Consider the following 72,089-nt stretch of genomic DNA (forward strand, 5'->3'; position numbering starts at 1 on the left):
TCTAGAACAACATATGCTCCCATCCAGACGTCATCTCTTTCAGGGAAGACCCTGCATTTTTCAACAAGATAATGCCAGACCACATTCTGCATCAATCACAACATCATGGCTGCGTAGGAGAAGGATCCGGGTACTGAAATGGCCAGTCTGCAGTCCAGATCTTTCACCTATAGAGAACATTTGGCGCATCATAAAGAGGAAGGTGCAACAAAGAAGGCCCAAGACGATTGAACAGTTAGAGGCCTGTATTAGACAAGAATGGGAGAGCATTCCTATTTCTAAACTTGAGAAACTGGTCTACTCGGTTCCCAGACGTCTGTTGAGTGTTGTAAGAAGAAGGGGAGAGGCCACACAGTGGTGAAAATGGCCTTGTCCCAACTTTTTGGGGATTTGTTGACACCATGAAATTCTGATTCAACCTATTTTTCCCTTAAAATGGTACATTTTCTCAGTTTAAACTTTTGTTCCGTGATTTATGTTCTATTCTGAATAAAATATTAGAAGTTGGCACCTCCACATCATTGCATTCAGTTTTTATTCGCGATTTGTATAGTGTCCCAACTTTTTTGGAATCCGGTTTGTAGAAGGGCTTTCAGAGTCAGTCTACCAAGAGAGCCTACTCTCGTATTATGAGGATATTTTCATCCTGGTGTACGTCTGCGGATCCACCCCTCTCTGCTATCCTTCAGTTCCTGCAAGACAGCCTTGATAGGGGCCTTGCCCCTTCTACTCTGAGGGTTCAAGTTTCAGCAATCTCAGCTTGCCTCAACAGGCCTTTTTCTCAGGACCCGCTCATCAAACAGTTCCTTAAAGGAGCTGAAAGATTAAAGCCTACAGTACTGAGACCCATTCCTCAATGGGATTTATCAGTAGTTTTCAGGGGTTTAGCATCTCCCCCCATTGAACCGTTAAAGGAGGTGGATTTCAAGTCACTTGGAAGCTTGTGTTTCTCCTTGCAGTGACTTCGGCCAAGAGGCTCTCTGAGATTCAAGCTCTCTCAGCACATGAGCCCTATATGATCTTTTTACATGACCGGGTCCTTCTTAGATTCCTCCCGTATTTTAGGCCTAAAGTTCCTTCCTTCCAGAACACCAACCAGGTGATATCCCTCCCAGTTCTGTCAACATCTTCCACCTCCTCCGAGGAACCTATTAGACATCCGCTGGACGTCTCGAGATGTCTCCGGATCTATATGGATAGATCAAAGGAGTTCAGGAAAGATGAAAATCTTCTAATCCTGTTTGCCGGTAAGTTTAAAGGCTGTAAGGCATCCAAACCTTCCATCAGTCGGTGGATTAAGGAGGCTATTAGGGAAGCCTTTGTTTCCCAATCTCTGTATCCTCCGGAGTTTGTAAAGGCCCACTCTACTAGAGCTGTGGCTACTTCTTTTGCTGAGAGGAGTCTTCTGCCTCTCGACATGATTTGTAAAACTGCCTCCTGGAGCTCTGAATCGACATTTATCTCCCATTATAGACTAGATGCCAGACTAGCTGAGTTTTCGGCCTTTGAGCAGACTATTCTTAGTTCTGCCAGGCAGGAAGGCCCTCCCTAGGGGTTTCTTCTTGCTATCTCCCCGTCTGTGCTGCTGGTAGGACGTAAGGGAATCATTAATTTCTAACGATAATTTGTTTTCCCTTAGTCCTAACAGCAGCACACAAATATCCCATCCTAGTAAGTCTAGTTTTTTTCTTGCTATAAACACAGTGGGCTGGGGGTTGACTCCCTTTTTTTAAGGGGATACTTAATTGCTTAATTTGAGTTATTATGCTTGGGCTCATTAAACATTCCGCCGTTCCTACCAGTCCACGGGGGGTGGTTAACCCCATCTGTGCTGCTGTTAGGACTAAGGGAAAGAAAACAAATTATCGTTAGAAATTAACGATTCAATCGGCCCACTACAGCTTGATTGTTTTTCGGCAGCACGTCCCTGTTTACACAGACAGGGCAATGAGCTGCCTACCAACAAGGATTTTTGGTGATGCATGAATTATATAATCACCTGACAAACAAGCGTTTGTACAAATGTTTGTTCCCGATAATTGGCCTGATCCCCAGCCAAAATCAAAGGTGTATCGGACTCACAGACATTACAAAGAATAATCGATATCTCACATGAGCTAATTTCATTCTTAATTTTAAACTCCATTTTTCAGTAGTTGGAATCATTGGAAATGCTTCAGAATCTGAGTGATTACCTAGATGTCCTCACTCTTCAGTGTCCAAACCACAAAGCGTTATGGAGCCTGGACAAAAAAAATATAGATACATTGCATAAGGATTCCAGTAAATTATGCTTGTATGATCGTTTTGCTAAAAATAATTACCCCAAACCTTTAGTTGAAGCCACCTATCTGAAAGTTAATATACAGTATGTAGCCAGGAAACCTTGTAATAATTCCAAAAAAAATGCTATGGATTTTAAATTCAATTCTATTACTTCCTTTACTAGTGTACCAATTCAAATCAGAAATCTCCTCAATAAACTTTGGTATCTACTTCGTTTTGACCCCATTCTCAAAAATGTTGTTCCATCTAGACCTGCCATTATATTTAGAACAGGTCAATCTTTAAAAAATATTCTGGCCCCTAGCTGTCTTAAACCTATGCTGTCAGTCATTCTTGAACAGATACGTATGCATGCAAAAAAATCGTCTTTCCGGTCTTCTAAACAGGGAGGCATACTGGATCTTCAGTATGCATACCCTGGTGCCTGATGGGTTAGGGTACTTTCACACTAGCATTGCTTGATTCCGGATCCGGCAATCTGTATGCAAACGGAAACCATTTGTAGACGGATCCGGATCACAAATGCATTGCAATACCGGATCCGTCTCTCCGGTGTCATCCTGAAAAACGGATCCGGTATTTTATTTTTTTCATTTTTAAAGGTTTGCGCATGCGCAGACTGGAAGACTGGATCCATCAATGCGGCAATTTTAATGCCCGATCCGGCACTAATTCCTTCCAATGGCATCCCGGCAAGTGTTCAGGATTTTTGTCCAGAAAGAAAAATGTAGCATGCTACGTTTTTTTCTCTGTCCAAATACCGTAAAAGAACTGAACTGAAGACATCATGATGCATCCTGAACGGATTTCTTTCCATTCAGAATGCATTAGGATAAAACTGATCAATTTTTGTTCCGGTATTGAGCCCCTAGGACGGAACTCAATACCAGAAAACTTTGACGCAAGTGTGAAAGTACCCTAAAACAAAGCTTTTGAATGAGTGCAACATTGATTTGTTTCTAGTTTTAGCACTCACGCTTTGGAATTGTGTATAAATTGCCTCCATGCTGTCTTGCCTGTATCTGAAGAACGATGTGGCCTACCGTCAAAACGCGTTATATGTCCACCTTTTTGTAAACCTTTTAACTGGTTTCCTGGGCTCCAAAGCCTATTTTTTTATTTTTTTTTACCCACATTATTCCTGCTGCCGAGGGACCCTCGCTGGACCATCATCAGATGGTGATGTGAACTTCCAGAGTTACCTGCTATGCTTTTTCCCAGTGCTGTGCCTGTCCTTGCACAACCCTCTCTGGTAAGAGCCTATCAACTCTGTGTTCTGTTCACTTTGCCCTGCAGTACCTAATGTGTTTCTTCACCCCTTATTAGTTTTATGAGGAGGTGCAAACTTTTTCATATAATAGGCGCATCGGCCAGCAGTCTGTGCACCTAATCTGAACTCCATGGCAGCTCTGAGCTGCTATAGATTTCAGATTTCTTTTACACCTGAAAATTGGCGTATAAAATGATAAGTGTGATGATTACGCCACCTTTTCAGGAAAGTGGCGAGGTTGGCTCAGAAACGCCACTTGCAACAACATTTCGCAATGGCGCCGCAAACACAGTGTATCTAACTTTTTTCACACAAAAACAAAAAAAAATAATAGTAAATCTCCCCAAATGTCTTTAAATTGATTTCACAATGAAACAAATTCTGAACCAAAGTACATTGTACTGTAGATTATGCAGACACTTTATGACCCGAATACTGGAGCAGAGCAGAACTATCACCTGCTGATTATTTCTTCATTTTTGTTTTATTTCCTCTTTTATATATGGGGGAAGGAGACAGAATCAGCATTTTACAAACTGTTTCAAACATCCTTTTTTCTTTTTTAGCTGTAGGGCTGGAGTAGCCAATGTGCCTAGACATTTGCTGCTGGTTCCTACAGTTGAAGCCATACGTTTTTTATATACACCTTAGCCACATTAACCTGACTACTTCAAGAATAAGAAATGTCAGAATAATACTACAAAATGAGACAATGTCACCGGGATTTTGTGTATAGAGCTGAGGACATGGGTTGCTAGATGGCCGCTAGCACATCCGCAATATCCAGTCCCTATAGCTCTGTGTGCTTTTATTGTGTAAAAAAAAACGATTTGATACATATGCAAATTAACCTGAGATGAGTCCTATCCCTGAGAGTCAGGGACAGGACGCATCTCAGGTAATTTGCATATGTATCAAATCTGTTTTTTTTTACACAATAAAAGCACAAAGAGCTATGGGGACTGGGTATTGCGGATGTGCTAGTGGCCATCTAGCAACCCATGTCCTCAGCTCTATACACAAAATCGCAGTGACAGGTTCCCTTTAAATTGCTTGGAAATTTCCAGAAATGATGTCATGGGTTTAGAAGCTTTTGAAAGGCTCATTGGAGGTGGAGGTGTACCTGTAGCCTACTTGCCTCTTTGCTTGACATCATGGGAAAATCAAAAGAAATCGGAAAATGAATTGTGGGTCTCCAAAAGTATGGTACATCCTTCGGAGCAATCTCCAAACGCCTGAAAGTACCACATTCATCTGTTCAAATGATAATATATCAGTTTAAACACAATAGACACATGCAGCCATCATACCATTCAAGAAGGAGACACTTTCTGTCTCTTAGGCCTCTTTCACACGGGCGTTGCAGGAAAATGTGCAGCATTCATTACAGTGGTGAGCATTCATTACAGGTAAATGACCTGTGGTGACGTCACTCCGGTCATCACATGATCCATCACCATGGTAAAAGATCATGTGATGGATCATGTGATGACCGGAGTGACGTCACCACAGGTCCTTTACCTGTAATGAATGCTCACCACAGGTCCTGTTCAGCAAAGGAGACAGAAGGAGATGCCGGCATCACGATCAAGTGGACTAAGGTGAGTTAAATTATTTTTATTATTTTTTTAACCCCTCCAGCGCTATTTTACTATGCATTCTGTATTCAGAATGCTATTATTTTCCCTTATAACCATGTTATAAGGGAAAATAATAATGATCGGGTCTCCATCCCGATCGTCTCCTAGCAACCGAGCGTGAAAATCGTACCGAATCCGCACTTGCTTGCGGATGCTTGCGATTTTCACGCAACCCTATTCACTTCTATGGGGCCTGCGTTGCGTGAAAAACGCAGAATACAGAGCATGCTGCGATTTTCACGCAATGCACAAGTGATGCGTGAAAATCACCGCTCATGTGAACAGCCCCATAGAAATGAATGGGTCGGTATTCAGTGCGGGTGCAATGCGTTCAACTCACGCATCGCATCCGCGCGGAATACTCGCCCGTGCGAAAGGGGCCTTAGAGATGATCTTACTTTGGTGCAAAAAGTACAAGTTAAAGGGGTTGTGTCATCTCAGACAATGTGGGCATATTGCTAGGATCGCGTTGCACTCCCATTCACTTCTATGAGGATTCTGATGCAGAGGATTTGAAAATCTGTTTTATGCCTTGAATCCGCAGTGGATTTTTTTATGCTGTGAGTGGTGGTTGTAAAACTCTATGTACTAACACTGTACTGTACTTTGGTGCAGAATTTCAGTGCATATTCCAAAAACTGAAATTTTGGAACAAATACACAATGTATGAACTCCCTCCGTTGTCACACGAACGTATTTATGGGTCAACATCAGCTCCGCAATTTTGCGTAATAGACGCAGACCCATTCATTTCAATAGGGCCGCAAAAGATGCGGACAGCACACCGTGTGCTGTCCGCACCCGTACTTCCGTTCCGTGGCACTGCAAAAAAGATAGAACATATCCTATTCTAGGCATTTCTATCATAGGGCTGGCCGTTCTGTTCCTCAATATGCGTAACGCACGTAGCTGGTATCTGTATTTTGCAGACCATTTGAATGAGCCCTTAAAAGGTTGCACAGCATGAGAAGAATATGGCTAGTTTATTCCAAAATCAGTGCCACACATGTTCACAGGTAGAGTCTGGAATTAGAGCTTAGCAGGGCCGGCCTTAGGTGTTCAGGCGCCCTGTGCGAGCTAACCTTGTGGCGCCCCCCGCACCCAAAAAAAAAAAAAAACACTGCTTGTTGCTGGCATCATGGCATAGGCTGGCTGACTATCCAACCAAGTAGTTACCAGCCCGCACACCCCAAAGGCCGGTGTAATGTTATACTTCCCTACTTCGTGAGATTTCCCTACCCTCGTCACTTCCGGTCGCACAGCAGAGTGCGCATGCGCCAGGAGCCTCGCCGGCGGTTAGGGTAGGGAAAAACTATGGGCCAGTGCGCAGGCGCAGTGATCGGATGGATGTTCTCAGCTGGACACCGGCCGACACTGCGCATGCACTGGGAGCCTCACCAGCGGTTAGGGAAGGGAAAAATTACGTACGGGCCAGTGCTTTTTCCCTACCCTAACCGCTGGTGAGGCTCCCAACGCATGCGCAGTGTCGGCCGGTGTCCAGCTGAGAACATCCATCCGATCACCGCACCTGTGCACTGGCCCATAATTTTTCCCTACCCTAACCGCCGGCGAGGCTCCCAGCGCATGCGCACTCTACTGTGAAATTTCCCTAACCCGTCGTTGTGCGCCTGCGTGGTGCTGAACACCTCCTCACGTCATGTCTGGTGCGACCGGAAGTGACGAGAGTAGGGAAATCTCACGAGGTAGGGAAGTATAACGTTACACCGGCCCTGGTGTGCCATCATTAATTTACCCTACTTTTCCCTCCATGGGCACAACAATGTTAGCACCTGTGCCTATAACATAGTTCAGAAGGTGCTAGAAAACACAATGGGAAGATTTATCATTCCCCCTGCACCAGAATTGTGGCACTAAGAAGCCACACATTTTTGCACAAACTTTGTTTTGCTCAAACAATTGTGACTTTTTGCTCAATCTTGCCACTTTGCTAAATTGGGCAGGGTATGGATCAGTTTTCTAGTGCATGTAAATTACTATAAGGTAACTTACCTTATAGTCCGGTTCGACAGTCTCCGGAGCAGTCCTCCAGTCTGTCTGGGCTGGGGCAGGCTGTAGTCGGCAGACCTTGACGCGGTAAGTGACACAGGAACAAGCGGGATGCGAGCGGAGCACCTGCTGCTCCAGTCCTACACACTGGCCAATCAGCAGCAGGATCTTTGCGCTGCGAAAAGCTGATTGGCCAGTGTGAACTGTGAAATGGTGCAGACGTGTGGATGACACACTGTTGTGGGGGGAACTCTGTGGATGACACACTGTTGTGGGGGGGGCTCTGTGGATGACACATATATAGCAGCATATACAGTGTCATCCACAGATCCCCCATAACAGTGTCCCTGTGAGTGAATGGTCCCCAATACACTGCGCATGCGCGAAAAAGACGACTTGGCGCAGGCGCAGTAGAGGTTAACAAAATGCAAACAAAAATAAAGGTTAACAAAATGCAAATATCTAGACCTCTTCAGCACCTCTGTGACATTTAATTGACAGTATTATGTCTATATCGTGGAAAATAGTTTTAAGGAAATTAAATAAAGATTTAAAATTTTATTTTAGCAGTTCAAGCTAGACGTAATGCAAAACTATCTCCCACGATAGACATAATACTGTCAAGTAAACGGAACACCGGCATCTGGTGTTGTAATGGCAGCGGGGCCCGGTGCAGTCACTGTATTCTATTACACCGGGCCCCGCTCACTGTAATACTAATATTACGATGTGAACAACTTGAAATAGCAGGCCGGGCGGCAGCGCAACTCACTGACGTCACGCGCCTGCTCCTCCTACTTTATGAATGAAGCAGGCAGGGCAGGCGTGTGACGTCAGTGAGTTGCGCTGCCGCCCGGCCTGCTACTGAGTTTTAAAGATGGGAAGTTCGGATCTTTTTCATGAATCGGATCTTCGGTTCACTTCCTGAGCCGGCAGAAGCAAGTGAACTGAAGATCAATGCGCATGCTCAGCTCATCGAATCTCCGGTTCACTTGCTGAGTCGGCTCTCAAGTGAACCGAAGGTCAGGAGGGACTCGCTCCTGGCAAACAAAGCTCTGCTGCAGTGGAGCAGACTGATGTAATTACACTGTATAGTTATTGCAGGGATTTAGATAATGGTCTAAGAGTTTATTAGTTAAAAGAATCAAATGAGTCAGAGACTGTGTCACCGAGTCCCTGCCAGGCTTCTTGCTCTGCTACATTGCTGCAAGCACCCTGTACACACACAGCTCTACTACATTGCTGCAAGAACCCTGTACACACACAGCTTTGCTACATTGCTGCAAGCACCCTGTACACACACAGCTCTGCTACATTGCTGCAAGCACCCTGTACACACACAGCTCTGCTACATTGCTGCAAGCACCCTGTACACACACAGCTCTGCTACATTGCTGCAAGCACCCTGTACACACACAGCTCTGCTACATTGCTGCAAGCACCCTGTACACACACAGCTCTGCTACATTGGGCAGACTAGATGGGCCAAATGGTTCTTATCTGCCGACACATTCTATGTTTCTATGTTTCTATATTGCTGCAAGCACCCTAATACACACACAGCTCTGCTACATTGCCACCCCCCCCCCGGACGGACTTGTCAGGAGACAGGGAGCCGCAGAGCAGGAAGCCTGGCGGGACTCGGTGACACGGTCTGTGACTCATTCGATTCTTTTAACTAATAAACTCAGACGATTCTCTTAGTCCCTGCGACTCCTCCCCCTGTGCTGTGAGTCAGTGCTGGACTGCTGGCTGCCTCTGATTGGTTGGAGGGCGGGGAGGGGCGGGGCTAGCTTCTACTGTCGGCTCCTATTACACTGCCTGCTGCTGCCTCTATGCTACTGAGGTTGTGAGTACAGAGAGGGAGAGGATCGCAGGGGATTTCAAGTTGTTCACATAGGAATATTACTATTACAGTGAGCGGGGCCCGGTCGGTGTTATGTTATTCTGGGGCAGGCCCCCATCCCGACCGGTCAGTCCGCCCATGGACATGCCAGACGCACGGCACGGAGGATCATCAGGTGACAGGTCAGACACAGGGAGGAGGAATCAGGTCAGACAGGGAAGGGGGAGATGGAGGGGGGCGGGGCCCCGCCCCGAGGGAGAACACAAGTGCCGCCTCGTCTGCCGCATATTACATTGCGAGCTGTCGGCCGCCCGGCGCCCCTGTTGCTATGGCGCCCTGTGCGGCCGCACATCCCGCACACCCCAAAGGCCGGCCCTGGAGCTTAGCTTCATTCACCTAAACGGAGCTTATCTGCAACCCTCAGACAAATGATAATCCAGATGAATGCCAGGACCCAAGATTTTCAGGCAGAACATTTCCTAGAATATCACATTATTTCCATCGACTTCTCTTCTTGCTTGTTTGCAGTTCAGTGGTTGGCCTTCACTGGACCACCTTTGGTAGGTACTAACCACTGCATTACATCCTACAAGACCCACCGTTTAGGAGAGGGGCAGTCTAACCATCACAATTGTTGAAACCACGGAGATCCTTCAAGATCCTCGGACCCCCATCAATCTGATACTGATGATCTATTCTGAGGATAGGTCATCAATATTACCGTAATTTCCGGATAACCCCTTTAAATTTTTCACGCTTCCAAAATAGCTTCAAGATCTGTTCACTTGCTGCCTTTTGACAGGTGCCATTGTCACAAGATAGTAACCAACATGTTACAATGTTGCTTGACAGGGGTTTGAGGGTATGGCAATATCTGTCCTTTATACTTTTTCTTCTTTTATGATCCACTCCTGATTTTGGCTTTGAAAACTGCATCAGGAAACTTGACCATGTGCTCATATCCTAAAGGTCTGTGCAGCCATGTTAATAATTTTTTTTTTTTTTTTACAAACAGCCTGCAATGCTTACTTTGTCAGTTCCCTGCAGCTCAGGTGCCAACACTTTCTGGCTCCAGCAATGATATGTTGACACCGCTGTGGCTAATCCCTGTCTGCCATGGTGACATGTTGACACAACTGAGGCGGTCATTTCAAGTCAACGAGTCAGGGGATTGGTAAGGTGAGCATTTATTCTTCTGTAAGTCGTTTGTAAAAAGAAATATGTTCTAAACCCAACAGATTTCCCTTGCATTTCATGCAGGAAATAATTATGGCTACTCATACATAAGACAGCTGTCCACTGACAAATTATTTAACCAAAAGTCCATTCACACGTCCGTAGTGTATTGCAGATCCGCAATACACCTGGCCGGCACCCCTATAGAAATGCATATTCTTGTCCGCAATTGCTAATGCAATTGAAAATGTTCTTTCCGGAGCTGCAGATCGGAATCGCGCTACGGAAATGCGGATGGAGAGAGCACATACTGTTCCCATAGAGAATGAATAGGTCTGCAAAAATGCGGAATGGATGCGGACCCATTTACGGATGTGTGAATAGAGCCCAACACTGTTGTTCCCCTTCTCCTCAGTCTGACCGAGCTTCTGTCATGTCAATATAAGGCTTCATGCACACAGCCGTATTTTTCATCCGTGTGCTATCCTCATTTTTTGCAGATAGCACACTGACTGAGTCATTTCTATGGAGCAGTGCACACATCTGTATTCCCTTACGTCCTAACCAGTGGCACAGATGGGGTATTCTGCCCCTGTGGACTGGTTAGGACAGGTGGAAGTTTTAATGAAATTAAACAAACACATACACACACCCTCCCTCCCCCAATAAAGAGGGGGCGTGACCCCCAGGCCCTTGTGTTTTTTTTCTGTCCTTTGGACAGCTAAGACGGGTGGTCCTCTCCTCCGTTTCGGCGGAAGAGGTTGTTGTAGCTTGGCGGGTCGGATCATTTGATTCGAACCCTGCCTATGTTGGGGCCGTAGGTCGGGCACTCACCAGTTTGCTGTGCTCCAGCGTCGGCTTCCCCATGCGGCTGTAGCGGTGTCCGCATGTTCTGCTGGGCGCCACCATCTTGGGGAAGTGATGTCATGTGACGTCACTTCCCTCCTCTGCCCTGCCGATAGCAGGCCGCGTTTAAATGTCTTTTCATTTGATTTATGCGGGGCATTGTTTCATGTTTTAGCTTTAGGGGCAACTTGTCCTACAATTTTTTTCCAATAGGGTCCTGTATAGGGCAAATTTAATTTAGGTTTCTTATAAGGTTAACCCCCGCCCTTTCCGGGGCGGAGCTTGGTTTGTTTGGCGCCAAACAGGGCTATTTAAAGCTGGTGTTGTGCCAAGCTCAGTCTCCTGGAGCGCAGATTTATCTGTTTAACCTTGAGACTTTGCGTGATTACTTGCAAGTTCTGCTTTCTTGCACGTTCTTGTGTGTTGCGATTTGCAATTCAAACCTTAGGATCTTCTGGGTAAAGATCCTGAAGCTTGCTGTTAATTGTCAGTTTTTCCTCAGAATTTTACGGTTATTCCCTTCTCTTGTATTGCAGCCATGTCTTCTACCGGGGACGGTGACCGGGAGCCCACCAGAAAAAGTTCTGTCAAGAGGCGTCATCTCCAGTGCCATGATTGCCAGATTGTGCTGGAGGACAGCTACGCCTTTTCCAGATGCCCACCCTGTAGGGCCAAAGCACTCCCCCAGCAAGAACCGACGGTCCATGGCGTCGTCGACTGGGGCAAGGGCTACATGGAAACAAACCTTAGTCAAATGAACGCTTCTATAGAGGAGTTGAAGCATGCCTTTGGCTCCAAACGCCGACGTCCTTCCTCTCCTCATCGGGCGATGGAAGTATCGGGGGCTCAGGATGTAAGAGAGGGATCGGCCTCTTCCTCCTCTGAGGACGAGGATGGCTTTGCTTATATTTTCCCTCCTGATAAAGCCCAGCGGCTGCTAAGATCCATCCGGTCGGGGGACCAGGACGTTGATCCGGGGGAAGCCTCATCTTCTGCCTCTAAGGGGCCCAGGGCCTTTAAAGCGGATAGTTCCCTACTTTCAGTAATGAAGACTGAATGGAAAAAAACGGAGAAAGGTCCTGTATTGACCAAGAGATTCAAGGCGGTTTTTCCTTTAACCACCTCAGCTCCCCTAGCTTAAACCCCCTTAATGACCAGACCACTTTTTACAATTCTGCACTACACTATTTTCACGGTTTATTGCGCGGTCATACAACTTACCACCCAAATGAATTTTACCTCCTTTTCTTCTCACTAATAGAGCTTTCATTTGGTGGTATTTCATTGCTGCTGACATTTTAACTTTTTTTGTTATTAATCGAAATTGACCGAAAATTTTCGAAAAAAAATGAAATTTTTCACTTTTTTTCAAACAAAACTACATTTCTAAATAAATTTTTCTCTAAATTTATTGTTCTACATGTCTTTGATAAAAAAAAAATGCAATAAGTTTAGATTTATTGGTTTGCGCAAAAGTTATAGCGTTTACGAACTATGGTACAAAAATGTGAATTTCCGCATTTTGAAGCAGCTCTGACTTTCTGAGCACCTGTCATGTTTCCTGAGGTTCTACAATGCCCAGACAGTAGAAACACCCCACAAATGACCCCATTTCGGAAAGTAGACACCCTAAGGTATTCGCTGATGGGCATAGTGAGTTCATGGAAGTTTTTATTTTTTGGCACAAGTTAGCGAAAAATGTTTTGTTTTTTTTTTCTTACAAAGTCTCATATTGGGGTGTATTTTTACATATACCCATGCTGGGTGAGATAAATATCTCTGTAAAAGACAACTTTTCCCATTTTTTTATACAAAGTTGTCATTTTACAGAGATATTTCTCTCACCCAGCATGGGTATATGTAAAAGACACCCCAAGACACATTGCCCTACTTCTCCTGAGTATGGCGATACCACATGTGTAACATTTTTTTGCAGCCTAGGTGTGCAAAGGGGCCCAAATTCCAATGAGTACCTTTTAGGAGGGCATTTTTAGTCATTTGGATTCCAGACTTCTTCTCACGCTTTAGGGCCCCTAAAATGCCAGGACAGTATAAATACCGCACAAGTGACCCCATTTTGGAAAGAAGACACCCCAAGGTATTCCGTGAGGGGCATGGCGAGTTCATCGAAATTTTTATATTTTTTTGGCACAAGTTAGCGGAAATTATATATTTTTTTTCTCACAAAGTCTCCCTTTCCGCTAACTTGTGACAAAAAGTTCAATATTTCATGGACTCAATATGCCCCTCAGCGAATACCTTGGGGTGTCTACTTTCCGAAATGGGGTCATTTGTGGGGTGTGTTTACTGTTCTGGCATTTTGGGCAGGGCTAAATTGTGAGCAACCCTGTAAAGCCTAAAGGTACTCGTTGGACTTTCGGCCCCTTTACGCACCTAGGCTGCAAAAAAGTGTCACACATGTGGTATCGCCGTACTCAGGAGAAGTAGGGCAATGTGTTTTGGGGTGTCTTTTTACATATACCCATGCTGGGTGAGAGAAATATCTCTGTAAATTGACAACTTTGTATAAAAAAATTAAAAAAGTTGTCATTTACAGAGATATTTCTCACACACAGTATGGGTATATGTAAAAATACACCCCAAAACACATTGCCCTACTTCTCCTGAGTACGGCGATACCACATGTGTGACACTTTTTTGCAGCCTAGGTGCGCAAAGGGGCCCAAATTCCAATGAGAATCTTTACAATTTCACAGGGCATTTTTTACGCATTTGGATTCCAAACTACTTCTCACGCTTTAGGTCCCCTAAAATGCCAGGGCAGTATAAATACCCCACAAGTGACCCCATTTTGGAAAGAAGACACCCCAAGGTATTCCGTGAGGGGCATGGCGAGTTCCTAGAATATATTTTTTTTTTGGCACAAGTTAGCGGAAAATGATTTTTTATTTATTTTTTTCTCTTACAAAGTTTCATATTCCACTAACTTGTGACAAAAAATTAAATTTTACATGAACTCGCCATGCCCCTCACGAAATATCTTGGGGTGTCTTCTTTCCAAAATGGGGTCACATGTGGGGTATTTATACTGCCCTGGCATTTTAGAGGCACTAAAGCGTGGGAAGAAGTCTGGAATATAAATGTCTAAAAAATTTTACGCATTTGGATTCCGTGAGGGGTATGGTGAGTTCATGTGAGATTTTATTTTTTGTCACAAGTTAGTGGAATATGAGACTTTGTAAGAAAAAATAAATAAATTTCCGCTAACTTGCGCCAAAAAAAAAAAATCTTCTATGAACTCGCCATGCCCCTCAAAAGTGATCTTTATTGCGCCGCAACGATTTTACGGTGTTTTTGCAGTGATCAGAAGAAAAAAAAATTCTGTCACTGCGGTGGGGCGGACTGAACGCAAGTGTGCGCACAAGATCAGGCCTGATCGGGCGAACACTGCGTTTTTTGTAGAGTCTGTAGAACATGTCCTATTCTTGTCCGCAATTGCGGACAAGAAAAGGCATTTTCTATATAGTTCTGGCAATGTGCGGATCCGCAAAATGCGGAAAGTACATTGCCGGTGTCCGTGTTTTGCAGATCCGCGGTGTCCGTGTTTTGCGGATCCGCAAAACACATACGGACGTCTGAATGGAGCCTTACAGGGGGGTGATCAATGACAGGGGGGTAATCAGGGAATCTATATGGGGTGATCACCCCCCTTGTAAGGCTCCATTCAGACGTCCGTATGTGTTTTGCGGATCCGCGGATTCGTAAAACACATACGGACGTCTGAATGGAGCCTTACAGGGGGGTGATCAGGGAGTCTATATGGGGTGATCACCCCCCTGTAAGGCTCCATTCAGACGTCTGTATGTGTTTTGCGGATTCGTGGATCCGCAAAACACATACGGACGTCTGAATGGAGCCTTACAGGGGGGTGATCAATGACAGAGGGGTGATCAGGGAGTCTAATATGGGGTGATCAGGGGTTAATAAGGGGTTAATAAGTGACAGGGGGGGTGTAATGTAGTGGTGTTTGGTGCTACTTACAGAGCTGCCTGTGTCCTCTGATGGTCGATCCAAGCAAAAGGGACCACCAGAGGACCAGGAAGCAGGTATATTAGACGCTGTTAACAAAACAGCGTCTAATATACCTTTTTGGGGTTAAAAAAATCGCATCTGATGAATGATCGCCGCTGGCAGGCTGTAGATCCACTCGTTTACCTCCCGATCCTGTGAACACGCGCTCCTGTATGCGCGCGTTCACAGGAAATCTCGCGTCTCGCGAGATGACGCGCCAATGCGTCGAAGAGGAACAAATCGACCGCCTCCGGAACGCAATCCTGCGTTAGGCGGTCCGGAGGCGGTTAAAGGAGGATCAGGTATCATCCTGGGGGCCTGTCCCAAAGGTGGACATGGCTATTTCCAAACTGTCAAGGAGCACTTTAATCCCATCGGACGACGGATCAAGCCTCCAAGATCCGATGGATCGGAAGGCGGATTGCGCCCTTAGGCGAGTTTATTCTTTATTGTCTGCCTCTGCCTCAGTCGCTATTGCATCATCAGAAGTGGCAAATTTTCTTAGATCAAGGTTCGCCCAGATACAGTCTGACCTGGACCAGGGGGTTTCCAGAGATGACATCTTGGCCTCCTGTAAGACGGCCAGTTTAGCCATCCACTTCTTGTGTGACTCGGCTCCGCAACAATTGAAGTTGGCGTCCAAGTCCATGGCACTTTCAACTGCGGGCAGGCGTCCGCTCTGGTTGAAGCCTTGGAAGGCCGATACTACCTCTAAGCATAACCTGTGCGCTATGGCTTATGAACCCGGCAAGCTTTTTGGAGCAGAGCTAGACCAGATAATGGAGGGGCTGTCGGACAAGAAGGGCAAGTCCCTTCCCCAGCAGTCCTTTTCGTGGTCGGGGCAAGAGGTATGGTTCCAGGCCGGAACCTCAACCTAGAACCCAGAGAGATTGGGGTTCCCCCAGAGGAGGAAAATCCTCTAGGGGATCTAGACCCCCCAAGAAGTCCTCGTCGCTCTGATTGCGGGCCTCCTCGAGGCTCTTGGTATTTAGCCGGTCTGACTGGATGTCCAATGCTCCCTGCTCCCCACATTCCCGTAGGCGGGCGCCTACAACATTTTCTAGATTTTTGGCAGGATCATATCCAGGACCAATGGGTCCTTCGCATTATTTCTCAACGTTACCTTGTGGACTTGAGCAGTCCACCCGCGGACAAGTTTGTCCAGACAAGGTTACTTCCCTTTCGTCCTAACCAGCAGCACAAGTGGGGTATTCGCCCCTGTGAAGCTGGTCAGGACAGGCGGAATTTTTGCTGAATAAAATTCTGCATCATAAGTAATTAATTAGTTAATTAATTCCCCCCTCCTTATATAGGCCGCCCTCCATAGGGCTAGTTGCTTTTCTTTTTGTCCTGTGGGTTTGGTCAGACAGGCATGACTCTACCCAGAGTCTCTCCCCCTGTAGTTTTGGGGAGAAATTGCTAATTTCTGCATTTATTTTAATTTTTATATTTATTCTTATATTTTAAATTTTCTCTTACAGGTTCAGGCAGAGGACGGCTGTCTCCTGCCTGTCAGCGGGCGTAAGTATGTGAACATCCTGGCTATATTTAGCCGGTAAGTGAGACAGGGAAGTGCACATGTCCAAATAAGTGCGGAGCTGTGGAGCTCCCTTCCCCCTGTCCTATCCCCGCTCCTGTCCCTCCCCTCACCTCCCCTCCCTTCCCTCTGTACCTTCGGTCGGGCCTCTGAGATCGCGTCTCAGCTCCGGTGAGTCGGACGCGAAACCGGAAGTGCGTCACTGGACACTTCCGGTCCGCAGCTCAATCCAGGGCCGCGACAAAATACAGTTGTTAATCTGTATTATTCTTGCGGGGGGGGGGAGGGGAAATATTTAGGTCTTAGTGGGAACTTTCTATATTTCATAAGTTAGTCCCACAGTGGGGAGCCTGGGGATTGTTGGAGGAGGAGCTGTTGCTCCCTCCTCCCCCCTCCCTCCCCTTCCTGCTATATAAGGCCAGGCTGCTGGCTGGGTCAGTGTTGCACTCAGTTTCTGTGTGCAGTTGACCTTGACTGTTGGCTGATCCAGTGTTCTTCTTCCTTACTCTGATCAGAGGGCTCAAGGTGTGCTCAAAATTCTTAAAGTCATGACGTCCCCTTCTCACGGTAAGACTGACGTCTGGGGTAGACCCTTTTTTTGGCATTGGAACTATTTAATAGTGCTTACTTCTTTTCTTAGGAAAAGCCGCCCACAAGCAGAAGCACCTGACTTGTTCCAGTTGTGGCACCCCGTTACCTGATGCCTACGAGTTCCATCGGTGTCCAGGCTGTCGCCCTAGGCCGGCCAATCCTGAGCCCACGGTCGTAGAAATGTTCTCGTGGATGAAGGAGTTCATGGACACGTCCATCGCGGAGATCAAGGGCGCAGTTTCCAATAAGAGACCTAGGCAGGCCTCTCCTGGACCTGTTCCAATGTCCGAAGACGTGATCTCGCTTGGCGAGAATTCCTCCTCTGAGGAAGAGGAGTCGGTCTTTTCCTTTCCAGCCGAAAAGACACAGAGATTACTGCGCTCCATCAGGTCAAGGGACCAGGATGTTGAGCATGGGGAAGCTCCACACTCCACCGCTAGGGGGCCAAGGGCCTTCAAAGTGGACGAGTCACTCAAAAAATTTATGGCGACAGAATGGAAACATCCAGAGAAAGGCGCGGTCTTAACCAAGAGGTTCAAACTCATGTTCCCCCTACAGGACGGGGACTCCCTGGATTGGGTCCCACCACCTAAGGTGGATATGGCAATAACCAAGCTTTCCAGGAGAACCTTGGTGCCTTCCGATGACGGGAGTAATCTAAAGGATCCCCTGGATAGACGCGCAGAATGTTCGCTGAGGCGTAATTATGCTGCGGCGTCCGCCTCTGCCTCTGTGGCCATAGCCGGTACCGAAGTGTCTGATTTCATTCGCGCCCGCACGCTGAAGATCCAAGCAGACATAGATTCGGGAGTCGCCAGAGATGACATCCTGGATCAATTTAAAACCCTGTTATTAGGCATAGATTTTATGGCGGATGTGTCTCAGCAGCAGCTAAGGCTAGCTGCTAAGTCAATGGCTTTGTCTGCTGCCAGCAGACGGCCTTTATGGCTGAAGCCCTGGGTAGCGGACAATATACAGTGAGGAACAGAAGTATTTGAACACCCTGTGATTTTGCAAGTTCTCCCACTTGAAAATCATGGAGGGGTCTGAAATTCACATTGTAGGTGCATTCCCACTCTGAGAGACAGAATAATTTTTTTTTTTTCAGGTAATCACATTGTATGATTTTTCAAGAATGTATTTGTCTTGCACTGCTGAACATAAGTATTTGAACACCTGAGAAAATCAGTGTTAATATTTGGTACAGAAGCTTTTGTTTGCAGTTACAGGGGTCAAACGTTTCCTGTAGTTCTTGACCAGGTTTGCACACACTGCAACAGGGATTTTGGCCCACTCCTCCACACAGATCTCCTCTAGATCTGTCAGGTTTCGGGGCTGTCGCTGATCAACACGGAGTTTCAGCTCCCTCCAAAGATGTTCTATTGGATTTACGTCTGGAGACTGGCTAGGCCACTCCAGAACCTTGATATGCTTTTTACGGAGCCACTCCTTGGTTATCCTGGCTGTGTGCTTCAGGTCGTTGTCATGTTGGAAGACCCAGCCACGACCCATCTTTAATGCTCTGACTGAGGGAAGGAGGTTGTTGCTCAAAATCTCACAATAAATGGCCCCATTCATCCTCTTCTTAATACAGTGCAGTCATCCTGTCCCCTTCGCAGAAAAGCACCCCCAAAGCATGATGTTACCACCCCCATACTTCACAGTAGGGATGGTGTTCTTGGGATGCAACTAATCCTTCTTTTTCCTCTAAACACGACAAGTGAAGTTTAGACCAAATAGTTCTACTTTGGTCTCATCTGACAACATGACTTTCTCCCATGCCTCCTCTGGATCATCCAGATGGTCATTGGCAAACTTCAGACGGGCCTGGACATGTGATGACTTGAGCAGGGGAACCTTCCGTGCAATGCATGATTTGAAACCATGACGGCGTAGTGTTCTACCGACAGTGACCTTTGAAACTGTGGTCCCAGCTCTCTTCATGTCATTGACCAGCTCCTCCCTTGTAGTTCTGGGCTGATTCCTCACCTTTCTTATCATCAGTGATACCCCACGCGGTGAGATCTTGCATGGAGCCCCAGTCCGAGGGAGACTGACAGTCATCTTTAGCCTCTTCCATTTTCTAACAATTGCTCCAACAGTTGATCTATTTTCACCAAGCTGCTTGGAAATTGCCCCGTAGCCCTTTCCAGCCGTGTGGAGGTCCACAATTTTGTCTCTGGTGTCTTTTGACAACTCTTTGGTCTTGCCCATGGTAGTAGTTGGCGTCTGACTGACTGTGGGGTGGACAGGTGTCTTTAAAGAGCTCAGATAGGTGCTACTAAGTTAGATTAATGAGTGGAGTAGAGGTGGACTTTTTAAAGGCACAGTAACAGGTCTTTGAGAGCCAGAATCCTTGCTGTTTCTCAGGTGTTCAAATACTTATGTTCAGAAGTGCAAGACAAATAAATTCTTTAAAAATCATACAATGTGATTTCCTGATTTTTTTATATTATTTTCTGTCTCTCAGAGTGGGAATGCACCTACAATGTGAATTTCAGACCCCTCCATGATTTCTAAGTCGAAGAACTTGCAAAATCGCAGGGTGTTCAAATACTTCTGTTCCTCACTGTATCCAAATTTAATTTGTGCTCCCTCCCTTACGAGCCTGGCAGGTTGTTCGGCTCCGAGCTAGACCGCCTCATGGAAAATCTAGCGGACAAGAAGGGAAAATCACTCCCTCAGCAATCCTTTCGAGGACGTGGGAGAGGCAGAGGTGGAATATTCCAGGGAAGAGAGAGGAACCAGAGACGTTCCGAAGGTAACAGGAGAGGTAGAGGTCGCGGTCGTGGGAACCGCAGGGCTGATCAATGACTCTCGGCAGCCCACCACCTACCCATCCCCACCCCCCACACTTCCACACGAATCTCCCTGCCTGAATCCTCCAGTAGGAGGTCGTTTATTTTTGTTCAAAGATTTTTGGAAACAAATAATTCCAGATCCTTGGGTGCTGCAGGTCATCATGACCGGTTACAGGATCAATTTCATTTCCCAACCTCAAGAGAGGTTCGTCCTTACAGGACGTCTAACACCCAGCAGACAACTGGTCCTGGAGGACTCTGTACTCCAGTACATTGTCAAAGGGGCCTTAGAGGAGGTTCCTCCTCGCGAGCTCGGTCAGGGAGTATATTCTCCCATTTTTCTTGTTCCAAAGCCGTCAGGAGACTGGCGCATGATTATCGATCTGCGTTACCTAAATCGGTTCATCAGAAAGAAGCGTTTCCGGATGGAAACCATTCGCTCAGTCCTAAACATCCTGAACCCGGCAGACGTGATGGTAACGATAGATCTGAAGGATGCTTACCTTCATGTTCCTATCTGTCCGGCCCACAAGAAATATCTCAGAGTTGCTGTCTTCATAAAGGAGGTAGTGAAGCACTACCAGTTTGCTGTGTTGCCCTTTGGCATCTCCTCTGCGCCACACACCTTCACAAAGGTTGTGGCTCCTGTAGTCGCCCACTTAAGGCTCCGCGGCTTAGAAGTCGTCCCTTATTTAGACGACTGGCTTTTAAAAGCCGCGTCCGCAGACATCTTACAAGTCCAGCTTCAACAAGCTCTCCACACTCTGCAGAACCTGGGATGGCTCGTGAATTGGGACAAATCAGAGTTGGTCCCCTCTACCACAAGGCGGTTTCTGGCGTTTGTGATAGATTCACAACTAATGACCCTATATCTGTCTCCACAGAGGAGAGACAAAGTAATAAAAGCTGCAGAGTTTCTCCTACCCCCCAGACGGGTGTCTATTCGGGTTCTCATGAGGATGTTAGGCCACATGTCAGCGTCTGCAGAGGCAGTACCTTGGGCCTTGTGGCATCTTCGGCCACTACAAGAGGAAGTCTTAGCGGTTTGGAATCGCAAACCCAGAGACCTAGATCGGAATCACTCCCTGTCTGTAGAAGTCCGTTCCACCCTCAGGTGGTGGAAGAACCTAGTGGATGGAATGCCTTTATCCCAACCTACTTGGGTGATCCTGACCACGGACGCCTCCCTTCTAGGCTGGGGAGCCCATCTGGGACACAATACAGTTCAGAATACCTGGAATCCTCAGGAGAGACTCCTATCGTCCAATCTGAGGGAGCTAAGGGCGGTCAGGTTAGCCCTCAATCACTTCTCACCTCTCATCCAAGGACAAGCCGTGAGACTACGGACCGACAACACGACTGTGGTTGCTTATCTAAACAGACAGGGAGGAACAAGATCCCGGACCCTCCTGAGGGAGGTGGGATTAATTTTATCTTGGGCAGAGAGCAATCTATCTCATCTAGTGGCAGTCCACATCAGAGGGGATCTCAATATAGTAGCAGATCGTCTAAGTCGGGGCCTTCCAGTACCAGGAGAATGGTCCCTGAACGACAACATCTTCTCCAGGATAGTCCAACGCTGGGGGACTCCCGAGATCGATTTGATGGCAACTCGTCTGAACGCCAAAGTAAGCAAATTCTGCTCCTTGTACAAGGAGGACAATCCGGTAGCGATAGATGCTCTGTCCATAACATGGAGGTTCAGGCTGGCCTATGTATTCCCTCCAATTTCCATGATACCAAGGGTATTGATGAAGATCAAGCAAGACCAGACCTCAGTGATAGCCATCATTCCATTCTGGCCGAAGAGGTCTTGGTTCACCCAGCTCATGCAGATGAGTCAGGGCAATTATTGGAGACTTCCCCTAATACAGAACCTAGTGTACCAGAACACAGGTCCCTGTCTAGATCTGAGGAGGCTCAGTCTGACAGCCTGGAGACTGACCGGTCCCTTCTAGAAGCTAGAGGGCTTTCGGTGGAGGTCCTGAGAACAATCTCTCACTCCAGAGCGGATTCTACGAATCAGAAATATTCCCGCATATTCAAAATATTTATGCGATGGTGCACGGATAGAGAGGTAGTTTCCTCAGATCCTCCTCTCTCTGATATTCTTCAATTCCTGCAAGATGGTCTAGACAAGGGTCTAAGCCCATCTACATTGAGAGCTCACATTGCTGCCTTGTCAGCATGCCTTGGTAAACCAATTTCTCAGGACCCCCTAATCAAGAGGTTCCTTAAAGGTGCTCAGAGGCTTAGGCCCAGCATCCAGAGACCAGTCCCTGAGTGGGAGCTGCCAGTGGTCCTAAGGGGGTTGTGCTCCCCCCCTCCTTCGAGCCTTTGGAACAGGTAGACTTAAAATACCTTTCCCTCAAAGTTACCTTTCTCTTGGCCATAACCTCAGCCAAGAGGGTTGGGGAGCTCCAGGCTCTGGGGGCAGCGGAACCATATTTAAGTTTTCTGCAGGACAAGGTCCTGTTAAGATTTTTGCCTACCTTTCTACCAAAGGTTCCTTCATTTGTGAATACCAACCAGACAATAACACTGGCGGTGTTTTCTCCTACTTCTAACACTCCTGAGGAGGAGAGATTACTTTCCTTGGACATCCCAAGGGTCCTCAGAATATACTTGAACAGAACTGAAGAGTTCAGGAGATCAGAAAATCTGCTGATCTCTTATTCAGGGAACAACAGAGGGCTCAAGGTTTCCAAGCCCACCTTGAGCAGATGGATTAAAGAGGCTATTAAGCTGGCGTTTACGTCCCAAGACTTACCACCGCCATCCTTCTTATCTGCCCATTCTACAAGGGCAGTTTCTACATCATATGCGGAAAGGAAACTAATCCCTTTAGAGCAAATTTGTGCTGCTGCCTCGTGGAGTACGCAAAACACCTTTATTTCCCATTACCGCCTGGAGAATAGGCGTTCAGATGGAACAGCCTTTGGACGGTCTGTGTTAAATGCTGCTCGTCCATAGGTCAGCTCTCTAACTCCTGTGGGATAATTCAACTACTTAGTAGAAGTCCTTTAGCCCTCCCAAAATTTGTGCGAGGTTCCTTGCTACTTCCCCACTTGTGCTGCTGGTTAGGACAAAAGGGAAGCGTCAATTTTGACGTAAATTTGTTTTCCCTTAGTCATAACAGCAGCACACAAATATCCCTCCCTCTATGCTGTTATGATTACTTGTTAAAAAAGCAACTAGCCCTATGGAGGGCGGCCTATATAAGGAGGGGGGAATTAATTAACTAATTAATTACTTATGATGCAGAATTTTATTCAGCAAAAATTCCGCCTGTCCTGACCAGCTTCACAGGGGCGAATACCCCACTTGTGCTGCTGTTAGGACTAAGGGAAAACAAATTTGCATCAAAATTGACGCTTCCCTGCAGCAAGCAAAGAGTTCTAGAGAGCTATGTTCTAGAATATCTTCAGAAGGGGGCTCTAGAGGAGGTTCTCCCCCCAAGAGAGGGGAGCAGGTATCTATTCCCCAGTGTTTCTGGTACCCAAGAATACCGGAGGATGGAGGATGATTATAGATCTGAGGTACTTCAATCGTTTTATCAAACGAAAGAAATTCCGTATGGAAACTATCCAGTCAGTGAGCAATCTTCTCATGCCGGGGGATTTCCTGGCAACCTTGGACCTCAAGGATGCTTATCTCCATATTCCCATCCACCCTGGGTCCAGAAGATTCTTAAGGATCGCGGTACAGATCGGGGGGGTCTTAAAACATTTCCAGTTTTTGGCCCTCCCATTTGGGATTTCTTCAGCCCCACACACTTTTACCAAGTGTCACAGTCGTTACCTCTGGCTGTGACCTTCTGTCTATGCTCTCGCTGCAGTTCCGTTCCTGTGTGTGATTTGTGGTTCTTTATGGGTTAACTCCCTTGTGTGCCTATTAGGAGTTAATCCTCTCTGTCTGCTCCATGGGTGTGGCCTCTCTGCTGCACCCATGGAACCTGTATATAAGGCCTCATGCACACGACCGTTGTGTGCACCCGTGGCCGTTGTTCCGTTTATTTCTGCGGACCCATTGACTTTCAATGGGTCCGTGGAAAACTAGAAAAATGCACCGTTTGTCATCCGCGACCGTGATCCGTGGTTTCAGTCCGTGAAAAAAATATGACCTGTCCTATTTTTTTCACGGATAACGGTTCGCGGACCCATTCAAGTCAATGGGTCCGCGAAAATCGCGGATGCACATTTTAAGCCTTCCGTTGGTCATCCGCGTCCATTTTTTTTGCGGATCGGTTGCCTGGAAACCTGTCTCCAAGTCCTTTGAGCAATAAAAAAAAGACAGGAAGTTCAAACTAGACGATTGGCAAACCTTGTTTGTGAGGTGATTTGGCACAGACATATTTTCCCTTGTCATATTTTGGAAAGTTCACTGTGACAACTAAGAATGCCCAAATGGAATGTGGACAAACTTATTACTATGGTCCATGAAAGGCCTGAGCTATGGGACACACGGTCCCCTGCGTATCAGGACCGTGTGCGGAAGGAAATTTTGTGGGAGAAAGTGGCCCGTCGCTTAAAGCCACGAGAATGGGATAAAGCGGATCACCGAGGTCGTGCAGAACTAGGTACGTGCAAGCAATGTCGTGTTGTGGTTTGGTTGTTGTGTTGTCCCTTATGATATAGTAAAGTACTTCAGAGACTGCAGAATCATGTTCCTTTTGAGGCAAGGCTTAATTGTGTATTGCAGGGATGCTCAACATGTGGCCCTCCAGCTGTCGTTAAACAACATCTCCCACCATGCCCTGCTGTAGCTGTAGGCCTGCTGGAAGTTGTCAGTTTGCAACAGCTGAAGGGACGCACATTGAGCATCCCTGCTCTAGCGGTATGTACATGTAGAGGCCTAGCTATAGGGGAAGCAGGTGAAGCAGCTACATTTTGACCATCACCCTGAAGTGGCCTATCCGGGAGGAGGAGGAGGATGATTTAAATACTTTGTCAGGGACCCCTCAACAGTTTTAGCACATTCATATATACAGTAACAGTATAGACAGTGTGTAAACATGTAGAAACTGCGGCCTGAGATAATAGAGTGCTCATTACTAGCCACAGGACTGGAGGAGGCTTGAAAGGAAGGTGTTTCAAACAAATTACTGTGGTATGGGGGCCTCCTTTTAACATTTGTCATTGTGGCCAGTCATTTCTCTGTATGCCACTGTGTCTATGTTTTTTGCAAATTCCATGACCTTTTTTCAACGCCACACCATGTTTTAATGTCTGTTCTGACCTTACCTACTGGCCATCGTTGTAATGTATACTGTGCCTGTTTTTTTTTATGAAGTTTGGACACATGTGCCATGTTGGAATAGATCATTAAACATCTGTCTACTTCCAATATCCGAAAATATTATTTTTTTAAGTCAATCTTCAAATAAATTCCGCCTTCCAGTAATTGACAACCATTATCTTACACCCACAACTGCCCGACTGCACTCTGTCCTGTCCAGTATTCTTTTTTCTTTTTATTGTTATATTTGTTGGAACACTATTTTTTATTTGGCAAGCAAATCTTGTATAACTTTTGATGGTTGTTTTCACAGTTAAAAACATCAAAGTTCGGTGGAATAGCTGCAGGGACCAGTTCCGGAGGGAGCTTAATGACAAGGGCCGCAGTGGAGATGGGTCAGCCAAAAAAAGGCCATACATTTATACCGAACAGCTCAGTTTTTTACGTCCTGTGATGGAGATGAGACCGTAAGTCGTCTTTATTTAGCAAAAAATTTATTTAACGGTATATGTCATTGCACACAATGTGAATATATATATTAGACCTTTATTCAAAGTGTGTTATGCTATATATGATGTTGCTGGAGTATTTCAGACTTGTTGGTGGTGCTTTTAGACAGGATGCCATGATCTACCAATTTATCTGCAAATTATGTCTGAAAACTCAACTCACCTTTGTTGAAACTCCTTTTTTGAGCCAAATTTCAAAATGATGCAGACACATTGTAGGAAGTTAATTTGAAGAAGTTTTCCAAAGGATTTTACTCATCTCATCAAATGGGACCATATTGATAGGATGTGCAGCCATTGTCTTTCAGGTCCACGTCTATCCGCTGGGAGTTGCACCTATATTTCAACCGTAGCCATGAAAGAGAAGGAGGCCACATTGCTCTTGCGCAAAATCCCTCTATTCTTTTCTATGGGGATGCCTAAAATAGCTGTGTGCATGTTCCACTAATAGCGTCTGACCCATATAAATGAATGGGGGCATGGGTCGTGCATGTGCGCCACCCTCCCATTCACTTCTATGCAGGGGCGTAGCGTGGGGGGGGGGGGGGGGGGGGGGGGGGGCGCTGTCCGCTGCAACAACAAAATCTTAAATGGCTGATGCTGTGTTTTTTTCTTCACACAGCACAGCAGAGCAGAGTGAGGAGGCGGGGCGCAGTACGATCACACTGATAGGCTCCGCCCACCTTCCAGGCAGGAAAGACAGTGCGGAGCCAGGAGCCAGAGCAAGAAGATAGAAGCAGAAGATGGCTGCCGCACTGTCCCTGCTTCAGTACTTGGAGCGGTCAGAGAGTCTATCCAGAGTCCAGACAGGCAGCCTGAAAGCGACCCTGACAGAGTAGGTGACACTGCAGTCAGTGTCATTCCCAGTCCCACCCTGAGTGAATTAGGTCAGTCAGTCACAGTGTGTATGCTGGCATGGGCTGAGGGTAGGCGTTAGGGGTAATATATGAGTGAACTAGTGAAGTGCCACTATGCCAGTGCCATGAGAGCCAGGCCAAGGCTGCCAAGTAGATGGCATCATGGCAGTCAGGGTGCTGGTGAAGGATGACCAGCCCAGGGACACTGACTGAGAGACAGTATGCCTCTCTGGGATGCCCATCTCTGCTGCCCATATACCAGGCCTACCCTGGTATATGGAGTGGACAGCAGAGATGGGCAGATGGCATCCCAGAGGCAGTACTGTCTCTGGTCATCCTTCACCAGCACCGCCTGACTGCCATGGTCCTGCTTGGACTGGCTGTCATGGCACTTCAGCTTCCTCTTGGTCTTTTCTATCCTGCTTTGGAATCAGGTTTTGAGCTGGGTCCCTGGAAGCTTCAGGGCTGCAGCCAGGTCTGCCCTCCTCTCAGTCTCAGGTCCAGACAAGTATCTCTGCAGAGTCCAGACAGTCACTGACCAAGTATAAGTCCCTCTGAGGCTCAGCCTAAGGGTCCATTCACACGTCCACAACGTGTTTTGCGGATCCACGGATCCGCAAAACATGGACAGCGGCAATGTGCGTTCCGCATTTTGGCGGACCGCACATTGCCGGCACTAATAGAATATGCCTGTTCTTGTCCACAATTGCGGACAAGAATAGGACATGTTCTTAACGGAATTGCGGACCCGGAAGTATGGGTCCGCAATTCCGTATCTGGGCAGCACATTGTGCTGCCCCATAGAAATTAATGGGTCCGCAATTCCGTTCCCGCAAAATGCGGAACGAAATTGCGGACGTGTGAATGGACCCTAAGGCTACTTTCACACTGGCGGCAGGACGGATCCGACAGGCTGTTCACCCTGTCGGATCTGTCCTGCCGCTATTTCGCCGGACCGCCGCTCCGTCCCCATTGAGCTCCGGCACAGCACGGCGAAAGGCCGCCGGACTGAAAGTACTGCATGTCTGACCTTTTAGTGCTGTGCCAGCGCTCCGCCCCCGTCCCCATTATAGTCAATGGGGACGGAGCGGCGGCACTGCGAAATAGCGGCAGGATGGATCCGACAGGGTGAACAGCCTGTCGGATCCGTCCTGCCGCTAGTGTGAAAGTAGCCTTAGACACTGAGCGGAGGCACAATTTTTATAAACTAAACAGTGCCCGGCCTGCTGCACCACTCAGACCAGTCAGGGGGTGAGGGCAGCAGTAGTTGTATTTCTTCAGTTTAACGATTGCTTGCTGCCCAGAGAGGTAATTTTTGTGGGGAAAATGTGTCTCAGCCCAGGCTCAGGAGGAGTCATACTGGACCAGTATTAATAATGGAGGATTATTATTGTGGGGGCCTAGGTGGAATATGCACAGTGAGTAGTACTAGTAATATTCTTTCCCATAGGCCTATTGTGCAGCAGATTCCACAGTACTAATCCTTTGTATTAATCCATTGTTAGTGCTCATTAGGCCCCATGCCCCAGCCAGGCCTCACTGAGAATCTCAGGGGGCAATTTACTTTAATAATACATTAATAATAAAGAGGGGGCAAATACATTAATAATACATTAATAATAAAGAGGGGGCCATTATATTAATTAAAAAAGAGGGGGCCATTATTTAAATAATACAGAGGGGGCCATTATAATATACAGGGGGAATAATATTATGGGGAATGGGGGACTATCTGCAGTGGCGTCACCAGGGGGGGGCCAGAGGGGGCCACGGCCCCCCCTACATCATGCTGTGCCCCCCCAACTAAAATGCCCCCCCAAGTGAGCCGCCGCCGGGCACAGGGAGATGAGCGCTTCTATTGCACTCATCTCCATTGTAAACTGCCTGTGCCAGCGGAGGTGCAGGGGAGGGAGAGCCATGTCCCTTCCCCTTCCTCTGATAGGATGCAGGCAGGCCCCGAAGTGGAGGAGAGGCCCCGCCCCCTAATTGCTCCTGTTTATCTTTCTAAAGCTAAAGGACCTTTGATGATGTCATCACAGGTCCTGTAAGGGAACTGCACAGTGTAAAGTGTAGTTCCCAGGTTAGAACAGTGCATCTGCCAGGACCTGTGATGACATCAGGGCCGGTACAAGGCAGGGGCCGAAGGAGCGGGTGCCCTGGGCGCTACCATTTGCGGACAGGAGGGGGGCGCAGGTGAAGTGCCAGCAGCAGTGGCGTCGCCAGGGGGGGGCCAGAGGGGGCCACGGCCCCCCCTACATCATGCTGTGCCCCCCCATGTGCCCCCCCAACTAAAATGACCCCCCCCCCCCCAAGTGAGCAGCCGCCGCCGGGCACAGGGAGATGAGCGCTTCCATTGCGCTCATCTCCATTGTAAACTGTCTGTGCCAGCGGAGGTGCAGGGGAGGGAGAGGCGTGTCCCTTCCCTTTCCTCTGATAGGCTGCAGGCAGGCACCGAAGTGGAGGAGAGGCCCCGCCCCCTAATTACTCCTGTTTACCTTTCTAAAGCTAAAGGACCTTTGATGATGTCATCACAGGTCCTGTAAGGGAACTGCACAGTGTAAAGTGTAGTTCCCAGGTTAGAACAGTGCATCTGCCAGGACCTGTGATGACATCATCTTCAACATCACAGGTCCTGCAGAATCTAGCAAAGGAACTGCACCAAAAATGGTGTAGTTCCTAGGTTTCAAAGGTACATCTGCCAGGACCTGTGATGACATCATCACAGGTCCTTCAACCCCTAACAGCAAGTATTAAAAGTTCACAAGCAGCTCTGTATTGATCCATACAGACTGGAATGGAGAGGTAAGAGGAGGTCCTCCACTTTTCATCATTTACCCCCCCCCCCCCTCCATGCCCTGTTTTTACTCATTGCTCACTCATGTATACTACTTCAGACAGTTACCACTACCTCATGTACCTCACAGTGACTATAATGCATAACTGACCACATATTTCTATAAACACTGCATCTACAGTATTATACCTTCTATGTGTCACATCAATACACTGCTCTGTATATATATATATATATATACACACACATACATGCACACACACTGCATATATTACACAGTATTATACATGCAATATGTACAGATATATAGTATATACCGCAGTGCACTGATATGTGAGGTATGAGGTATAATAGATGCTGTGTGTACAGATATCAGTACACTTCTGTATATACTATATATGTGAGGTACGAGGTATAATAGATGCAGTGTGTACAGATATATAGTATATACAGCAGTGTACTGATATGTGAGGTACGAGGTGTCAATACACTGCTGTATTTACTATATACCTGTACACACTGCATCTATTATACCTCGTACCTCACATATTACACTACTGTATATACTGTATACACTGCATATATTATACCCCGTACCTCACATATCAGTACACTGCTGTATATACTATATACCTGTACACACTGCATCTATTATACCCTGTACCTCACATATCAGAACACTAGGGAATATACTATATACCTGTACACACTGCATCTATTATACCGCGTACCTCACATAACTGTACACTGCTGTATATAATATACATCTGCATCTATTATACCTCTTTTGTGTGCCAGGGCTGTTTTGTAATCCCATTCCGGCCCTGATGGCATAAATTATAAAACGCAGCAGCAAGAATAGTTCATGGAACAAAGGGAGGGGCTATAAAAGGGGAATGGGGGCCCAATTTAGATTCCTGCTATGGGGCCCAGTGATTTTTATGTACGCCCCTGGCTGCAGGCACTAGGCCGGCAGCCTATCAGAGGCCGGCGCAATGACGTCATCGTGCCGCCTGAGCCTTACATTACAGCGTGGGACACAGGAAGAGGCTGCATCGCATCGCTGACACTTAGGTAAGTATAAGTGTTTTTTATTTGTTTTTTTTTACAATAGTGTTACTGGCACATTGGGGGGGCTTATTACAAAACTGGCACATGATGATGGGGGGGACTTTATACTGGCACATGATGATGGGGGGGAACTTTATAGTGTCTGTGACTTTCAAAGTCCCACAGTCCTTTGTTCTATTGCTTTAAGTATATTCTTGTTTTGAAACAACATTGATTCTTTCTTAAAAACGGGGGGGGGGGGGGGGGGGGGCGCAGTTTGCCATCTTAGCCCTGGGCACCAAATGGCCTTGTCCCAGCCCTGGATGACATCATCTTCAACATCACAGGTCCTGCAGAATCTAGCAAAGGAACTGCACCAAAAATGGTGTAGTTCCTAGGTTTCAAAGGTATATCTGCCAGGACCTGTGATGACATCATCACAGGTCCTTCAACCCCTAACAGCAAGTATTAGAAGTTCTCAAGCAGCTCTGCATTGATCCATACAGACTGGAATGGAGAGGTAAGAGGAGGTCCGCCACTTCTCATCATTTACCCCCCCCCCCCCCCCCCCTCCATGCCCTGTTTTTACTCATTGCTCACTCATATATAATACTTCAGACAGGTACAGTGACCACTACCTCATGTACCTCACACACAGTGACCATAATGTATAACTGACCACATATTTCTATAAACACTGCATCTACAGTATTATACCTTCTATGTGTCACATCAATACACTGCTCTGTGTGTAATATATATATATATATATATATATATATATATATACACACACATACATGCACACACACTGCATATATTACACAGTATTATACATGCAATATGTACAGATATATAGTATATACCGCAGTGCACTGATATGAGAGGTATGAGGTGTAATAGATGCAGTGTGTACAGATATATAGTATATACAGCAGTGTACTGATATGTGAGGTACGAGGTATAATAGATGCAGTGTGTATAGATATATAGTATATACAGCGGTGTACTGATATCTGAGGTAAGAGGTGTCAATACACTGCTGTATTTACTATATACCTGTACACATTGCATCTATTATACCTCGTACCTCACATATTACACTACTGTATATACTGTATACCTGTATACACTGCATATATTATACCCCGTACCTCACATATCAGTACACTGCTGTATATACTATATACCTGTACACACTGCATCTATTATACCCTGTACCTCACATATCAGAACACTAGGGAATATACTATATACCTGTACACACTGCATCTATTATACCTCTTTTGTGTGCCAGGGCTGTTTTGTAATCCCCATCCGGCCCTGATGGCATAAATTATAAAACGCAGCAGCAAGAATAGTTCATGGAACAAAGGGAGGGGCTATAAAAGGGGAATGGGGGCCCAATTTAGATTCCTGCTATGGGGCCCAGTGATTTTTATGTACGCCCCTGGCTGCAGGCACTAGGCCGGCATCCTATCAGAGGCCGGCGCAATGACGTCATCGTGCCGCCTGAGCCTTACATTACAGCGTGGGACACAGGAAGAGGCTGCATCGCATCGCTGACACTGAGGTAAGTATAAGTGGTTTTTTTTTGTTTTTTTTTACAATAGTGTTACTGGCACATTGGGGGGCTTATTACAATACTGGCACATGATGATGGGGGGGACTTAATACTGGCACATGATGATGGGGGGGACTTAATACTGGCACATGAGGATGGGGGGAGTTAATACTGGCACATGATGATGGGGGGACTTAATACTGGCACATGATGATGGGGGGACTTAATACTGGCACATGATGGGGGGGACTTAATACTGGCACATGATGATGGGGGGACTTAATACTGGCACATGATGATGGAGGGGACTTAATACTGGCACGATGATGGGGGGGACTTAATACTGGCACATGATGATGGGGGGGACTTAATACTGGCACATGATGATGGGGGACTTAATACTGGCACATGATGATGGGGGGACTTAATACTGGCACATGATGATGGGGGGACTTAATACTGGAACATGGGGGGGCTTAATACTGGCACGTGATGGGGGGCTTATTACTGGCACGTGATGGGGGCTTATTACTGGCACGTGATGGGGGGCTTATTACTGGCACATGATGGGGGCTCTTGTTACTGGCACGTGATGGGGGCTTATTACTGGCACGTGATGGGGGGCTTATTACTGGCACATGATGGGGGCTCTTGTTACTGGCACGTGATGGGGGCTTATTACTGGCACATTGGGGGGCTCTTGTTACTGGCACGTTATTGAGGGCACTTATTACTGGCACATTATTGGTGGGCACTATAGGGGCATCTACTGAGGCCACAAAGAAGGGGTGTTTTATATGGGGGGCTCTGTACAGTAGCATTTTATACTGGGACACATTATGGTGGGTACTATGGAGAAGGGGAGAGAGGAGTACTATGGAGTCATCTACGGGGGGCACTAAGAAGGGATATTTTATACTTGCAAATTATGGGGGACACTGAGGGCATCTACTGGGGCACGATATATGGGACATTTTATACTGGTACATTATGGGGGGCACTAGCAGGAAGGGGGGAGAGGAGCACTATGGAGGCATTTACTGGTGCACTATATAGGGGTATTTTATACTGGCACATTATGGGGGACATTAGCTCAACTGGGGCATAAGGGGGTATGTTTTGCACATTATAAGGAGAATTATTTCTACTGGGGGGCATTATGGTGGGTTTTATTACTCCCCCATGGTATGACCCCCTAGTAGCAGCACCAGCCTCTCCCTGCTCTGCTATCCCTCTGCCCCTTCTCCAAATCCTTATTATGAAATCTTTCTCATTAGGATAAAACACAACATCAGCTCCGCCGAGGCCCCGGCCAAAGTGTGGAAGTGGCGTCCGAGATCCCCAAGGGCCAAGCCAAGTAATTGGAAGTGTTCATGTGAAATATGTTTATTTTATATATGTACACTCCTGTGAGAGGCGGGGAGGGAGATCTGTGGATGACACTGTTATAGGGAGGGAGATCTGTGGATGACACTGTTATGGAGGGGGAAATGGGGATGACACTGTCATGGGGTGGATCTGTGGATGACACATATAGCATAAGATGCTATATACGGTATGTGGCATCCACAGATCCCCCCCATAGCAGTGTCATCCACAGATCCCCCTCTCTATAAAAGTGTCATCCACAGACAGCTGGACTTTTCTTCCCTGTTGCGGTTTTAGGTATTGGGTAAAGTATCGCAGCATTTCTAAGCGTACTTGTGTAAATGTATCGTTGTTATAGCTGCCCCCCCTACTTTTGTCCTGGCCCCCAGTGTGCCCCCCCAAAATTTGAAAGCTAGAGACGCCACTGACTATCTGTATGGCTCTAGCCCAGCATTGGGGGGCAGCAGGAGGAGTTGTTGAGACACCAGGAAGGAGAGGATGATAGTAAAGTGAGGAACCTAAAAAAAATTCTGTGAAACTCTGCAGAGACGAGAAGCGGCTGAAAGAAGGTGTCATGGAGGTCTTATCTCTGAATGCAGACGTTGAGGAAAGTCTACATCACAGGAGAGGTCACTGGATGTAACAGGTATGGGGCGGTATTCTACTGTAATAATAATGTCCATCCACATATCTGTTTTACAGTAGGGTTGGGGGAGCAGATTGAGAATATGGCCCACCCTGCCACATTCTGAACCCAGACTTCAGGTCACACTGTGCGTGGTCTGAATTCTGGGGCCTCACACCCATCTACTACATTATCTGTACTCAGAGAGTTATCACTGTGTTATCTGAGGTGTTACATAGGACTGCAGTTGAATATACTACATTATCTGTACACGGAGAGTTATCAATGTTATCTGTGGTGTTACATAGGACTGCAAGTGATCTACTACATTATCTGTTAAAAGTGGTGTGCCCACGGGCTGGGGGGGGGGGGCGCAATTTTTGGCTTGCCCCGGGTGCTGGCAACCCATGCTACGCCACTGCTTCTATGGTAGAGGCGGGGATTAGTGCATGGTGATGAATGGACCCTGGAAAATATGTGTTCCTCCTGAAACAGCACTCCGTGCTTTGTCCACCATAAATAGTTGGACGTTGGAGCGTTGGGACACACACTAATCAGATAATGTGCCAATATCAGAGCAATAAGGCAACGTTGTGTGCGAATTTGGAAATTCACCTTTAAAATTTCTATAGTTCAATTGGAGATGTACCAGAGATGTTTTTTATTTAACATATAACAGAGTTTTTAAATCTTTCCAGTACTGATTAACTCTTTCAAATATGGGTTTTCTTTTTGGCACACCATTCAAATTTTCACATTATTACAAAACTTATTTTTAAATGTATTCTCAAAAAAAGGCAATTTCAGTAGCCACTTGTAACTTAAACCAGGGTTGCTCTCCCAGCATTGTTCTAGTTTTTTAAACAATATAAGTTCCTCCCGTCTCTTGTGGAGGCAGATTAAATGACGTCAGGCATATCCATCCTGCCGCACTCAGGCTGCATTAAAACTACAACTCCCAGCATGTCTGGAGTGTTTCCAGCTATTAGGACATGCTTGGAGATACATTTTTCAAAAATATCGAGGCACATTGTTTGAGTAGGTCACATCTAGAAGGACAGAATATCTGCAGTTGGTTAGCTCGTAACCTGCAAGTTTCTAAGCAGGCTACCAACCAGCACCCCAATTTAAAAAAACAAAAAAAACAAAGGCTATTGCCACACAGTACAAATCAAAAGTTTATCAATGGTTAATTTATGCCATGTGTCCTTTTTAAAAAAAATTGGGTAATTTTTGTTTCGGACTCCTTTTTGGATATATGTTGCATGGCCTTATATATAGTAGGCATATCAATTTATATAAAATTTAATAGGATGTTGTATGTTGGTTATGATATTTTCAAATACATTAATATATTTTAAAAAAAAAATTTAATCTACAGGAGTGTGGACAATTTAGAGGACACAGACAAATCCGATTTGGGGGCTGAAGAAACGCCAGCCGTTTTTTCACCGGATTCAAGCCCACAAGAAACTACAGCAGTGGAGCCAACTGAACTACCCATGGCAGCGGGCGGCGGGGAACACGAAAGGCCCCAAACATCTCAGGAGCCCAGGAGAAGGAGGAATGTCCGTCAGTCTGCCTCTGAGCTAGTACCTCGGGAAATGATAGATGCCCGAGTCATCGAGTTCCTAGCTCAGAGGAGGACTGATGGACAAGAAGAAACAATGTTAAGAGGGCTTGCGCCACTTATCAGGCATGTTCCCCCACAAAACCATCATCATTGTATCGCCTCCGTTGCGCTGGTTTTTAAAATGTATTCACTCCCATACCAGGGAGACATACTTTCCGAAGTTAACCAGTTGCTGCAAAAACTTACGTTGGCTTCAACTCAGCAGCCTACCACCTTTCAACAGGCGACACATAGAACCCATGGTCCACCTTCTGCCGGACCAACTTTCCAGGGGCCCCAAGAATACAACACTCCCCTTGTCCAGTCCATGAATGTGGGCATGTTTTCTGCTGGTGCACCAGAACCCGCCCAAGTTCGGCCTGGACCTTCTTACGCCCCTGGCTCTTTCACGAGAGACTTGTTTGATTTGTAAATATTTATTATTTTATTCTAATTTTAACAGAGGCATTTTTGGGCATTTTGATTAATCTGCCAAAAAAAGTTATTTATCAAAAGATGGTTTATTGGTTTACAGTAAAAAATTTAAAAAATAAATAAAAAATTATGTTCTTTTTATTATACAACACATTGGATCACTTCTACCAGTTTTGTTCACAACAGATAAACACACAATAATTAAAGTACGCAAACTTTATTAGGCTACATAATTGCTTCAAAATTTTTATTTTAAAGAGGTATTAGAAGGTTTCTGGAAGCATATTTAAAAATCCAACAAAATGTTGAAAAAAGTTGGCCAATATAAGAATATTTATTAATCAGATTATGGATTTTTAAATTTGGAATCCACAAACCTCAGCCCGCAAGCCCACGTCAAGGGTCCTCAGTCTCTTGCGAGTCCCTACACTCAACTACCACAGTAAATTTTATTAAACTATCTACAAAATAGGGAAAAAACTATGAGGGGCAGTATACTCAATAAAACTTGACTTTTAATAGCGTATAGGAGATAACCCTTCTAATGGACCCAGACCTGACTGATGTCCTTAGCCCCACTGTTTCCCTCACCTTTAGGAGAGGTAATAACCTAAGGGATAGGCTGGTGCACAGCCATTTTGTCCCTCCAGTGAAGCCACGGACGTGTCTGGATATACCTGTGACGGGATGCCACAAATGCGGACATTGCAGCTTCTGTGGCTGCCTGTCACAGGGTAAGACTTTCACTGGGGAACACTGTCTACCATGTGAGGGGTTTCATCAACTGCCGCACGGCGGGTGTGATTTACCTGATAACGTGTGTTTGCAGGCTACGCTACATTGGTAAAACTTTTAGGGAATTGTGCAAGCGTATGGGGGAACACTATGGTGATATTCGAAACAACAGAGATACCCCCATAGCGCGCCATGTACAGCTGTCTCATGATGGACGCTCTTCGGCCATCAGCTTCATGGCCATTGAACGTGTGCTTAAACCTGCACGGGGGGGCGACTGGAATAGACACATTCTACAAAGAGAATGTTGGTGGACGTTCACCCTAAACACGGTCCCCCCTCACGGTCTCAATGAGCAACTAAACTTCAGCTTCTTCCTCTGATTACTATGGTTTCTGTCTAAGTCCAGGGATCAGACTCTCGGTCATTTAACCCCTGCTTATTTTTGGTCTCTTATGTTGGATAATGGACATACACTGCCATGTCCCCTGAGAATGTGTGAGAGGGACAAGGAGGTTATGGTCCTACCAGACCAATGAGCTGTCTGCTCCCCCCTTTTTTGTGTATCCTCTCCTTATTCTATTTTCTAAACCTATACTGGAGCCGAGCTCTCCCTACTAATATACCCTTAAGAGGGGGCGATCCAGTTATGTGCCATGCAGACCGGGGGAGCGGTTCTGCATGACTCCATTTGTGCCCCAACTAGGGCTGTCGAATATAATCGATGCAGCGATGCATCGCGATTCGACCCTCGGCGATTCTGCATCGATGCGGTTGCTTTAAATAATCGATGCATGTTGATGACGTCAGCGTCGCGTCCGCCGTGCAGAGCCGAGTCGGAAAAAAAAGTTTTTTGGAGCCTTCTTTCCCGCCTCCCGCTGACGTGACGACAGTGACACCCCCCTCCCCCTGTGTCGCACGCGTGAGTCGACTCGTGAGGAGGACTGGAGAGGAGACGGACGTGCATGCAGCAGCACTGAGCACAGCGGACCCGTCCTCGTACCCCCAAGAGCGCTCAGAACTTTCTCCTCGGTCGGCTAACTGTGCTGTGCACAAAAGAAAAAAAACAGGCTGTCTTGCGGGGGGACAGAGGAGGAGGAGACCGCAGGACTGGAGTGAAGGAGACGAGTGAGACCCGAGCTAGGCCGCAGCCACCGCCTGACAGTGCCACACACTCAGACACAGTGAGCAGCAGTGGCAGGCAGCACATGCCACATGGGAGCACAAACTGGCTGTCTGAGAGCCGAGGAGACCTTACCTGGCTCACAAGACTGGAGTGGGCTCACTGGGCTGGAGAGTGACCCGAGCTAGGCCGCAATCGCCAGTGCCACACAGACAACAGCAGCACGCAGTGACTGCAGCAGCACACAGTAAGTTAGTAAGTTACCCTTCTGCATTTTTTTGGGGGATTTTTATTATTTTTGGGGGGGAGATGATGATCTGCTTCTGCACAATTGCACACTGAGTGTCTGACTGTCTGGCATATCTTTGTATTACTGTGATGCATGTGATCAGTGATCACTCACTAAGACCTCTAACTTGCATTGCAAAAAGCTGCAAGTCAAATACACTATGTGTATTGAATACACTACAGTCAGTGGCAGCTTTTTGCAATGCTGTAAAGTTAGAGGTCTTAGTGAGTGATCACTGATCACATCATTTACAAAGATATGCCAGACAACACTGTCTGCAACTGTGCAATACTGCTGTTCTTGGGATTGTCATGTGGTTTAAAGCACAACTATTTAACAATATAACATGCCTGCCTGCCTGTTTGGTTACTTAAAAAATAAAACATTTTGACTGTTCTTTGTTCTGTCCCATACATCTATATATTATATGGTAAAACTATTGTAAAACTTATAAACTAACTGCACCAGCCAGGCCAGCACAACAGTTTAATGTTACAGAGACACTGACAGTACTGTTTTAAATAAATACTGTTGTCTGCTGCACTGTTTTGTTCATTCAGACTTTGCTATATGATATGCAGGGAACTTGGTATGATTTGTTTAAATAGCAGATACAAATAAATATTTTAGTGCAATTTCTGACTGATTGAATTAATTTTTTGATGTAAAATTGAAAAACAAGGGGACTTGGGTAATAATCTTGATGCATCGTGATGCATCGCCGAATCGAATCGAATCGTGGACTTGATAATCGTAATCGCATCGAATCGTGAGACGAGTGAAGATGCGCAGCCCTAGCCCAACATGACGCTGTGCCAAACTGTCAAACAGCTAGACTGAGGGGTTGGTTCCTTCAGTCATTTGGGGCATCCTTGCGCAAGCGCGGCTGTTGTGTGAGTCCGATCATGTGGCCGCCGTCATGACGCGACAGTCTCTGACGTCGGCGCATCTCGGCGGTCACGTGATGCGGAAGTACAGCCGTGCGTTCCACTTCCAGCCCCATGAAACGCATGGGGTGGGGGGCTCTGAGCGCATGCGCGGCCATGTGATTTCGGTTATCCCGATCACATGACCGCAATAGTAAAGCGCCTCTTATGACGTCATGAATAGGCGCCTGACCGGCGATAGTCGGCTGGGTATGAGGCGTCTTACATGGCTCTTGAGCATTTATGCTGCCAGTCACCCCACCACTGCAGACACCAGCACCCTGGGTCCTGCTTGGAGGTGGATCTACAGCCATACGCTGATCGCCGCCGTCAGCAAGTAAGTGATTCCCCACCATGGTCCCATATGGGATGATTGATGGAGGTCTATCTAAAGTTACTTTACTCACTTTTGTTTGTTTGCTTCTCACTGTTATCCTTAGACTCAGCCACACATTGACTGCAGGTATTGCACAGGCTATTCCCTAAACTTTTGGTCAACCAGCCTGGAGGGATAACCATCATCTTTGCCCCGTGTCCCCTGAAGAATCCTGGGGCATCCATTGAGGAAACGCGTCGGGACACTTGAGTATACCCCCACCTTATCCCCTTTCTTTGGCTTTTTGGTGGGGTAACATCTCTATCAATTTTTTATATGTATTTGCTTCCATTGGACGGAAATTTTGTGTTAGGGCCTCATTAGGGCTACCTATACAGGAACAGAGTTCCAGTCTGGGCCACCCCTTGCAGGGCTTTTTGGACCCCGTCCCTTGGACACACCTTGTAGGTCGGACTAGGACAAGCAGGGAGGCAGTAGGGCCAGTGGGTTATATATACTAACACCGTCTCGCCCGCCTCTCCACATATTTTGGTCCAGTCCATCATCTACATTTTTTGTTTGTTTTGTAATTGTCTATGCCCATTCACCATACCAGGCTGAGTGTGTGCAGGTCTTACTCGTTGTATGTCTGTAGGGGCCGTTTTTATCTCCTATACGCTATTAAAAGTCAAGTTTTATTGAGTATACTGCCCCTCATAGTTTTTTCCTTGTTGTAATTTGTCAGCAGTATTCAGGGAGGCTTTACTGCCTCTCCTGACTGACCATCTTTAATCTATCTACAAAATAATAAACAACTAAAGAGGCCAGAAGATTTCAAAAACTGCCACGAATAGCGTCCCTCTGCCATGGCAAGGACCCCTCTGGGCTGTAAAAGTAGTCTGCATAGAGTTCCCGAACTGCAATGCCTGCAGTCCCAGGTCGTCTATGCAGGGTCCTTTCCAAACCCAATTCTGATGACGTAGGAAGATCATCCATGTCAACAGAAGAGGAAGCCTCGTGAATCCTGGTGAAGTTGTGTAGAACAACACAAGCTTGAATCACCAGGGTAGCATTCTCCGGATTCATCTGTATGGATGACAAAAACACCATCCACTTGCTAGAGAGTATCCCGAAAGCGCACTCAAGATACCGACAGGCACGAGTCAACCGGTAGTTGAAAATACGCCTCCTGACATCCAAACCACGCTTTGGAAAGGGCCGCATAACATGGGGAGTTAATGCAAACCCTTCATCCGCCACGATGACAAATGGAGCCGGCGGACCAGCAGATCCGGGCAGTCTTCTGGCCTCAGGCAGGGCAAGCTGGTTGGCACGAAGCCGCTTACCTATTCTAGAAGCACTAAAGATGCGAGCATCAGCAGTGCTTCCATAGGCCCCGATATCAACCATTATAAACCGGTAGTTACTGTCAGCAACAGCCATCAGGACTACCGAAAATTTTTGTTTATAATTGAAGAATCGGGACCCTGAGTGAGGAGGCTTCTTCACACGGATGTGCTTGCCATCCATTGCCCTGATGCAGTTTGGAAACTGCGCTGAAATTTGAAAGCCCTCAGCAATCCGAACCCAATCGTCCGCCTTGGGCTGCGGCATCACTGTCTCTTGGAGTTGCAGCCAGATGACTTGACAAGTATGACGTACAATCCGAGAAATCGTCGAGGTTCCTAAAAGAAACTCAAAATGCAGGGATGCAAAAGAGTTCCCAGTTGCAAGGAATCTGTGTTAAAAGGAAAAAAAATAAAAAATCAGTCAGCAAAAAAACTAAGGGAACATTAGATACATCAATCACGTATAATGTTGTATAGAACACATGATTTCAAACACCCTATGTTAGTGGTGGTGAACCTAAGGCACGGATGCCAGAGGCGGCACTCAGGGCCCTGTCTGTGGGCACACGCACCCTAGAAAAAGTCAAAGGTGTACCAATATAACTTAGACTTTTTATACCATTCATCAGCACAGGGAACACTATGAACAGGACAGGCAGCACTGAATGTAGACAGTCTATTATAGTTAAATATCATGGAAGATAAACTATATTGGTCTATAGTATTCTTGTTAATTTGCCTTGTTGCCATATAGTCAGAAATATGTGGGTTTTGGGTTGAAGTTTGGGAACTCACTATGTAAAGGGCAAGCCATCACTGCCTTATGTCCATTGTTGACTAAACCAAAATCAAAATCGAGAATTTCGGTCTAAGAGCAAAACACTAGCAGCTATTGGGGTGTGGGCAGTACTAACACAACTAAGTGGCAACAACTGTGTTTTGCCCCTTTGAAATGCAGAAAATTATGGGCAACTTCAGAATTATGTGATAATGTTAGCTGAAAATCTCAGGGGTTGCCAGCACCACAGTCCCACAAAATAGGATACAGACCGGTATATAGGCTTCAAGCCGGGTGGTGCACGCAGATAGGGATCCGGATGAGGGTCCCAATTCTTCCAGACCGTTCCAATAATCCCCAGCACTCGCCAGTAGTTTGTTAAAAATTGTGAGTTATTCACTCAGACAGGCAGGTTACAGCCTGCTGTAACCTGGCTGACTGACTAATTAAATCACCATTTTTCTCAAACTACTGGCGAGTGCTGAGGATTATTGGAGTGTCTCTAGGACGTAAGCTGACCAAAAGTTTGAAACTTGCACAAAAGAAAAAACAAACTTCAATATTGGGATGTGATGTGTCAGGGATTAACAGTTTAAAAAAAAAAAAAAAAAATTCTCACCAAACATTATGGGCAAAGAAAGGTTTCTTCAGCAAACAGGAGCACATGTCTAACACCAGACATTTTCTAACACATGTTCCTCCTGACAGAAGCACTGCACATTACTTTATTTAATTTAAGCAAAAAATATTGCTTACCTCAACGTGACAATGAGCCTTTCCTCTGGAGAAATGCTGCGCCTCATATTGGTGTCCATGAAGGTAAGGACAGTACGTAGAGACGACAGCAAGCGATCAAATGTAGTGACTGACATCCTACAGAAGGAATAGAACTTCTCTGGATGCAGCCGCAGATCTTTGTAGAGGGTATGGAAGTGTCCTTTCCGGTAACGTTGAGAAACAATCGGATGGACCCAAAATCGCCGCCTTCTACTAGGTTCCTCATCCAACAAAGGAGTGCGCTGTCCCCATCGGCGAGAAACAAGCCAATGCAGTACGACCTCTTCCTCTGAATCCGACATGGTGATACAGCAAAGAGAAGCAGCCAAAATAACCTCTGTACTCTGGAAAGACTACAGAAAATGGCCACAAAACCACACTCAGGTGACCTTGATTTATACTAGTATCCTGGGTGGAGTTAATCAAATTAAATTTTTTTTACCATACCTTGTTTGCTGACGGTCCGCAAAAAAAACGGACACACGGAGGCACAACGGAAGAAAAAACGGACACGGATCACGGAACAACAGAACCCCGTTTTGCGGACCGTGAAAAAATACTGTCGTGTGCATGAGGCCTAAGGCTGAGGTTTCCTCAGTTCTGGGTCAGCTCTCCTGGTGTGTGTTGTCTTGGCCTGCTCGTGTTTGTACTCACTCTCCCATGCTGCTGACCCATGGGACTCGTGTCTGTCTGTCTGTGCTCTGTAGGTTTCCTACTTGTTCATTCCCATCCTCTTTCCTGTGTTTCTGTTATCTGTTCTGCCAGTTATGTTTTAGTTACCTTGTGTGTATTCATGTCTCTGTTCAGCAAGCCCTTGCTGCACCTTTCTTTGCAGAAGAGTGCCATGCGCAAGGCCATGCAGTTTACTACTGGTGGAGCAAGTCCTTCTCTGCTCATTGTCACTCCTCTTTCCTTGCTATGTATTCCTGCTTGTGTTATTAGTTGCCCTGTTTGTATTTGCCTGTCTATGTTATGTATGCCTATGTGCCGTCGGTACCTTCTGGTACCTGTTGTCCATTCATTCCTGCTGTCACTGTCTAGTTCACGCTCCAGAGTGGACCCTGGCAACTTCCTGCTGCAAAGCCTAACCCTACCATCTGGGGCCCTAGTGAATACCAGGAGTTGCTTAGTCACGCCCCTCTGGAGTATTACTAGACAGTGGCGCAGTGGGGGTTTGCTCCCACTGTGCTGACGGTACATAGAGCTCATGTTTTGTCTGTGCTGCCTTCCCTGTTTTTTGTTTGTGCAATAAACTCTTGTGTGTCTGTACCTGATTTCCATTTGTTTATTGCTTGACGACACGGAGGTCTCTCCTGGGACCTCCAACTCGTGACACCAAGGTGGTGGTGTCCGTGGTGGCCGCTCTAAGGCTTCAGGGTCTGAGCATAGTTCCTTACCTGGACGATTGGCTCCTCAGAGCCCCTTCCCAAGCGATCCTGTCCCAACACATTCAACAGGCTGTCGCCTTCCTTCATCAGCTAGGATGGATAATCAACTGGGACAAGTCCCAACTTCTGCCAGCCACCTTGGTAAGGTTCCTGGGGTTCGTGGTGGATTCAGTAAAGATGACTATTCATCTCACTCCTGAGAGAAGGCGATCCGTTCAACTAACAGTCCGTTCTCTCTCAGTACCACGAGAGGTAACAATTCGAACATTGTTGGGACTAATGTCATCAACCGCCGAGGCGGTTCCTTGGGCATTATGGCATCTGCGTCCGCTTCAGTCAGAGGTACTAGCCAAGTGGAATCACAGTTCGGGGAGACTCAATTCCGTGCACTCCCTGTCTTACCATGCCCGATCTTCTCTAAGATGGTGGTCTCACCTCGAGGACGGCAAGTCCTTGATCCAGCCCTCTTGGATCATACTTACTTCAGATGCATCCCTAGTAGGCTGGGGAGCTCATTTTCTGGACAAGACAGTTCAAGGAACTTGGACACCACAGGAGAAATCATTGTCATTGAATCTCCTGGAGGTCAGAGCGATCAGACTAGCTCTTTTTCATTTTGCTCCCTTCATTCGAGGGAAAGCAGTGAAGGTACAGTGCTGTATATCAACAAGCAGGGAGGCACGAGGTCACAAAGTCTCCTGAGAGAGATAGGGGTGATATTGGATTGGGCAGAACTGAACCTCACCCACTTATCAGCCGTTCACATTCGTGGAGTACACAATGTGATCGCGGATCGCCTGAGCCGAGGTCTTCCAACCGGAGAATGGAGATAACGCTCAGGTGGGGCATGCCAGAGATCGATCTCATGGCAACGAGGTTCAACACCAAGGTGGAGAGGTATTGCTCCCTTTACAGAGAGGACAACCCGTTGGCAATAGATGCACTGTCAATCCCATGGAGGTTCAGGCTGGCCTACATCTTCCCTCCAATTTCCTTGATACCAAGGGTCTTGATGAAAATCAGGCAGGACCAAGCATCAGTCATCGCCATCATTCCATACTGGCCAAAGAGAGCTTGGTTTACCCAACTCTTCCAGATGAGTCGGGGTCAATTTTGGAGGCTTCCCCCAGAGAGAGTACTGGTGTCGGGGGACACTCAGATCTCCTCAAATCTTCAAATGTTCAACCTGACGGCCTGGAGGTTGATCAGTCCCTTCTAAGTATAGAAGGGCTTTCGGGGTCTGTCTTGAGAACCTTAGAGCACTCCAGATCGGAAGCTACTAATAAGTCCTACTCAAGGATTTAGAGGATTTTTTCATCATGGTGTTCTATGCGTCAGCAGTCATCCACTGAAGCTTCCATTCCAGCAATTCTTCAGTTTTTGCAAGACGGTCTGGACAAGGGGCTGTCCCCTTCTACCCTCAAAGTGCAGGTTTCAGCAATTTCAGCCTGTCTCAACAGGTCTATTTCTCAAGATCCCCTTATTAAGAGGTTCCTGAAGCCTACAGTGATTAGACCGGTCCCTGTTTGGGATTCATCGGTCGTGCTCAGGAGGTTATCATCTCCCCCCTTTGAGCCCCTAGAGGAGGTGGAATTCAAGTTCCTTACCTTGAAGATCACCTTTTTGTTGGCCATTACCTCTGCAAAGCAAGTTGGGGAACTCCAAGCTTTTTCCGCATTTGAACCTTATATAGGTTCCTCCAAGATCGGGTACTACTCAGATTTCTGCCTACCTTTATTCCAAAGGTGCCTTCTTTTGATAACATTAACCAGGTGATTTCCCTGCCGACTTTGGCTCCACCCCCCTCCTCTGAGGAAAGAGGGCTTCATACCCTTGACATTTCGAGATGTGTTAGGATTTACCTGGAACGCTCCAAGGTATTTAGGAGAGATGAAAACCTCCTTATCCTCTTTTCCGGTACCCACAAGGGCAATTCGGGAGTCCTATATGTCTCAGGACTCGGAGCCTCCTGAGTTTGTAAGGGCCCACTCCACTCGGGCAGTGGCCACTTCATTTGCAGAGAGAAGCTCGATTCCATTGGATGTGATCTGTAAGTCGGCTTCTTGGAGTTCTCACTCCACCTTTATCTCACACTATAGAGTGGATTCTAGAATTCATAGCTATTCCTCATTTGGCCGGACAGTATTAGCTTCCGCCAGACATAAGGACCCTCCCATGGGGGTTTCTTCTTGCTAAATCCCCATCTGTGCCACTGGTTAGGACGTAAGGGAATCGTTAATTTCTAACGATAATTTGTTTTCCCTTAGTCCTAACAGTGGCACACAAATATCCCCCCCCCTTAGTTATACTTTCAAGTTATTTTTCTACTTGTAACTACACAAGGGCCTGGGGGTCACGCCCCCTCTTTATTGGGGGAGGGAGGGTGTGTGTGTTTGTTTAATTTCATTAAAACTTCCACCTGTCCTAACCAGTCCACAGGGGCAGAATACCCCATCTGTGCCACTGTTAGGACTACGGGAAAACAAATTATCGTTGGAAATTAACGATTTTTTGCAGAGCTACGTGTCCAGAAATTATAGAGAAGGTCCTATTTTTGTCCATATTTCAGACAAAAATAGCCCTTTCTATTGAACAGAGTAAGAAAAATATACACGGAAGGTATCTTGATTTTGCAGACCAAAATATGGACACGGCTGTGTGCATAAAGCCTAATTATGAGATGGGGCTGCCAGGTACATCTGGTGTGCCTATCTTTTGACAAAACAACAGATCAGACAGATTAAAATCAAAAATGCCCAAGCCTTTTTCCCCTACAGCATCAAGTTGGGCAATTTCCATACAAGTTAGAGTTAGGGGACTTTCACACTTGCGGCAGGACGGATCCGACAGGCTGTTCACCCTGTCGGATCCGTCCTTCTGCTATTTCGCCGTGCCGCCGCTCCGTCCCCATTGACTATATTGGGGACGGGGCTGAGCTCCTGCGCAGTACGGCAGTTCGCGGTGAGAGTCGGACATGCAGTGCTTTTAGTCCAACAGTCTTTCGCCATGCACTGCCGTGCTGCGCCGGAGCTCCGCCCCCGTCCATATTATAGTCAATGGGCACGAAGCGGCGGTCCGGCGGCACGGCGCAATAGCGGAAGGAGGGATCCGACAGGGTGAACAGCCTGTCGGATCCGTCCTGCCGCAAGTGTGAAAGTACCCTAAGGGCTTGTTTACATGTATCCTGCCCCCCAGCATAGTACAAAAATGCTTAAAAGGGGTTGTCCACTTTTTTTATTTAAATAATGGTGACCTATCTTCAGGATAGGTCATCAAATAGAGAGAGTTGAGTGAAGTGAGTTTTGGATGCTTAATCCGAAATCGCTTTGCTCAAAACTTTGGAATAATACTGCACGGAGATTCGTCTCCGTACAGTATTAAAATGTATGGGTTCTGATGAGCCGAAGTCAGTTATTCACAAAGTCACTTTTGACTTTGTTGAATAACTTCGGTAGTTGATTTTTAAAGTGGTAAATCACTTTAAAACCGAATTCGGCTTCGGTTCCGACTACTTCACTTCTATGGGACAGCTCCTTTCTATACACTTGAACACGAAGGAGCCATCTCAAAAGAAGTGAATGGGGATGGCTTAGGACCGGTGAAATTACACCTGCTCACCGCTGAAATTGCAATGGTGAGCAGGTAAACAATGAAGATAGCTCAGTAAGAGCGTAGCCTTCTCTTCAAACATCTGATCAGAGGCAGTGCAGTTGCTCAATGCAGAGAGCACTTCACCATGAAACACCGCCTCGTGGGCACATGCAGGAGCAGAATCTGACAGAATAAGTATCCATCTTCACACTATTCCACATAAGAAGAAGTTCACAAAAGGTCTATTGCCTCTCCTGAAAACTGCTAACAGGCTCCCTCTAAGGAACAAGAATAAGGGGATAAGTATCTGACCGGTCAGAGGCCAACTGCTGGTACCTCCACTGATCATGAGAACAAGAGTCACATGCCGTCATGAATGGAGCAGCGGTTGAACAATAAAGTGGCTAAACGACGTTGTACCAGAATTTGACTGTTATGCCTGTTATCCAGGCCGGTGAATGCATAGTTGTATACTAGCTAAAAGGCCTATATAACGGTTCTGTAAAATATAAAAGTCATTAGAATTGAGGTAGGGTAGGGTAGGGTAGAAGTAGGTAAGACAAACTCTCTGCTGTTGTATGTCAATCACAAGGATCCGGCCACTAGTCTGTCTATATGGTGCAGCAACTATGGGATGTAATAAATACGCCTGTGGCAGCTGCCGGGAGTTAGATTTTTCAGAGTCTGTTAGAGCTCTAGCATACAACACAAGCAATTATAGTGGGCAAATAGCACAAACTAAAAATTCTATAATATACAAAATGTGTCCACAAACAGGGAAATGGACATTAATTAGAATTAGGCCTCCTGCACACAACCGTAGCAGTTTTGCAGTACGCAAATCACAGATACCGAATGTGTGCGTTCTTCAAATTTCCGTTCAGCACAAGAGTATTTGTTGGAGATACGGAAAGCACGCAGTGCGCTGGCCACATTTTTTTGCAGTCCCATGTTTCTCCTTCCAGTCCACATAAAATGCCGATCTGATACAGACCAAAAATACAGTCTGTGCATGTGGCCTAAGTTACTGCATAATACTGGCAGATCTACAGCCATATTGGTTGTCACTTTTGCAGTAGCCTCTCTAAACGACAACCCAATGTTACGCTCTCTGCATGTAATTTAAAGGGATTGTTCCACCATTACATGTCATTCGCACTTCATTTCGCAGATCATGAATATTGAAGCAAGTTTACTATTTACATGTTATTATTATTATATATATTTTTTTTAACGATACAATGAAGATTTATGACATTTGCTTAGTGTGGCACCACCTGGTGGTCAAAGTGTATAACAAACAATGTGTTTGTCCATCTACTGAGCAAGCGGACACACATGCTCAATAACTTTAAATGCACACAGAGCCAGGTTTCTGCATAGTGATCCTCTGCTGGGAGGGGAGCTATGGTTATAAACTCCTCTGCAGTCATTACAGGGCAGAAAGCCATTTCTTCTAGCTGCTCTGATGTCACCAAGGGGATCACTATGCAGACAACTGCTTGTGGGGAGGGTGACTGAGCACGTGTGACCAGCAGCACTCAGCTCAGTGGATGAATGCGCACTCTGCTATACACTTTGAGGTGGCGCCGTACTATGTAAGAAAAGGTCAGAAACTTTCTCTGGAGCCATATGCAAATGCTAATTATGCTTCATTTTTTTTATCTTCTATAACATTAATATGATATGTAATAGTCAGACAACCTCTTTAGATAAGGGTCACAAATTGTTTCTTGCTTAGTTACACATATGGTGGCAAATCCACTTATCACTCTTGGAAATTTAAAATCTGCAGAATAGAAAAATGCAAACGGCCCTTTACTTTAGTTTATTAAAAAACAATACAAAAACAAACTCTGGCCATCTTCCGATTGTTTTTTTTCCATCTGAGCCTGCTGTACCTGTAGAGAAATCCATACTCACCAGCTTCCTTTAGGCCTCTTTCACACAAGCGTGACAGATTAGCTCCGGGTGCGTTCAGTGAAACTCGCACCGTTTTGCAAGCAAGTTCAGTCAGTTTTGTCTGTGATTGCGTTCAGTTGTTTCGTTTTTTCCGCGCGGGTGCAATGCGTTTTGATTCGTTTTTCACGCGCGTGATAAAAAAACTGAAGGTTTACAAACATCTCTTAGCAACCATCAGTGAAAAACGCATCGCACCAGCACTTGCTTGCGGATGCAATGCGTTTTTCACGCAGCCCCATTCACTTCTATAGGGCCAGGGCTGCGTGAAAAAAGCAGAATATAGAACATGCTGCGATTTTTTTACGCAACGCAGAACTGATGTGTGAAAAACAACGCTCATGTACACAGACCCATTAAAATGAATGGGTCAGGATTCAGTGCGGGTGCTATGCGTTCACGTCACGCATTGCACGCGCGCGCGCGCGGAAAACTCGCTCGTGTGAAAGGGGCCTTACTGACCTTTCAGACTCCGTCTGTCCACTTTCACATGGAGGTGGTCATGTGTGCTTCTCCCCAAGCAGAAAGCGACACAGCAGCGATGTGCTGTGTGGGGACACATCACCGCCAAGTCTAATAATTGGCTGCAGCAGTGCACATGACCCTGGCCGACAGACAGGAAGACCGGTGAAGGGAGCCAGAACAGAGCAGGGGGAAGCAGGACAGTATGGATACAGGTACAGCTGGGGTGCAAATAAAAAAAAAATTGGACAACCTCAGTAAATCTGAAGCTATACTTGAAAGTAGGACTGGGTGATATGGCCTTAAATCTATATGGCGATATAATTTGAAGCATGTGCGATAAAACTATATATTGGAATATATTATTTTCTTATGTACAAATTACATCTGGCCATCATCATCCATGTCCCAGCGCCATCAGCCCCATGCCATTGCCACCATCATCATATCCCCCAGCCAGCACCATGCCATTAAGTTTGCCGCCATCAGTTCCATGCCATAGCCATCCACCCCCTGGTAGATTCGGGGCCCTGCTAACATACTTACCTTTCCTGCAGGGTGCGCGGCTGGCTGATTGAGTCGGCAGGAGACGTACCGCGTCTTCTTCCCAGCATGCACTAGGAGGGACCGGACATCACACACAGCGCACTGACGATGTGTGCACGCAAGGCCCTGGCCAATGCAGCGCGGTGCAGTCGGGAGGCCACAGAGCAGTGAGTGAGAAGATTCTTCAATTCACTACCCCTCTGTGGTCATCTATCGCGATATGGCTAAAATCTATATTGTTGCACAAATTTATGCAACCAATTTTCATTTTAATCAGAAGGATCAACCCTACCAGGCAATGTGCCTGGTTTAATATGGTTGATCCCACCAAAAGGTAACCTGTCACCTGGATCGGTGCCACTAAACTAACAATATGCCATTATGCAGCTGGGATTTAGGGATCCAAACCTGTCCAGGACTCCTCTCCAGTAGCATTAGACACATTCACACTGTTTTCAGCTATTTTTGCCGTCCTCTGCTTCATTGGTGCAGTGCACATACACCGGCTGCCACTGGAGGAGAGACACTGACTCTTCTAACCACATCAGTTTAGCAGTCGCCAAAATACGGATATGGACATATTCTATCATTTTGCGTAACAGACATACAGATAGCACACGGATGATCGGTGTCCTTTCCGCAAGAGGAGAGGACATGTCCTATACTACTCTGCAAAATACAGACCATGCACCCATTGGCATCAATGGACATGCAACATGAACTACATCTGTATTTTGTGGACTGCAAAACGCATACGTTCTTGTCTATGAGGCCCAAGTGTGAAATTCATTTACTAGGTGGGACAGATGGTTTTAAATCCGCAGGTTTGAGAATCTACACTCCTTCTGCATGATAGCATGTTGGTGGTCCAGTAGCCCCAAACCAGGCGATAGGTTTCCATTAAAAAAAAATAATGATATTTTCAGTTGGGGCAATCCACTCTCAATCGGAGCCGATTGTCACAAGCCAGGCTGATGACACCCCCTACACACCAGCTATTAGGCGAATATGTCCAACTTGCTGATATTCTATGGACTTGCGATTACAGACCTTTTGGGGGGGTTTTACAGCAATATGCATGCTGCAGGCTTGTAACCAGTACACCCATGCGCTTGTATTGGCTAAAACATGGCACAGGTTTACAATATGCCTACATTCTAAGACCCATGAGTGGCTTAAATCATACTGAGGATACACCATGTTTCGAGCTTTGCTTTTAACCCATGTCTACTTTGTACTAGATTAGTCATCTCTGAAGAAACACATATAGGGCTCCGAATGTAGAATTGTGTCGCACTGAGCACTGAATTACATGTAGTATAAGGCCTACAGGTGGAGGTCACAATCAGGGGACCCTCCCCCATATGTAACAATACGACATATGGTCAAGGGACATTCAGTTGGGACCACCCATTTTAGCACATAAATTGTAACTAGGCATCAAATTAAGATTTTTATGGTTGATTTATTCTGTATTTCTTGTTGAGATCTATTTTGAGGAAAAAAAAATAATGGAAAAAAAAAAAAAACAGAGTACTTTAGTCCTGCTACATATTTTTATTTTTGACAAACTAACTGAAAATCTACTTTTCTGGTTCATGTACTTTCATATAAATATGTGCCCTGGCACTGGTTTTACCCTTCAGAACTACCAGAAAAGCAGTGTACCTGTGAGAAAGTGGGGGTTAACCCAGAGGTACAAAAAAAAAAAAAAAAAATGGAGTTTAGAAACCGATAACACAAAAATAAAGCAGAAGATGTGCAAATGAGGGTTATGAGCTGGGTGCGTTGACTGCACCACGACAATAACCCCTAGGATAACCCTTAGAATCATGCGCTTGTAAATGAAATCAATGCTTCGAGCACACGGAGAGAAATTGACATAAATAGAACTGATCGCACGATTGTGACACAGGAAGATGAGTGGCTTCATACAACACGAGACTAGAGAGGAAAACCTAGAAGACAAAGAGGAGCAGAGGGTTCTTCCATGCCCACGGCCTGCCTGCTGTCTACACAGACTGACATTACCAACCCACTCCTCTAATGGTAACATTGAGATCAGGACAGCAGAGTCGAAAGAGGGCCAGAGCTTAGCCACCCCTCCGTCACAGCACCTCTTCCTGAGACACCCACAGGTGGGGGGGGGGAGAAGCACACTAACAGTTCTCACGCACAGGCTGCCAGGAAATACCTGGTGCACACAGAACAAAATACGTCACTGTAGGCACAGTGGGTGCAAGAGGGAAGGGAGCCAATAATCTCTGCACAGAGGAAATAAACAGAAGGGGGAGGAGGGGGACCCAAAAATAACGACTGAGTTTATCATGTTTACCAATACTGCATATAGGATGAACCCCCATCATTATAAAATAGAATATATATTTCAGCTCCAAGAACATTTAATAAAAAATAAAAAATACCAGTTTAATTCAAATAAAACAAACTAAACGGTTGATCTGGGAGCAAGAAATTAAAAATAATAATAATTAAAAAAAAAAAAGTTCAAATTGTGAGGTAAATATGAAAAGAATGTAGAAAGCTTGGACACAGCACAGAATGCTGCCTCCCTCCCTGCTACTGTCCCCACCTCATGATCACTTAAAGAGGTTCTCCGGGAATTAAGAAAATACTTAAATATTACTGGATTATAAATATATTCTCAAATACCTTTCATTATTTATAATGGCTCGTTTTGTCTGGGGCGCAATCAGGGGAAACAAAATGGCCGCTGTCCCATTAGTTCACACAAAACCTGTCCTGATCACATGACGACAAGTTGCTTTACAACACTGAGGTATAGAGCTGCCACATCCTCCTCTCTACTTGTCAGGGATCATGGTCCTGAATACAGATGATAAGAACTTTAGCATGGTTCATGAGGAGACATGAAGTACAGAGGACGGACAGGACAGATTGTGGTAATGGAGATTGCATATAAGTGCTGCTGCTTATTAGCCACATACCCACCCTTCTCTCACGTCTCCTTATCATCTCCATTCCCACGAGATTGACCTGTATTTAGGATCATGATTCCTGACAAGCAGAGCAGAGAGGAGGATGAGGCAGCACTATGGCTCATTGTGGTGAAGTAACTTGTCCTCCTGTGTGATTAGGACAGGCTTTGTGTGTACTGATAGGACGGCAGCCATTTCTCATAATGATTGCTCCCTAGACAAAAGAAGCCATTCTCAGTAATGAAAGGTATTTGTGAATATATTTATTATAAAATAATATTTAAGTATTTTCATATTTTTTATTTTATTCCTGGAGAACCCCTTTAAGGGGCGAGGATGGATGATAGCCACAGCATGCAAAACAGATCCCACCCCAAAAACCAGGCAGAGGTGGGACACGAGGCCCACAGCATAGTACAATGATGCTACATATGACAATAACGGTAATGATTGGAGGGGTGAAGTATTTTAAATACGTCCCTGTTTATCCTCATCCCAGGTAATTCCAAGTTTTAAGTCATAAAGGAGGTTCCATCCTAAACAGCAGCATGTCTGAGATTCTGGCCCAGAGCAGGTAGATTCTGAAAAGCGTTTCCAAGCTCTGAACATTCCCGTCTGTGCATTCATGTATTATGGAACAAGTCTGAGGGTTGGGGGAGGGGGTAAACACCATTCCAGGAACAAGAGTGTGCATTATTGCTTTCACACTCCACAACGCAAGGAGACAGTTCAAACCTACAACGCTTAGGACAGAAGCGTTTAAGGCAGACTTTTTTTTTTTTTTGTTATTCAAGTCAATGGAAACTTAAGGTATGACCATGTATTGTCTTCCTTTGATGATCACAACATCTTCAACCAAAGGTTAGTCTTATAATTCCCATGGTTCATATACAGCTGTGGAGGCAGTTCTACTGTGGGATATGCCTCATGCCACCACAAATTCTGAGTTTAGTTCAGCTTTCACATCTGGTTTCCATAGCGAGTCCTCGAAGTCCATCTCAAGGGCACCCTCTCCGCTCGATGTACTGCTATTGCTGCTGGTCCGACTAGATTTTCTTGTAGGAAGCCACTGATAAGGAGCCCTGGAGTCTCTCCGTGCCTTCCGACGCAATCTCTTTTGATGCATAAGCAACTGCAAACGTTCCACTTTGCAGCGAGTCGCCCTGTTTTCTGTTTGCCGCATGCGATCCCCTGTAAATACCAACACAATTTAATTGACAGTCAATGTATATAGGAGCTATTACCCCTAGCAGGTTCTAGGTCTGCAATAGGGTCAGGTCCCTTAACTTCCAGTAATCACCTGCAAGATGGACCACAAATGTTCACATCAAGTCCTCAGAATACTTCTCTTCATAAAGAAACTGATCAATTCATACAGAAGTTTAATTTTAAGGGAAGAGGAAATAAAAACACAAAACATTTGGGGGAATAAAGACTTCTGAATAATACCATATGCAATGCTCTTGGTGTGATTTTGTGTAGGCAGTCATCTATGTGTTCTGCAAAAATATATTTTCTCCAATCATTTGGTATGTGCCACAGGGGGTCTTTTACTGAAACAGTTAAAGCAGCCCATGGATTATCAGCTGCACACAGGCATTGAATTTTTTATCATGAAGCTCCCACAGCTTCCTGCTGTATAATGGGATCTGCTCCCCCCTCCCACACTCAGGCGCTCTTTGTTCTCCAACACAAAACACAGAATGAAACTGGCCAGATGCATGCAGACCCTCCCCCCCCTCCCTTTTCACCCACACCCTCTGGTGGGGGTGGCAGGTCCCACCTTAGAAGCCTGTCTAGATACCAACTGTCAAGAGGGGTCAAAGTGTGAGAATGTGTACACTGTCCTCCAGAGAAGGAAAGAGTATCAGGCCCAGAAATTGCAACTATCCCTTCTAATTAAACACACTACCCCCAGAAACAAACAACCGCCCAGCCCACCCCCACATCTCTTCTGTATGAGAATACATTCCTCCACCCTGCTGAGCATACACTCTACACAGGCGGGTCACTGAACTAGATGTAAAATGTAAAGTATCTGCAATGCTTCTTAAATCTAAGAGGCGAAATTTTGGGGCTTGGTGGGAAATTCAGATTTAATATGTCCATGTCCGAGTGGGGGTTGGAAGCAGCATTGTGAGGTCTTTATTTTGTAAGAGGCCTTTGTCTAGTCCCCTCCTCCCTGCAGCCAACTGAACAAACATAGGCAATGCCCTCTCCCACCAACATACAAGGACAGGTCAGGTAACCCTTTCAATAGGAGTCAGGGCACAGCCATTGTGTCTGCCATATTTAGTGACACAAAAAGAACTGTGCACTTACGCACATAGCTTAGGTATGTTACTCACCAGTAGGTTTGCACTGACGAGCTTGGGAATGTACAGTTGGTTGGCTCTTTTGCTGGTTATTACTGTTTTGTGGAGAGGTAGCCTTGGCATTTCTGGTCTGTGATGCACACTGGGTGTGGCAGCGGAGTGTTGTGAGTGAGGGCGGCATGCCCTGGTAATGGCGAGTAGCACTCAGCAAATCATTCAGGATCTGTAAAATTGTCCCAATATCTCGGCGAGGACGCCCCGTACTATCCTGGCAGTGGGGATGCAAGGTACCTGCAGAAGACAAACAGTACCAGGTAAGATATAGCATGCCATTTTCATTCGAGGGTACATTAAATCCAACTACCAAAAAGTTACACAGAAATGTGCTCTCTCTGGCACCTCTATGAACCAATGAGTTCACCAACATAATCCAGTGAATGGGTAAGCATCATCACTTTAGTTTGTCCCCACATAAAAAAAAAAAAAAAAAAAGAGTCCTTTACTTTCTGCAGCACAGACGCCTATCTTTCAGAGAAAATATGGAAGGGAATTATACCCCATCCCCAGGTACATTATTTCAGACATAAATAGTATAGAGGTTTTGCTAAAAGTAAGGCTGTGTTCACATCAGTGTTGCAGGTTCCATTAGGAGCCTGTGTTGTACACTGTCAAAAATGCCAGACAAAATACTGCAGTATTGAATGCAAGACACAGTTGGTGGGATCCATTAGGTGCCAGTCATGCAGTGGATCCGGCACTGCCTTTTTTGTTCTGCTCCTGTGACTGAGCAGAAAAACTGAAATAACACAAAACACCCTGTAAACAGGGCCTAAAGCAACATGTAATCTACAAATGAAGGATTCTCAAGAGGTCTCATTTAAAAAGTTGTCAAATCGATAAGAAGTCTGTTTTTTTTTTTTTTTTTACATATAACCTGTTTCAAATCAGTCCAGACCAAGGTCTGCATTGTGTGGGTATGAACTTGTCTTTACACACAATTTTCTGCACCTAGAGCTATAGAAGCTTTATCTTTGAAATCCAACGATCTTCCTGGGTCTGTTATCAGAGTGCTGTACAACCAGTGAGTTATATCCTAAGAGGTAGATTGGTGGAGTGTATACAATGTGACCCCACCAAACCAGTTAATCCCATACTTTAAAACTTACATCTCTGGTTTCTTACCAGAAAATGTCCCTGAGAAAACTCCAGGAGCATGATTGACAAAGCTCTCTATAATGGCACCAGGTTTTCGAGGTCGGGCAGACTGGGAAGGACTACCAGCTTCATTACTGCGAGTGGTGGTGCTGCTGCTGCTACTACTACATGGAACCTGCTGAAAAAGGATAGTAGACATCAATCCATTAGCACCAAAAGAACTCATTTATGCAAGAAGGGGCGCTTCCAAACATTCTTTGATGTGATAAGCCATTATTGTAGCTGACAGAGTACTCACCTCTGCACGGGGCGATACAGCCACACCCTCTCCATGTGAGCGGAAGACGCTGGTGGTGAGGGATGAAGAGTGGGGTGCATTGCAGTGACTGGAAGAAGCTGGTGCTGACTCAGTAGGCTGAGAAGAACCTTGTGTGCAACCTGCCAGTCGGGAGAGTACAGGTGTGGTGCTCGTATGCAGGGTGCGAAAGTGAGGGGCAGCATTGTGCTCAGGTCCTCTGGTGATTAGATGGTGGTGCTGGAGGTGGGATCCCCCTGCTTGCTGGGCAGCCAACTGAAGCTGTACAAACATCATATGATCCCCAACACGAAGTGCAAGCGTGAGGGGTGAGCGTCCAGATAAGAAATCATTCACCTTTGAGAGAAAAACAGAAGCGATAGTGAATGTCTTTAGGTTACAACAAAGGGCATCTCTTCTTCTAAACCTGTCCAAGAAAAGAGACCCAAGGAGATATTTCACAGGTCAAATTTATGTTTCTACCTGGCACCCAGTCTGAGCAATACCTTTATTAATTCCTCACTGAGCCTTGTAAACCAAGCTCAGAATGTCTCATAACGTAGGGAAACCTGAGCGGTGTGAACCACAACCTTCATCAGGCCACAGTCACAGGCCTCAGTAGAGCATCTCTTTTTCTAAACCGGTCCAGGAGAATAGACCCAAGGGGATATTTCACAAGTCAAATTTATGTTTCCAGATGGCACCCAATATGAGCAATCCCTCATTTTGAGCCTTGTAAACCAAGCATATATTGTAGGGAAACCTGAACTACGTGAACCACAATCTTCAGCAGGCCACCATTACAGGCCTCACTAACTGGTAGAATGTGTTAACAGAAAACCACACACCATCCCGACCTAATCACACACCAGTCAAGATTTCAGCACCCCCTCCCCCACGTCACGATTCCCCCCCCTCCCACCCCCGCATCACTGGACAAAGAGCAGAACATTAACCCTCCTAGAACTGAAGACAATACATAAACAGCCTGTGTGTATGGCAGGTACATCATGTACTCTTCTCCATGTATACATGAATGCAGCTACTCTCCCGGTTTTATCAGGCTGCTCTCTCTGACTCACCCCCTCCAGCCCACGCCTGCAGAACAGCTAAAAATAGCAGAGTCCAGCACGCAGTCAGGAGAACAAGGCCAAGGGAGGGGGTAGGGGGGATAAGGTACAGAAATGGGAAGGCTTTGTAGGGTGGGAGGTATACAGGGCAGGGAGAAAAGTACAAAGGCTTGGCAAAAGGCAACCACGTCAAAAATAAAAGCTGCTCTGCAAGCAGTGACACAACGGGTGACGGTAGTAGTGTGTTGCAATAAGGAAGTGCAAGCGTTTGGAACAAAGAAATGTTTCTAAAAAAATGCTGGTGGAAGGTCGTCACATAAAGAAGTTGCCACTTATCGGTTCCTATCACTAGAACCTTGAACACAGAATAACCCAGCTGAGCAAGAAGCTGCCACTTTAAGAAACAAAGTATGGAAGCTATACAAGGGAGGGGAGACCGAAACAAGTCACCACCCTCAACACCATCTGATTAGTAACCGGCTTGTTAGTCAGCAGGAAAGGCACCACCTGCGTCATAGAGAGCAGGGTGACGCCACACAGAATGTGGCAACCACCCACTGGTCTTCCTTCCCCAGCCCAGTCCTTTAGGGCTACTCACCTGCGTCTCTGTCAGACTCTCCAGGGCCTGCATTACGGACTGCTCTGGGCGGGACATCTGGGACTATAGAAGGAAACGAGATAGTGGGGAAGAGGGGGGTTACTAGAGCATACTTCATCCAGGAACCTCCAAGAAATCTGATCTGTAAACTCACCATTAGTCCAGCCTCAACCGTAGGCAGGAGGGTCAGCCGGCTCCCGTCCACAACTCCCAAATCTTGTAACTTTCCACCGCTTAGACGCCTGAAGAGAGGACAGATACAGAACTTAGGCAACCTCTCCATTGCAAACCCTACCAGGCATGAGGGCAACCAGTTGGAAAGGCTTTGAGGGCTTTTTTTTGGGCAGTCATGGGGTTATGGCCAGAATACTTGGGGAGTGCCAGTGGTGATGGGGGAAGGTGGAGTAAGATGTGTGGGTGATGTCACCACTGCTAGAGCCTCCCTGAATTACTTACTGGAACAGAGGGGAGCTGGGGCCAACCAGGGGAGCAGATTCCTTCCAAGTGAAGCCCAACGCCGGCTCTTTGAATGAAAGACAGGGGGAGCACCCCCACAAGGCACAATGGGCACTGTTAAAGGGATGCACTGCTGGGCATATGGACATCAGGGGGGCAGCAGCCATTGGAGGTGGAGGAAGTTTCCTTAGACAAAGACCCACCTCCCCCGGGGTGCAGAACAAAGGACGGAAACACCGGGGAAGCCGCACGTCCCCGGGGCAAGAGGGCTACACGTCAATACAAAAGCCATTATCCCCTGTACACACAGTGCCCCCGGACTCACGTCTCCCGGTGCAGCAGGGTGAGCCGCTCCTTGGGCACCTTCAGTTTCTGGGAGATCCGACGCTTCAGCCCGTCCACCGTTTCTTCGAGTGGCACCGAGAGCTCATAGCGAGTGCCGGTGGTGCTGTGAACGTTCAGGTTCATGAGCGGCTCTCCTCCTAAGTTCGTGCAGCTCCGGACACTGGGCTGCTGCTCCATCCGGGGATCGTTCTCCAGCTCGGTCTCCGCTCTGAGCTCCGGCGTAAAACTAACACACAAAGTTACACGAGCTCCCCCTCCTCCGCTGCCCCGCCCACCGACCAATCACAGCGCCCTCTCACCTCCCCCACGTGGCGATAACGTGACCCCTCCTCTCGGCTTAACAGCCAATCATCAAGGGAACTGGATATTTCTTCACGCTGCCCCGCCCGTCCCACCGTAGCCACGCCCACACAAGCCATTCATAATAAAATCGGATATAAAACAAAGAAGCCCCGGGTGCAGGCGGATGTCACGGGGAGCTGGGGGGACCCGCATTCCAGGGCAGCAGCATATATGTGTCCTACCACAAGGGCTCACTGCTCCACACATCAATGTACCCCACTAGCGTTATTCATTTCCGGCACTGAGTTCCGTATTAGGGGCTCAATACCGGAAAATAACTGATCAGTTTCATCCCCATGCATTCGGACTGGAGAGCAATCCGTTCAGGATGTCTTCAGTTCAGTCCCTGCGGTATTATCTCCGTCCAAAATTCAGGATCAGTTGCCGGAATCGGTATTAATTTACATTGAAATGTATTAGTGCCGGATCCGGACGCGCGGGTCGGTAAAAATGTGAAATAATATATAACGGGTCTGTTTTTCCAGATGACATCCGGAGAGACTGATCCGTTCTTGCAATGCATTTGTAAGGCAGATCCGGATCCGTCTACAAATGCTGTCCGTTTGCATGCAGATTGTCGGATCACTGCCGCATGTGTGAAAGTAGCCTGACGACGAGCCATAATCCAAAGTGTCGTGCTAGCAAACTGGTAATATGAGAACAAAAACCAGTAAAGGGGCTCATCTGCTCCCTACGTCTGAATGGGATGTGGATTGCAGATGAATGGGATAGTCAGAAATGTCTGCAACAAATCTGCAGTGTGTGAGTATTCTTCAGAAACTGCAGCCCTCAAGGGATCCGTTACTTGCTGGGGATACCTTTATACATCATGTATGATGGCCTGCAGATACTGTATTTAGTTCTGGTGGGATCTACCTAATGTTTAGCATCAGGAGACAGGCAATACTCCTCAGACATCTGCTGTCAGGGGGACCTGCCCAATCCTACTGTTTGCCCCAGAGATAAGTGGTGCCTGGCAATGGCTCATCTTTCCTGCTCAACTGAAATAAGGTGCAATGGAGAATGTCTTTCCTGTAGGTCTGGACATGGCATTAGGTATGTGACTGTGTTACATGATGTACGGAGCCATAGTACAGTGGTAATGTCATATTAGGGAGGTTTCCGTACTTTGTGATGGCTTATGTATCTCCCTTCCCCAGTTGTCATCAGCTATAAATGTCTTCTCAGAACTGAAGAGTATGAGGTAAAGTATGGATCATGGGGCGGGCATTCCTCTGTCTTCCTGTCATGAATCCCATTGAAGAACAGTGTAGTCAGCCTATCTCCACCCCAAATTTCTGCTCCAAGGCACCAACCGAACAGTCAACATCACAGTAAATAAAGATAAGATAGATATATGTAAAGGTCATTTTACAGCGGCCAAAGATCCACAAAACACATATATTGGCTGCGTGCGTCCCGCACTATTGTAGAAATGCCTATTCTTTTCCGCAACACAGAGAAGAATAGGACATGTTCTATCATTTTTGCAGAGCTGCGGGACCGATGGATGCGGACAGCACATAGAATTTAATGGGTCCGCATCTGATCCGCAAAAAAAAATCCAAAGGCGGACAGAAAATACCGTTGTGTGCATGGGGCCTTAGATTAATGTAGGATGAGCCTTCCAATTTCAGAGGGACCAGCCGACCATCTCCCTATTGCAGTTGTTATTTCAGCATGCCCTATCCTTTAGTTCTGGGGGGAGATAAGCCTGCCCAGAGGTGTCTAGCAGCAGCTTTCTCCCATTTGTATGTTTATGGACATTATTTAAAGTGTATGGTCAGCCTTAGGGCTCATGGATACGAATGTGTGCCAGCCGTGCCCGTATTGCGTCTCACAAACGGTGCGGCACCGTATCGCGGATGCAGACCCATTCACTTGAATGTGTCCGCAAGCCAGAAGATACGGAGCGGAAGGCCACGGAAGCACTGCAGATCGCCTCTGTGACATTTTCGTCGGTGCCTCCATGGTGCGGACAGATAGTAGATTGGGTCTGCATCCGTCAGCAACGGCCACACACAGGGTGCCCGTGCATTGGGGACTGCAATTTGCGGTCCCCAATGCATGGCACGGACGGTACATGTTCGTGTGCATGAGCCCTTAGTTACATAACCTAAATTAAAAGGGGTTTATCCAAGAGTAAGATGGACCTCCCAGAGTGGTTCACCCACGGTGGAGATCCTCCATCTTACTTCCATCCATGGATGTTGATTTCTGCACAGCAGGGAGAGGAAAAGCCAGACTGGGAGTGTCGGGGACAAGGTAAGTAGGATCTCCACCGGAGGTCGGACCCTCTGGTAGGCCTGTCTTAATCTTGGACAACCCCTTTAAGCAGCTGTAGTAAGCATTTTTTCTTAAAAATGCCACTGTGTGCAAATAGTAGCGTACAACAGATTAGGAACACTTTAATTAAAGTGTAATTGTCTTTTTTTAAATTTGTGTAATGTATAGGGGCAGTGATACTGACCATTTTTGTAATATACTTTAATTACTGAAATCGTACATTTCTATTTAAAAAATAGCTCTAAAGTGGCCCACTTTGAGCCTCCTCTGTCTTCTGTTTACATAACACGGTCAGTGTTGAGCAAATCTCCACAGTAAACAGAAGACAGACGAGGCTCAAAGTGGGCCACTTTATAGCTATTTTTCAAATAGAAATGTACGATTTCAGTAATTGAAGTATATTACAAAAATTGTCAGTATCACTGCCCCTATACATTACAAAAAGAAAAAAAAAGAAAGACATTTACACTTTAAACATACACGTTTGTTATCATATTTTAGGTTGGTGGGGCTTTTGTCAACAAGGCTCAAGGTGTCTATGTAAGTCTACCTTAAAGGGGTTGTCGCACTTCAGTAAGTGGCATTTATCATGTAGAGAAAGTTAAGAAGTAAGACACTTACTAATGTATTGTTACTATCCATATTGCTTCTTTTGCTGGCCTGATTAATTTTTCCATCACATTTTACACTGCTTGTTTCCATGGTTACAGACGACTCTGCAATCCATCAGTGGTGGTCGTGCTTGCACAATATAGGAAAAATCACTAGCCTATGTGCGCTCCCATGGTCATGGCCACCAGAGAGGCTGAGGCTTTTTCCTATAGTGTGCAAGCATGACCACCACTGATGGATTGCAGGGTGGTCTGTAACCATGGAAACGAGCAGTGTATAATGTGATGGAAAAATGAATCCAGCCAGCAAAGGAGGGAATATGGATAATAACAATACATTAGTAAGTGCCTTGTATTAACTTTCTCTACATGATCAATGCCACTTGTTGAACTGAGACAACCCTTTTAAGAGCTTGTTTGGATGGTTATGTTTCAAGGCGTTGTTACTAATATACAGTACAGACCAAAAGTTTGGACACACCTTCTCATTCAAAGAGTTTTCTTTATTTTCATGACTATGAAGGCATCAACACTATGAATTAACACGTGGAATTATATACATAACAAACAAGTGTGAAACAACTGAAAATATGTCATATTCTAGGTTCTTCAAAGTAGCCACCTTTTGCTTTGATTACTGCTTTGCACACTCTTGGCATTCTCTTGATGAGCTTCAAGAGGTAGTCCCCTGAAATGGTCTTCCAACAGTCTTGAAGGAGTTCCCAGAGATGCTTAGCACTTGTTGGCCCTTTTGCCTTCACTCTGCGGTCCAGCTCACCCCAAACCATCTCGATTGGGTTCAGGTCCAGTGACTGTGGAGGCCAGGTCATCTGGCGCAGCACCCCATCACTCTCCTTCATGGTCAAATAGCCCTTACTTTCAAAGTTTTCCCAATTTTTCGGCTGACTGACTGACCTTCATTTCTTAAAGTAATGATGGCCACTCGTTTTTCTTTACTTAGCTGCTTTTTTCTTGCCATAATACCAATTCTAACAGTCTATTCAGTAGGACTATCAGCTGTGTATCCACCTGACTTCTCCTCAACGCAACTGATGGTCCCAACCCCATTTATAAGGCAAGAAATCCCACTTATTAAACCTGACAGGGCACACCTGTGAAGTGAAAACCATTTCAGGGGACTACCTCTTGAAGCTCATCAGGAGAATGCCAAGAGTGTGCAAAGCAGTAATGAAAGCAAAAGGTGGCTACTTTGAAGAACCTAGAATATGACATATTTTCAGTTGTTTCACACTTGTTTGTTATGTATATAATTCCACATGTGTTAATTCATAGTATTGATGCCTTCAGTGTGAATCTACAATTTTCATAGTCATGAAAATAAAGAAAACTCTTTGAATGAGAAGGTATGTCCAAACTTTTGGTCTGTACTGTATATATACGTGCAAGTTTTTTTTAAAGGGAACCTGTCACCGGGATTTTGTGTATAGAGCTGAGGACATGGGCTGCTAGATGGCCACTAGCACATCCGTAATACCCAGTCCCCATAGCCCTGTGAGCTTTTATTGTGATAAAAAAAAACTATTTGATACATATGCAAATTAACCTGAGATGAGCCCTGTCCCTGACTCATCTCACATACAGGACTCATCTCAGGTTAATTTGCATATGTCCAAAATCCTTTTTTTTTATCATCACAATAAAAGCACACAGAGCTATAGGGACTGGGTATTGCGGATGTGCTAGTGGCCATCTAGCAACCCATGTCCTCAGCTCTATGCGTAAAATCCCGGTGACAGGTTCCTTTTAAAGCAAAGATGGGATTGTAAACTACGGAGGTACCACAAACTATAAATTACTGTGTTACTGCCATTGGGTTACTACAATATAGGGCAGATTTATCAAAACTGGCTTATTGCCCATAGCAACCAATCACAGTGAGCCTTTCATTTAACTAAGGAGCTCTGAAAAATGAAAGCTGGAATCCAACTGGTTGTTATGGACAACTAAGCCAGTTTACCTTTGCACCAGTTTTGATAAATCTCCCCCTTCTTGTGTACCCAGCATTCTCCCAGTGGATTTACCAAATGCCATGAGTCCAGGCAAGGCGCCCATCTGTACTGTGAATGTACTGCCACTTCTCCATGTGACAATGCGCAGTGTCAGTGTCTAGGTTCGCTCGTGCTTTACAGTTCAGGGATATTTCTTCACATGAACTAGACCATTAAGAAGGATCACACTTCCCTCTCTGTGCCTTCACTTCCCACATCTCATGAGCTGCTATTGTGAGCGAGACACACATCCTGGCCTGACAAAGGACACAGTGTACAGCAGGCCGGAAGCTTCTCTTCCTTCCACAGGTCACTCTGACCTTGTCGAGTTTTGCACTCAGTTATTCCCTTCATGAGGCACAAAAGAAGTGTTGACTGCAATAAAAAAATGTATGGAAATGACACACAGGGACTGGGAATAGGCCATGGACTTGCTTTCTGCATTTTACAAGATATCTGGTGCTGCATGGTATTCTGCAATACAAAAATACTTTGGCCTCATGCACACGACCGTTGTTGTGTTCCGCAAAATGGGGTTCCGTTTTTGTTTCCATTTCCGTGTGTCTTCCTTTATTTTTGGAGGATCACCAGACATGAAGGAAAGTAAAAAAAAAGTCTAAGTCAAGTTTGCCATGCAAATGATAGGAAAAAAACGGACGCGGACAATATTTTTTAGACGGACTGGAACCACGGATCACGTACGCGGATGACAAACGGTGCATTAGCTGAGTTTTCAACTGACCCATTGAAAGTCAATGGGTCTGCAGAAAATCACGAAAAACGGAACAACGGACACGGAACAAAACATCGGTCGTGTGCATGAGGCCAAAGGGGCACAAAATCAACTGATCCCCAGTCCACAAGATAGAGGATAAGCATCTGATTGATGGGGGAACGACTGCTGGGACAGCAGTCCCAATGCGCCTCTATGAATGGAGTTGAAGATTAGACATTTGCACGGCCATGCCATTAATTCACAATCGCCCTACCTGGGATCTTCGACAATGAATGGAGTGGCATGGTCAACCTGCCGTTCATGAGTCCCAATGGAAACCCATCCAGTAGCGGAAAGAAAAGAACAAGAAAACACTTGCATATCCCGTATTTTATATTTCACATAGACTTTCAACTAACCTTTAAGGATGCACTAAAAGTGCACAAAACTGCCATTAAAAACCTACCCTTAAAGGGTTTCTGTCACGTGAAAAGTGGGTATTTAGCTGGCTGACATTAGTGATATGCTAATGTCAGCTGAACATAACTATATTAGTGCCATCTCACTGCCTGCCGCCATTATTGAGAAAACAAACGTTTATAATATGCTAATTAGCCTCTAGAGGCGGGGGTGGGGGGGGTTGTTCCTGCTCATAGAGGCTCCGTTCTCCCACTTCTTTTCACGCCCTTCTTCTCTTGATTGACAGGGCCAGGCAGCGCTGCTCTCCTCCCGCCGGCCGTGTCTACTAAGAAAATCTCGCGCCGTCTCGTTCAGTATTCGGCGCAGGCGCAGTGAGGGAAGGACGTTCTCCGGCAGCGGGCTTCCTCACTGTGACGTATTCCGTGCAGGCACAGTGAGAAAGCCAGCAGCCGTCAAGCGTCCTTCCCTCACTGCGCCGAAGACTGTCAATCAAGAGAAGAAGGGCGTGAAAAGAGGTGGGCAAACGGAGCCTCTAGAAGCAGGTGAAACGCCCCCCCCCCCCCCCCTGCTCCTAGCATATTATAAAAGTACTTTTTTGCAGTGCGGACCGTCGGATGCGGATCGCAGACCCCATTCAAGTGGGTCCACAGCAGGGCACTGAGCGCTTACGCTCGTGGTTATGAGCCCTAAAGGGGTTTTCCGAGACTTTACAACTGATGACCTATCCTATGGATAGGTCATTTGTATCTGTTCGGTAGGGGTCCAACACCCAGGACCCCCGTCGACCAGCTGTTTGAGAATGCAGTAGCGCTGCAGCCTTCTCGCTGCTTTTCCTAGGCTAAGTGACAACACGTTCATCAGTCACATGGCCTAGCCGCAGCTCAGCCCCATAGAAGTGAATGGGGCTGAGCGTGAGACCAAGCACAGCCGCTATACAATGTATGGCGCTGTGCTTGGTGAACACGGAGTAGGTCACGGCTCTCACAGGAGCGCCAGAGTCTTCTCAAACAGCTGATCGGTGGGGATCCTGGGTGTTGGACCCTACGATCAGTTACTGATGACCAATTCTGAGGATTGATCATCAGTTGTAAAGACTTGGAAAACCCTTTTAATGGGGTACTCCGGTTGTTACAAGTTATCCCATATCCATAAGGATAGAGAATACTTAGTAGATTGGTGGGGACCCCATATCTCTCAGGCTCGCCAAAATGAACAGAGTGGCAGGTCGGGCATGTGCCCTGCAGCTCCATTCATCTCTATGAGAGTTGTGGAAATAGGCAAGTGTTGTACAAGGCTGTCTCCGGAACGCTCATAGAGATGAATGGAGCAGCAGTGCAAATGCCCGACCTGCCACTCCATTCATATTGGGGGCCCCATTTTTGTGATCTAAAAGTAACCCCTATCCTGAGGATAGGAGATACATTGTCACAACTGGAATACCCTTTAAGAGATTATTTACCTAAATGTATGGTGTTACCTAAAGATATAGATAAAATGGCTGCAAAACAAAGAGAAAGGTGTGGTTTATGCTGTGCCAAGTCTCCCTGCCCCTTTTCCGCCTCAGTTCAGTGGCGAGGAACTATAGACCTGAGTAATTTGACACAGAATGCCTGACAACCCTTTTGAAGAGAGCGCGGTTGTTTGGCAATTAATCCCTGGTAACCAAACTGCCAGCTATGCAGCGTACCATACACACTGCATACATGCACACTGACGCAGCCCAGCAGTTCTCCTGATAATATGGGTTATACACATGCACTTTTGGCTGATCCGGGCAGGCATGTTTATGTGGCTTATCTGTATGACAGCTCATGCACACAACCATATTTTTTTATCCATGCGCAATCCGTCTTTTTTTTTTGTAGATAGCACACTGATCCATTAATTTTTAAAGGTCTTCTCATATTTATAGGTCATCAAAATGAGATTGTGGGGTCCAACAACCTCTGCTCAGCGGAACTCCGTGGAGCGCCACAACCTCCTCACAGCTTACTATGAACAGCATAGTGGCTGTGCTTGGTATTGCAGCTCAGCTCCATTCTCTAGAATGGGGATGAGCTTCACCTAGACCTGTGATGGCTGACCTCCGACACTCCAGCTGTAGTAAAACTACAACTCCAAAGATGTACACTTGCTTGGCTGTTCTCAGAACTCTATAGGACGCTGGCCACCAAAACTGCCCCTCTTTGGTGGCCAGCGCCATCTGCCATGTTCTGTCCTCCTACTCCTGTTACCTTAGGATAGCATTACAATTGAGTTTAGAAGACAGGACGGGAACATCAGATCATTACTTACCATTGCTGGTGGCCGTGAGGAGGGCTCAGGCAGCCCCCTGGGCAGCGGCCCACTGGGAAGTTTCCCTGTAGGGTCTATGGCCTGTCCGCCCCTGTGCATACAGCAGTTATATGTCGTATATACACAATTGCAATGTGTACACCCAGTGTGTTGGGTCACAGCACGCGGCAGGCTGAACTAGAAATGTGCGGCTGTGAGGAGCGGCAAGTTAATTGTAAATAGTTTTTTAATGTCTACTCTGAGCATGGGTGTCTGATCTGAGGTCTGCTTGGGGGTCATTCATAACAGGCTCTGATCTGAGGTCTGCTTGGGGGGTCATTCATATCAGGCTCTGATCCGAGGTCTGCTTGGGGGGTCATTCATAACAGGCTCTGATCTGAGGTCTGCTTGGGGGGTCATTCATAACAGACTCTGATCTGAGGTCTGCTTGGGGGTCATTCATAACAGGCTCTGATCTGAGGTCTGCTTGGGGGGTCATTCATATCAGGCTCTGATCCGAGGTCTGCTTGGGGGGTCATTCATAACAGGCTCTGATCTGAGGTCTGCTTGGGGGGTCATTCATAACAGGCTCTGATCTGAGGTCTGCTTGGGGGTCATTCATATCAGGCTCTGATCTGAGCTCTGCTTGGGGGGTCATTCATAACAGGCTCTGATCTGAGGTCTGCTTGGGGGGTCATTCATAACAGGCTCTGATCTGAGGTCCGCTTGGGGGAGTTATTCACATTGGGGTCTGATCTGAGGTTTGCTTGGGGATCATATTCATATTGGGGGTCTGATTTGAGGTCTGCTTGGGGGTCATATTCATATTGGGGGTCTGATCTGAGGTCTGCTTGGGGGTCATTCGCATTGGGGTCTTAATGGGGGGGTCTTATTCACATTGGGGCTGTGATCTAAAGTCCGATTGGGGTCTTAAGAACATTGGGATTCGTATTAACATTGGGGGGTCTGAGCTGAGGTCTGATTAACATTGGGGGTCTGATTGGGTCTCTGAGCTGAGGTCTAATGAAAAATATATTTTTTTATTATTTTACCCTATACACAACGTATACAGTCATGGCAGTAGATAAGTGGTTAAAAAAGGCAGAAAAAAATAGCTCATCATGCTGCTCTATTTTTCTTAATAAAGTGAAAGAAAGTATGGAGGAACCCCAAAGGGGTTCCATCATATAGGATACCCGCACTGCTGTGATTTTCGGTTTTCTTTTCTTATGATTTAAATAATGAGCAGGGATCTGAGCCTAGCTTTTGAAAAATAGAACATGCAGCATTTGCAAATTAGGACTCCAGGATGGAGCATTCCCATATCCCATTCTGAATTTTCATACTTGCCGACCAATGTCTAAACCATGTATTAGTAATTTGGATCTCATACCATGAATCATTCCATGATCCCTAACCTGTTCTTACTGTAAATAGTCAGCTCCCGTGTGTGTATACAGAGAATGTCAGTTACTCCCCAACTGCTTTCCTCCTCACTCACAGGTGACGACAAGAGTGATGTGCCCATTGGTCACACCCAAAATGGCTGTAACTACATATGCATTCCACCGAAATTACAGTAAAGATTCATGAGTCACCCTCAGTCAGGATCTTAGAATAACAGACAGATGTATACCAAAGAGGCACATCTGTTATCCTGAAAAGAAAAGTACACCCTCTTTGAATCCGATGGTTTTACATTTAAGGACATAGTAAAAAATAAAATAAAATCTGGTCCTTAGGATTCTGCCACACATTTAGGTTTTTTGATGCATTTTTTTAAAAACCAAGAGTGGATTCTCTTTTTATCATCCACACCTGATTTAGGTTTCAAACACTGCCTCAAAAAAGTCTTACAACGTCTTAAAACGAGGAAAATATTATATCAGATGAAGAAGATCAGACACCAGATTCCACTGTTTCATTATTTCTTCACCAAAGATGAAGCCAAAGTGAAAAGCCATATGTGAAAACTAAGAGACCCCATCAATCAATAGCTTGTAGAATAACCTTTAGCAGCAAGAAAACTTGAAGTACCGTATTTTTCGCCCTATTAGATATACTTCCATTATTAGTACGCGAGGACCAGTAAGCAGTGAATGCAGTGCTCCCTGGGCTCTGTACTCGCCTCTTCCTCAGCTGCTGGCTGTGGTGTGACTGCATACAGCTTGAGGACGTCGGCGCGCTTTGTGACCTGACGCCGTCAAAGCGAAGTGCTGAGGTCTTATTAACATTTGGGCTTGAGCTGAGGTCTGATTAACATTGGGGGTAGGATTGGTGGTCGAATAAAAAATATTTTTTCTTATTCTACTCCTCTTAGGTGCGTCTTATAGGGTGAAAAATACAGTAATCGTTTTCTGTATGACTTTTTCAGTCTCTCACATTGTTCTGAAGGAATTTTGGTCCACTTTTCTTTACAGTGTCTCTTCAGTTCATTAAGGTTTGTGGGCATTAATCTATGCACAGCTCTCTTAAGGTCCTGCCTAGCATTTCAACTAGGTTGAGGTCTGGACTTTGACTGGGCCATTGAAAAAACCTTGATTCTTTTCTGTTACAGCAATTATGTTGTATGCCAAGATTTAGCTGTGGGATATATGGCCACACATTTGCCTCTATAATAATTTGGTATACAGAGGAGTTCATGGTTAACCAACATGCAACAGGCTGGGAAGAGGGTGTTCCAGAGGGCAGGCATGGTGGTAACAATGATGAAGGTAGAAGTTACAGGTTCTCACTCTGGCAATCCCTAGGGCTGTGCAGTGATGGGAAGGACACACCTTTTCTCCCCTTCGGAGCACTCCCTGGGTTTGGGTCTCCTGTGGGTTTTAGGTGTGTGACCTTGGTGTAAGTAAATTTTGAGTTGCAAGACAGGGGTCCTGAAAGGTGGCAGTCAATGCAACATTGTAGTGGTGCCGGTGTTGGTCCACGCAATAATGAGACTGATTATTCTTATTTTACGCATTTACATAGCACGGATATATTCTGCAGTGCTTTATAGCCAATTTTTCTCATTGTAGGGGGGGAAAATTATTTCCCGACTGCAATCAGGCAATCAAAATAAAACTCCCTGGATCAACGACCCCTCTCTAGTAACTATAACCTGTAATATTATTACACTCCAGAAATACATCCAGGCCCCTCAAACTCTTTTAGTGAATTCACCATCACCACCTACTCTGGCAGAGTTGCCCAGTTTCAGTGCAAACAGTTCACAGTACTTTACCGAGGCGGTTGGTTTGTACAGGCAGCACTTTGAAACATAAGTACAGTCCTTACAGGTAGCAATTTCCCCAAGACTATGTGGGGGGAGGGTGGGCAGTATACTAGTCCCCTCTGAGTCTCTCTTTCTCTCTCTGATCGGGCTGCATAAGCTGTCCAATAGGGCCTCATGAGAGCACTTTATCTTCAGATCTACATAGTCACAGTACCCTCAGCAGGGTGCAGTCTTACAAAAGGGAGCCAGTCTGTTTCTTTAATATAGCAGGGAAGTCTATAGCCCAAGTACAGATGTTACTTTCTATGACAGGTACTCTGCATTCTCCCTTGTATGGCCACTAATCCTTCTTTTAGTCTCAGTAGACACTTTTCACAGTACCTTTCTGGCTGCACATACACAGCCTACACCAGACTAAAGTGCCTCTCACAAGAAGTGGTGGAGCCAGCCTACACCTAGCAACTGTAACCAAGGGACTGGCCGCCAGTTAACTGCCCACTCCCCACACACATTCCCTGAGATATGTAGTGCAAAATTGACATTACATTAACCCTTATGCAGTGAGCTGCTGGCACACTGCAAATAACTGCATGGTGCTCTGTTCTGTGCCCAAATCACCACGCCTCAGTGCTTGATTTTTGCCAAACATCTCCACTTTTGTCTCATCTGTCCTAAGAAAGTTGTTTCAGAAGTCTTGTGGTTTG

The 72,089-nt window shown here is 46.2% G+C and overlaps 1 protein-coding gene and 1 long non-coding RNA gene across 3 annotated transcripts; one reads left to right on the forward strand and one right to left on the reverse strand.

Annotated features, from left to right (window-relative positions):
• The first annotated feature begins 23,697 nt into the window (after positions 1 to 23,697).
• Positions 23,698 to 43,942, forward strand: LOC120991609. The gene is made up of 3 exons (XR_005776733.1): positions 23,698 to 23,819; positions 32,065 to 32,066; positions 43,718 to 43,942. It is a non-coding gene; the product is annotated as an uncharacterized LOC120991609 (long non-coding RNA).
• Positions 43,943 to 54,061: 10,119 nt separating this feature from the next.
• On the reverse strand, positions 54,062 to 59,759 carry MIDN (midnolin). 2 transcript variants are annotated; one of them, XM_040417563.1, is made up of 7 exons: positions 59,495 to 59,759; positions 58,868 to 58,955; positions 58,714 to 58,776; positions 57,049 to 57,402; positions 56,778 to 56,925; positions 55,629 to 55,886; positions 54,062 to 54,471 (listed from the first exon to the last, which is right to left on the reverse strand). In XM_040417563.1, the coding sequence occupies exons 1-7, from the start codon at positions 59,689 to 59,691 to the stop codon at positions 54,206 to 54,208; spliced, it is 1,374 nt and encodes a 457-aa protein (XP_040273497.1). In that variant the 5' UTR covers positions 59,692 to 59,759; the 3' UTR covers positions 54,062 to 54,205. The 2 variants fall into 2 exon arrangements, with proteins under 2 accessions (XP_040273497.1, XP_040273496.1); XM_040417562.1 differs by having other exon boundaries at positions 56,778 to 56,928; positions 59,495 to 59,758.
• Positions 59,760 to 72,089: the final 12,330 nt, after the last annotated feature.

This window comes from Bufo bufo, chromosome 2 (genome assembly GCF_905171765.1).
Source record: "Bufo bufo chromosome 2, aBufBuf1.1, whole genome shotgun sequence".
Lineage (NCBI taxonomy): Eukaryota > Metazoa > Chordata > Amphibia > Anura > Bufonidae > Bufo > Bufo bufo.

Coding starts and splice junctions, on each gene's coding strand:
- MIDN (XM_040417562.1), bottom strand. CDS start 59,691: ATGGAGCAGCAGCCCAGTGTCCGGAGCTGCACGAACTTAGGAGGAGAG. Junction 58,956..59,494: donor ACCCTGCTGCACCGGGAGAC/GTGAGTCCGGGG, acceptor TCCTCTCTTCAG/GCGTCTAAGCGGTGGAAAGT. Junction 58,777..58,867: donor CGGTTGAGGCTGGACTAATG/GTGAGTTTACAG, acceptor TTCCTTCTATAG/TCCCAGATGTCCCGCCCAGA.